The following is a 65,299-nucleotide window of genomic DNA, read 5'->3' as shown; positions in this document are numbered from 1 at the left end:
TGAAAATAGTCATTTAAATACATTTAATTTTATACTAAAGTACAAAATTGTCTAATTAAATTCCTTAAACCCACATCATGTATTTTTTTAGGTTGAATTGACAAACCATTCTTTACAGTAGCTATGTTTACATGCAGCCTAATAATCTGTTAATAATCTGACTAATAGCTCAATCGGAATAGAATATGTCCATGTAAACACCTCAATCAGAATAGTCTAGTCTATTTGGAATACAGTTTCTATCCATTTGAACAACGTGGGTAATCCTAAAAATAGTTCATTAAATAGAAGAATAAGAGCCGTGTAAACACGAATCTGATTACATTCCTAGTCAGAAAGTTTAAGTCCATTCTGCGCATGTTCACTATGTCACCTCATAGCGAGAAGTGTTTAATGTACAACATGGCGGAGCTGAAACTGGTCTAAGTCTAGAAGACTAAGTTTATGCTCTGAGCTTTAAAAGACGGCGGTGGGACGGACGTCCAGCTCATGTGTCTCAGAACACGACGTCTTCTTCTCGGTCTTCTTTAATAAGGACATGTGAAGGACGTTTATCTGAGTCTGACATCATTTTAAAGCAATTAAAAACACAAGCACTGCTCACTGCTGCTCATCTCACTCTGACTGGACCTCATGTGATGTTCACTGTCATGGTAGGTTTTCTTTAAATGGTTCTCCACGCATACGCACCATTTGGATTGGATTACTTGTAGTGAGCATTTAAACTGAGATTTTCCATCAGATTGCTGGGCAGAGTGAAAATAAACACCTCAGACTTAATCCATAATTGGAATGTACTCAAATGGATTGGCAAAAATATTTGCATGTAAACACAGCTAGTGTAAAGTTTATAAGCTAGGAAAAAAGCATGGTTTACATAGTGCCCAAAGGTCAGAGAGCACCATGTCACTTATTTAATTTCTAAATAAAACAGTTTGTACAAGTAAACAAGATCGGTTCAGACAGGTTTTTCAGAAAAAATGAATATATTAATGTTTTAAGCTTAATTCAATGTTTTCAGCAGGCATACTAGACATGGTAATATAACATTTTCTGAAATTTATGCAACAATAAGATTAAATGGTACAATTATTATACAATCACAATACAACAGTAAAAACAATACAATTACTAGCAGCAAAAAACTGTATTATTAATAACATCATGTATTGTTGAAACATATTCCAAAATTGAAAAACATACTTCCACTATGCATTTTTAATGTTAAAAGTACTATGAAATATAAACATATCAGACATAGCAGCCGTCCTCTTCTTCAAACCAGAAATGTCACCGTAGACTCCTACAGCACCACTCTGGGAGGTGAGTGGGTGAATTTACATGTAGATGTGAGAACAGTTTTATTTTAATAGTTATATTTTTCATTTTGGATAAGGTGAACCCTTAAGGACATAGTAGTCACTGAAAACTGTCTTTGTTAATACGAAATGTTATTTGGCAATAAGATAAAGTTTACTTTGCTTAGTTTCTCTAATGTTGAATTACAGATATTTTAAGTGATATTAAAGCAGTAGAAGACAATGTTATAGTAGTGGAAAAGCATAGCTTTATTTTGTGGTGCAGCCACATGAAATGACGTAGATATGATTTGTTCTCTTTCTCTGTGGAGTTTACTTTACCAACACGATGTGGTTTATCAAATCAAATCAAATCAAATTTATTTGTATTTCGCTTTTTACAATGGATGTTGTCACAAAGCAGCTTTACAGAATTTCAGAAAAGACAAAGTTTCAACAGGACTGTAAGAATGTGCAGAAACCCCCCAGTGGGCAAGCCAGGGGCAACAGTGGCAAGGAAAAACTCCCTCAGAACTGAGGAAGAAACCTTGGGAGGAACCAGGCTCACCAAGGGGGACCCGTCCTCCTCTGGTCAAACTACCTACAAGTGATTATACTACTAATATTAACAGCAGTAATATTGGTATTAGGAATAACTAGGAGTCTATGAGAACATCATCGTAGGGTGGGCAGCTCATCCAAGGCAGGTGGGGGTAGCTGGGGCGTGGGCAGCTGGTCTGAAGTGGGTAGCAGGAGGGCTCGGCAGTCGGTCGTCCTTCAGTGTCCAGCCGGACATATGGGTGATTGTAAACTTGGAAAAAAAGCAGGTAAATGGAATTCGTTTTGTTCTATCCGTTTGTACATAAACAGGGGATGTAAACATTTCCAGAGTGTGGCTAACGACTCCGGCAGATCTGACTATGACAGCTTAACTAACAGGAGAGAACCAGAAGGACACACAGACACGGCAGCACTCTGAAACAGTTCGGCATCCCTCCACTCCACCGTCCACAAACCTGAGTGACCGTGTGCGAGCAGCGGGATGACAGCGCCAGCGTCTCAGTTTACTATAATTCCCTGTGTCCATGGACCCCTGGATCTGCTGCCTTTATCTAGGGGGGAACATTAGCTACCAAAAGCTAAACTGAACAAGTGAGTTTTCAGCCTAGTCTTAAAGATTGAGACTGTGTCTGAGTCCCGAACAGTTTCTGGAAGATCATTCCAGAGTTTGGGGGCTTTATAAGAAAAAGCTCTTCCCCCAGCTGAAACCTTCTGAATTCTGGGGACTATTAATAAGCCAGCACTCTGGGATCTGAGTGGTCGTGATGGCTCATAATGAGAAACAAGGTCTTGTAAGTACTCAGGAGCGAGACCATGTAGGGCTTTATAAGTCAATAAAAGGATTTTATAATCAATACGGAATTTAATAGGTAGCCAATGAAGTGATGATAGCACTGGACTAATAAGCTCAAATTTTCTAGTTTTAGTGGTTGCTTTAGAGTGTTGTTGACTCATCTCTGAACTTCTAGTATAGACTTCACAGCAGATTTGAAGCTTTTTGGTAGGGCATAAAAAACAAAGTAAGGATCAAACACGGGAAACACAAAGAACACAGCTCAGCACTTTGCAAAGTCTGAAACCAAACACTGAAGTATATGTAGAGGGGTTGTTATTAGTCCTGAGAACGAGCTACATGTATGCTTGTGAGTAGGAGGAGCCAGCTGGGGCTGGAGCTAGAGTAGACCAATCCCAGTTGGGAAATTCCATGTGGGGTATCTTTACATCCAAATGTTCTCCTTACACTGAAAAAAATGGCACTTTGAGAAATATGTATGCATAATAACTTGAAGCTATCAGTGTACTGGTTAATAACAGCCCATTTTTCCCATGAACATATTAAAATACAGAAACTCTGACTGGATTCTCCACAGTACACACAGCCCTGAATTTGGAAGTTGGCAGCATATGATGATAATATCTGCAGCCTGATTTGTTAGGCAAAGTCAGCTGGCAATGACTACAGAAAAGAATTTCTTCCACAAGGCAAATGTTGAAACATGGTTTGGTTGATTGCTTTGCCTGGAGCATGTGCGAGCTTTGATAGCAATGATGCAAATCGGTGAATGATATGAAAATGATCTGGTTGAACAATATGTTGTGTAAGGCGATATTACATAAAAGCATTGGCAATACATTGGCTCTACAGACCCAGCATCTCTATAGCAAGCCATTCCAAGAAACTGTGATGGACCAGCTCCTTAAACTGGTTTCAATCTAGAGCACTTGCAGTGTTTTCATATCCACTCTGGCCAGAGCAAAATCAGTCCATAGAATCAGCCATGTTTTCTCTCACTAAGTAAAAGATGAGTGATGCTTCCAGGCTCATTTAGAGCGCAATGTGGATCGGGAAGGACTTATTTATTGTTTAATCATTTTAGTGTTGACCTTAAGTAGTTTCTAGTTTTGCCTGGAACTACCAAGTCTCCCTTACAGTGTCTATTCTGCATTCTATCAACAAAAAGCCCTGTGTGCGTGATAGATATCGTGGGAATCTGATATCGTGAGAGATATCTTCAGTGGGATGGAACTCCCTCTGGCTAAAAGGTTGCTTCAACTGGTTTTCTCAGAAACTATTTCCATATTGATCAGTAGCTTCTGCACCCCCTCAAATTTCTTTCCAACTATAGGCTATATAAGGCTGGAGTTCTGCATGTTCTTCCTAGACATCTCCTAGAGTCTCATCTCCAACTGCGCTGACTTCAAAGACGACACGATGAGCAAGATTACTGTTTTCGAAGGTATCAACTTTAGTGGCAGGAGTAAAGAGTTCACCTCTTCTGTTTCCAACTTGGTAAAGGACAACTTCAATGACTGCATCTCCTCTCTGAGGGTGATTGGGAGTCCATGGGTGGCATATTCAGACGTCAACTTCAGAGGTTCTCAGTTTGCCTTTGAGGAGGGTGAATATGCCACCTTGGAGTGTGATAAGAGCATTTCTTCCCTAGAGATGGTGACGGAGGACCTGACAAATCCTCAGATAACACTTTATGAAGATGATAACTATGGAGGCAAGTCCCGCGTCTTCACCAGTGAAATCAATCTGGTCCACATCTCTTTCCATAATGTGGTGTCTTCTCACAAGGTGCAGAGAGGAGTGTGGGTACTTTATGAAAAAAGTAACAGAGGTGGTGCTCAGATGGTGGCCAGGCCTTCTCGTGATCTTCCTAATTATGGCTCGTTCAACAACAAAGTGTCTCATGTGCGCCCTCTGAAGCCTGGCGTAAGCACGGTGAAAGCAGAGATCAACTGGAAACAGAAACAAGAACGTGTCAGACCTGTTACGATTGACTCCATATGTGGTGTAAACCAAGGAGATCAAGAGAAAAGCTTCTCCAATGAGCTGTTTAAAGAGTATGAAGGCTTCATCACTGACAGCGTCACCTTTGACAGTTCTACGCAAATCCCCTTGGGAATGTCCTTTAATGTAGATGTAGGAGCAATGAAGGCAGACAAGAACTTCTCTTTGAGTGAAACCTTCACTGTGGAGAAAGGCAGCAGCAACACCAGAACTGAGAAGAAGAATATCAAAATCTCCCTGCCCACCAAAATATCTCCGCACACCAAGCTCACTGTAAATGTGGTGAGGAAAGAAGTGTTAACGAAGGCCTCAGTCCAGCTTACCATCATGAGAGGTTCCCTACTACCCATCGTGGAGTTTTGCGAGTACAAATGCCAATCTGGAAACTCCATCACCACCGAGTTAAAGGAGGAAAAAATCTAGTGTGCTCATTGGTGAGATACAGTAATTCCTCTAAACATACAAACAAAAAGTGGGGGGGGGGGCTATATTATAGAATATATGACCAGTTCTTTATCATTTTGTCATCAGAGTGTGGGGACCAAAACTAATGGCCTGCTTTTTCTTATTTCTAGGGAATATGCTTGGTGCTGGACCCTTTACACTGTCGCAGTGGATCTCAAGACTATCAAGGCACCCAGCTGAGAGCCAACTTTTACTTAACTTCTCTTCTCTAAGTGTCCTCCAGACTTTTAATTTCACTAAATTTCTCCAGCGTGAACTGCATGTTGCAACCAAAAGCAAGTCAAATTAAATAAAGAAGAAAAATATTCATTTAATTGTCTCTTGTCTTTTTTGCCATATGCACTTTACAGGATCTCAGCCTAGCAGTAAATGGAAAAGTTCTTCAGATGCTTTTAAGAAAGTCCTATATGATACTGCATGATTGCATTTGAATAAGAAACAACCTGTATGGTTTTGCTCAGAGCCCACAGTTGTATCTCACACAATACAATTAAAGAAAATGTATTGATGCTTATTTAATTGCACAGAATCGATCAGATTATATATATATATATATATATATATATATATATATATATATATATATATATATATATATATAAATATATTTAGATATTTAAAGTAGGACATGCCATATTGTGGAAGTTTTAGGTTTTGAATAAGTACCATCATTGTGTGACTTACAGAGTGCACATATATAGGGTGGGTTAGGTCATGCTGTTAGCCGTTCTTCTGAAGTAGCTTAGCTGAAAAACACCATAAAGCAGCAGGAAGAACAGCTCAATCAGCTCGCAGAGCATCTTTCAATTCTGCAAAATCCTCTAAAAACGTTCCTAGTCTAATCGTAATTTGTAGGAGGTGTCACCAGCCATTGTGCGAGTTATTGTGATAATGACATTTATCACATGAGTGATTGCTTCAGCTACATTTTCCAGTTTCTGCCTGCATAAAGAGTACCTACTTCAGGCCAGCTGATTGGAAAACTAATACCCTCTGATGTGCAGAACCACATTTCAAAAGGAGAACTTACAGACTCATCTGAGGAAGGCCTCCCTTGTCAACACAACTTTTAGGGTCAAGCCCTCATGTGAGCATTACTTTTGGACATGTAAGTGTTAATTGCCTCCTCAACTATTGGAGAAAAGTCCTTTCTTTGGCATTTTATGGAGAAGCCCCATACTTGTGAGTGGTTAGGGCTTTGAGCAGCTAATGAGACCTTCTACTCTGCTTCATATTGCCACACAGAATTTATTTAAGTGATGTGTAAGGTTCAACAGGTCTGGCAGTAATCATGCCTGGGTGTAGCAAGTGAGATTAAACCCAATAGTCAATTGAATGTGATTAACATGTTGATTTAATAGCTTAGGGGGCAGTTACTTTTAGGGTTGAAGACAACAGACGTCGTCACAGCGCAGATTCACGGAAAAGCCAGGACCAAGCCCCAGTGACCAAGCCTGGGGTGACAGTGACGAGGAAAATCTTACTCGGAGCAAGAGGAAGACGCTTTGAGGGGAACCCATCATCTTGTAGTCGACACTAGATAACAAAACAACAACACAAACAATAACAATATAGTTAGAGAATGGGACTTTGCCATGAATGTGCACCTAACTGACTAAGTAAGTAAGTAAATAAATAAATAAACCAGCCTGTCACTTTATAGAAGTGATAAACAATGACTACTGTCAGAGGCCTGTCAGAGTAACAATAAGAAACAGATCTGTGAAAACCAGTCACTTTTGCCAGTGAAAACCTGTGACTATCACAGGGGCAATCAGAGTTAAATCCATAAACACCAGTGACTACTGTTAGAATTATAATGATGATGTGTTTGTATAAATGTGAAAAGAGCTCCATGTGTTGTGAAGCAGGTGATATAGTGTCTGTTATGTTATTAACATATGATACATTTAATATCGTATATTGCAGCAGGTGGCTAATGTTTACTGTGGCTCATAAAAGGCCTGTATTTTCCACACATTCCACAAAAGCAGGAATGGCTTGGCTGAGGACTGCAGTCGCCTAAGCAGCTCTGCCCCCTGCTGCTAGCTTGGTCTAAGACATACATTGCATTTCCAAAAGTTTGTAGGCGCCTGATCATTCACTGCTTCTTCTGAAGTGAAGGGTGTTAATAGGGAGTTTGTCCCTGCTTTGCCACAGAAACTGATCTTCCGAGAAGGTTTTACACTACATCTTGGAACGTTGCTCTCAGGACTGCAAGAGATGCTGCAAGAGTGGAACAGATTACCCTCTAATGAGGAGGTGATTGTCAGGTCATATAAGTAACAGAACCCAAAAAGGAGACTGCAAACATAATTCCAAAAATTCCAGTCGAAATAAATCAAAGGAGGCCTGAATTTCATACTGAAGATGTGTTAATATTGTCAATACATTCCGTCAAAATGTAGTTCCACAACAAGTAAGTCGGTGCTATGCAAAGGACACAATTCCCCAGCTTGTTGTGTTCTAAGCATTTGTGCTGTATGAACCCAAAGACAGAGGAATATGTTGAGTAGCTGTAATTAGTCTTGAGAATGAGCCGCAGGGGTGTGTGTGTGTATGTGTGTGTGTGTGTGTGAGTAGGAGAAGCCAGGGGCTGGACCAGGAGACCAGGAATGGACATGTCCTGGCAGGAAAGTCCATGTCGTGTCTCTTCACGTCTGAATGTTCATCCTTCACTTACAAAATGTCACTTTGAACAACAGGAATAAAATCTCTCAAGTCATTGCATATCAATGAAATCTGCTTGCTCAGTGCAGCTCTTGCCAAAATAGCACATTTAAAGGTAAAAGCTGCACTGATGTGACATTTTTCTTGCGTGCACTGCACATTTTTTTTATAGATATACTTATAACTCAAGCCATTTTTCCCCTGAGCATATTCAAATAAGGACTGGATGCCCCACAATACTGAACCGTGATGTTTCCTTTTCTTTGCTTGAGCTTAACACCGATAGGGTGAAGTCTAGGTACAGTGTCAGATTGCAATGGCTGTGGAAAATCCACTCTTCAGCCATGGGAAAGTTCAAGAGAATGCTGTGATTGATGATTTTGCCTGGAGCAACTGCCAGCTTTGATAGCAAAGATACAAATCTGAACAAGAATGTTCTGGTTTTGAAATGGAAGGCTGTGTTATGGAAAACTGCATAACAGGAGAAGCAACATATTAATGCTATGGAAGCCAACGTCTCAACGGCAAGAAATTTTGTCGGCCTCAGACCTGTTTAAGTCTACCTTGCAGCATGTTGTTACGATGTAACGTAAACCCAGACGCTAGAGGGTGAGGGGTTACACGGTTTATTCGTCTACCTAGCAGCCAAGGCAACAAAAGGGGCAAAACACAAAGGAGCAGTCCAAGTTCAGTCCAAATGTCTGATAACCGACCCAAACAACCAGCAAAAGTACCAAAAAGGGAAAGGCAACAGACGTAGTCAAAAACACGGGTCCAAACGGTCAAAATCACGGTTAAACAAGAGAGAACAGGGAGAATCCGCTCAGCAAGTTTCAGAGAAAACAACACCTCGCACTGACTGATTGTCAAACCCAGGCTTTAGTACTCTGTGCTCTAATGAGACACAGTTGACATCAGTTAAAAGTCTGGGGACTGTGAGCACTGATAGGTCTGAGTCTGGAGTCACAGGCTCTCCCAGGGTATTCTAGGAGTTGGAGTTCAACTGATGCATCCAATGCGTGACATGTGCATATCCACATTGGCCAGAGCGAAGCATGATAGTTCGGTAGTTTGTTGAACCCACCATGTTTTCCTTCATGGTATACCAGGTGAATGAGGCTCATTGAGTGCACAGGCTCATTCAAAGCACAGCTCAGATTGGTAACCTCTTATTTTTGATTAGTTTAATCAGATTAATGACAAAACGTGACAGATGTGTGACATTACTATTCGTACATTTGCTTTATTTTTTTTTTTTAATTATTTATTTATTTAGGGCTTTTACATGCAGATTACAGCAGAGAAATATTACATTGTTAACTTAGAGGAGCAGATTAAATTTCAGAATTTTCCACATTTTTTGTTGACCTTAAATACGTAATGCTAGAAAGCTCCTATAGTGTCTCCTTTCTGGGTCTTTTCTGTCTATCAGTGGAAAGCCCTGAGAGCATGAGAGCTTGTTTCAACAAGTTTTCTCAGAAACTGCCTCCATACTAATCATTAGCATCCACACATCTCAAATTCCTTGCCTACCATGAAACCCTATATAAGGCAGGAGTTCTGCATGTTCTTCCCAGACTTACAGTCACATCTCTATCTGCGCTGACTTGAGAGACGACACCATGAACAAGATTATTGTTTATGAGCAAATTAATTTTGGAGGCATTGGAAAAGAGTTCACCTCTTCTGTTCCCAACTTAGTCATGGAGAACTTTAATGACTGCATCTCCTCTCTGAAGGTGATCGGGAATCCATGGGTGGTATACACAGACAGAAATTTCAGCGGGTCTCAGTTTGTCTATGAGGAGGGAGAATATCCCACTGTGGAGTTCAATGACAGGATTTCTTCACTAGAGGTGGTGACGGAGGACCTCACGTACCCTCAGATTACACTTTATGAGCATGATAAATTCAGAGGCAGGTCCCTCATCCTCACCACTGAAACCAATCTCGTCTATGGCTCTTTCCATGATGTGGCATCTTCTCACAAGGTGCAGAGAGGAGCGTGGGTCCTTTATGAGCACATTAACAGACAGGGAGCTCAGATGGTGGCCAGGGCTTCTCATGACCTTCCTAATTATGGCTGGTTCAATGACAGAGTGTCTCATGTGCGACCTCTGAAGCCTGGCAAATCCATCATAAAGGCAGAGATCCTCTGGGACAAGAAAGAAGAACATGTCAAATCCATTACGATCGACTCCATATGTGGTCTGAACAAAGGGGAACACGAGCAGAGCTTCTCCACTGAGCTGTTTAAAGAGTACACGGCCTCCGTCACCGACAACTTCAGCTTTAGCAATTCTACACAGATCTCCTGGGGAACGTCCTTTAGTGTAGATGTAGGAATGGTGAAAGGAGAGCAAAACTTCTCCTTCAGTAACACCTTCACTGTGGAGAGAGGTGGCAGCAACACCAGAACCGAGAGGAAGAGTACCCAAATCACCCTGCCCACCAAAATAGCTCCCCAGACCAAGCTCACTGTGAACGTGTTGAGGAAAGAAGTGGACGTAAAGGTCCCAGTCAAGCTGACCATCCAGACAGGTTATAACACCCATGTCGAGTTTGGAGAGTACAGGTGCCAATCTGGAAACTCCATCACCGCCGAGTTCAAGGAGGAAAAAATCTAATGCACTCGTGGGTAAGATACAGTGAAACATACAGGGTTGGTGTCAGGAGGCTGTAATCAGCAATACTAACATATAATGCATGTTTTCCACAATAGAGAGAACTTACATGTATGATAAATAAATGGAGACGAGGCATTTTCCCCCTGTAATCTCCTAAGTTTGCACCACTGTGATCAACACATATATATTAAAATGGTATTAATAAATCTGTATCTAATGACCAATGCATAATCATTTTGTTATGAATAATGAGTGGAGATCAAAGCTCATGTCTTTCTGTCTCTTGTTTCCAGTGAATCTTGCTGATGCTGGACACTGTCCATGGCTCTCGAGGGTCTTTGGTTATCCACCTCAGAATCTACGTGATTGCCATTGAAATCTGAAGATTTACCTCTCTTCTCTCCTCTAGAGAGAGAGAGAGACCTTTAATTGTCCCTAAATGCTTCATCAATATGATTAATCAAAGGAGAGCAATTATGGATTCTTGTGATTTATTTTGGAACCAATAAATAAAAATACCAATCAAATAAATGCAAAGTTGTACCAAACAAATGTCTTCTGTCTTCTTTGGCACAAGCAAAAGGAAAAGGTACTAAGCTGCTTATAACACCGTCCTACATGACGACGGTGTTTGCTGAGAACCAGTTTCTAAAGTTTCATTTCCCACAAGCTTAATCAGAAGTGTGTGAGGTAGCATGTTACTTTATACGTCCGTAGTAAGTGGTGAATGACACAGTAATATTATAGATATAACCTAGAATTTACACGCTTATTTTTTTAGATATGAATAAATAAAATGTTCATAATTGTGGCAGAAACTAGTTGGTAATGAAAGAGAAAAACAATGTTATATAAAAGTTTATTTTCCTGTAAAAAATTCTGTTAGTATATGATCTAGTAAAGGAATGTTATATTACATCATATTATATTAGATTGCTGACGTCGTGAAAAAACCTTGTATCTCCGCTTTTGTCGTTTTTTTTCAGTTGTTGACATGATTAGAAAATGTCTGTTACCCTTTACATTGTATGTAACTTTCATGACGAATGAACCAAAAAAAAAAAACGGCCCTAAACGAATTGAAAAGTCTGGTTCCATTGACTTCCATTAAAAGTAGGTTTTTGCTTTCTCCTGTAAAGTTATCATTTTGGAGATACAAGGTTTTCTTCCGACAACAGCGATACATCTTTTATTACCTGTACACAATATTTAAATCATGTCAGAAAACTAGCCATCATTTAAAGTACAACTTATTACTATAATATTAGCACATCAATGGCCACTCTGTAAAACTGTGGGTTCTCCTCTATTCTCCTCTCTGTTCTCTCTTCTCCTCTATACTTATCTCCTCTATTCCCACCCCCACCCCTGCTCCCAGTTTTCTCAATGGCAGTGCAGAACAGCTGGGGTGAAACGTGAACTTTACCTTTTATGGTTCAGGGCAAGTTAAACCCCAGGGCTGGTAGGAACCCCTGGAATTTGTACTGAAACAAGTAGAGGCAGATCAGGACTCATCCTATACAGCTTGAGCAGCAGTGAATGTAAAGGAGAGAACAGACTCCTGTCAGAACACTTCAGTTCCACTTTTCAGACCACCTTATATCAGCATCATATCTCCTCAGTCAACATTGCCCCAAACTTTTAATCATTTCAGGTTTTAAGGTATTTCAGACATCACCCCAGGAAACCCACGAAGACACAGGGAAAACATGCAAATGCCACAGAGAGAGGACCCCGGGGAACCAATCCCAGACCCTCCTCGCTGTGAGGCGACAGTGCTACCCACCGCGCCGCCCACTGTTTGGGTTTCCTCCGGGTTCTCCGGTTTCCTCCCACTGTCCAAAGACATGCAGTCAGGCCGATAGGACATGCTAAATTGCCCCTAGGTGTGAATGTGTGAGTGACTGTGTCTATCTGCCCTGCAATGGACTGGCGACCTGTCCAGGGTGTATCCTGCCTTCTGCCCGATGACCACTGGGATAGGCTCCAGCCATCTTTATTAGCAGGATTCTGACATGACAAATCACCAATAATCTGCCATAAGTTGGTCGGTTCACTTAGAATGCCTAGCATTAGGTGGTATGATAGGCGGAGTTTTAAAAAATGATGTTATTCAAAAATTAAGACATATCACATGTTCATTCCAAATGAACATGGATAAATACACACGTTCCACCCAATTTATATCTGTTTTGCAGGGCTGTGAATGTTGGTGTGGGATCATTGATAGGTGGCACTACCAGAAAACATTCATCAATCATTCCCTAGATAACTTTATTTATTATCTAATGCCACCAGTGGACCTACAGGAGTCTTTTGCATTATATATGTAATGTTGATGATGGTACCATAGCAGTTAAATGGTGAAGGGACACATGCATGATTTTAAAGGGGTGAGCGAGGTGGCCAAGGCCTTTCCTGAAATTTGAGTGATGCCCCCAAAAGTGTAATAACACGACTTAATGCCAATCTGACATTAACGCTGACAAATGCAACCTTCATTACAAATGACATCTATAGGAATAAGTGTTTATAAATGTTTATGTAGGTTTGCATCAGTTGTCATGACGGGCTTACGTAGGTGTCATGTGCCCTTTGAACACTGCTCTACAGAAAGATTTTACACAGTACCTTCAGTAACCACAAGAGGCAGTCCAGAGAAAATGCACACTCATTTATTTTTGTAGCTGTTACCTCTTAAAAAAGTCACATGAAAGGTCAAGCCAGTCTAATCATAAAGAAATTATTTCAGAAATTACTTAAGCCAACGAGGACAGGAGACTTCACACTTCTAGACCTCTGAAGATGTAAATCATTCTGTTTTGTCATGCACAGATAAGGAACTTTGGACATAATACAAATAATAAAAAAAAGAAAAACAAACAAAAAACACTTTGAAATACCAGCAACAGCTACTCAAACTCAACTCAACAGCAACAGCTACTCAAACTCAGACTGTTACTGCCAAAGGAACTTAAACATCGCATTTGACAAAGCTTGCTGGTTTTGTTATACGTCAGTTCAGTGCACAGCAATGTTAACTTGCATGTAGCACCATTCGTATTTGGTCTCCTAATCAATCTTTTAGAATTCAGAAGTTCCAGTGATAACTGGAGGAAAAATGTCCTTATAGTAAAACATATGACTTTGGAACATTTAACACCAGGTGTGATTTTTATCATAGAGAAAACCAGCTTAGACCTGGAGTTCCTAATATGGTCATGACACCAACTACAGAATAAAGACATCTTCAGAGGTTTGTTACTGTGCTTCATTACTACTTGGTATAGCAGAATTGAAATCATTTGAAAAGACCACACACACAGATGTTATCCTTATTCTTATGCTTACAGTATTAAGATGCATCACAGAAGCAATGAAAGTCAGGAAGCCAGAAGTTTGAATAAAAAAGAGAATCTTAAACATTCTCATGTTGATCTCAAGTGATGTTGAGACTGCTGGGTGATGTCCTGGTGAGGCACAGTGACAGTGTAAAGGGTTTGACACCAGCAGGGGTCCCTAGAAACAAGAGGAATCAATGAGGAATCAAAAAAAATGTGCTCTGATGTCTGCATTGCCTAAATGACTAATCAATACTTTAACCAGTGTTTCACAGAATAAGGACCAAAACAAGACTTTAGTAGTGCAAACACCAAACATTAAATTAAGGCCATGCTGTTTGTTTGTGTTCTGTATCTTACCACACTAGATTTTGTCCTCCTTGTACTCGGTGGTGATGGAGTTGCCAGACTGGCACCGGTACTCTCCAAATTCTTCCCTGCTGTGGGAACCAGTGGTGATGGTCAGCTTGACAGGGACCTTCACATCTAACTCCTTCCTCACCACGTTCACAGTAAGCTTGGAGCGGGGAGGGATAGTCGCCGGCAGGGAGATCTGGACACACTTCTTCTCGGTTCTGGTGTTGCTGCTCCCTTTCTCCACAGTGAAGGTATTACTCAAAGAGAGGTTATTGCTCCCCTTCATCATTTCTACATTCACGCTAAAGGATGTTCCCATGGTGATCTCTGTTGCATTGCTAAAGCTAAAGTTGTCAGTGACGGAGCCCTCATACTCTCTGCACAGCTCAGTGGAGAATCTTTGTTCACTTTCTCCATGGTTCAGGCCACATATGGAGTCAAGGATAACTGATTTTACATTTTCTTCCTTCTTGTCCCAGAGAACCTCAGCTGTAATGGTGGGCTTTCCTGGCTTGAGAGGGCACACATGAGACAGTTGGTCATTGAACCCGCCATAGTTTGGAACATCACGAGAAGCTCTGGCCACTATCTTTGCCCCATGTCTGTCAACATGCTCGTACAGAACCCAGGCTCCTCTTTGCACCTTGTGAGAAGATGCTATATCATTAAAAGAGCCATGGCACAGGTTGGTCTCATTCTTCAGCACAATACTTCTTCCCTGATAGTCCACATGTTCATAAAGTGTTATCTGAGGATCCGTCAGGTCCTCCGTCACCATCTCCAGAGAGGAAATGCTGTCATTGTGCTCCACTCTGGCATATTCACCCTCTTCATAGACTTCCTGGGTACCACTGAAATTGACACCTGAGTATGTCACCCATGGATTCCCAATCACCTTCAGAGAGGAGATGCAGTCATTAAAATTCTCCTGAACTAAGTTGGAGACAGAGGAGGTGAACTCTCTGCTAATGCCCTCAAAGTTAAAATGCTCATAGATGATGATCTTGCTCATGGTGTCTGGAGGAGACCGTTTCCCTGAAGTCTGTGCAGAAGAAGAGGATAGTGAGCTCATAGAGACTGTGCAGGGCTCTTATACCTGCTGTTTGAGAGCACATGATACATGTGTAGGTGGAGTCAGAGGCTCATACTGCCAATTACCAATTAAGGTAAAGACTGAATCTTGTTCAGAGCCAACAGGCTTAAGATGCCTCATCATTTATTCCCAGTAAGCAGATATGTGCATTCTATGGTGTGCTGCAACTGGCATGATGCTTCTTTACTGACATGAAACAATGCCTACCGGTGTGAATAAGTGAAGATTAAAAGTTAAACAAATATCACAAATGTGTTTGTAGTTTATTAGGTTAATCTCACATTGAGAATTCTAACATTTATCATAGTAGAAGTATACACAATAGAAATGTATCATTATTATTTTTAATTAATGGCAATAATTAATGGCACCCCTAGAGATTGTTAAAAGTTGTATTTTTAATGATATTGTTGCTGTTTGCTGCAGATGACAGGTGTCCTTTGGATAGACCTGAGCTCCACCTTCACAAAGTGTTGGATTGGTTTCTAAACTTCACTCTTGGTTTGTTCCCCACCTACTAAGTCTGCATTCCCACCCATATTTAGCCTAAAAGTTCTGAATGTTGTCCCCAGTAACGTGTTACGTCTGGGCTTGTGTAAGAGTGAGAGAGTCGCAGACGTACGCAGATGGGAAATCAGCGTGGTAAATAAACGGCACGACTATCGAATGACAAAAGAGTAAAACAGAATCGTAATCCCAGTCTGAGCAAAGGTAAGAAAAGGTATATATCCAAAAACGTCAGCAGAGCAATGCGAAAGTCCAAACACGAGAAAACCAACGGCACAATCAAAAACGCTCAGGAGGGTTCAGCGGAACAATACTTCGCATTGTAGTAGTGCTAAATCTGGGCTGTCGTGGGCTTACCCTAATGGGCTGTTTGTAAAGCAAGATTTCTTGTGTATCTAGCTTACTTTAACCCATGTGATATATGACCACACAATTTTTACATTTCTAGTATTTCTAGGGTATTTTCTCTTATTATTCAATATTCATTATTATTTATGGCACTTCTAATGCAAACACTGACATCTGGACAATCAGGCAACATATGGTTAAAAATATGTGGACACCTAATTATTGATTTTAGGTGTTTCAGCCACACCCATTGGTAACAGGTGTATAAAATCAAGCACATAGTCGTGCAGTCTCCATAGACAAATGTGGGCAGTAGAATGAATTATAATGACTTTGAATGTGTCACTGTCATAGGATGCCACCTTCGCCACATGAAATGTCCATCTTGCCGGATATCCTGATATCCTATATGTCTGATCAATTGTAAGCAAAACAATGTCCATGAATAATTTAAGTTCATTGTTGTGTGTGTGGTTTTTTTTTTTTTTAGTTTTTGTTTTTTTTAGTTAGTGTTTGCTAAAAATGTAGAGTTATGGGGCTTTAACGCATCTACTTTGTCATTGTGTGAAATTGCACATTAAGGCTTACCCTTAGTTGCTAGATACATAGTTTACACTCAGCCATGAAAACAGAGGCCTATTGGTCGATCATTCCACAGGCTGTAAGAAGCGATTCTTTAAGTTCAACAGTAAAATGCTCTTTGCACTTTCTCTGAACTTAGAAAACCTACTCGAGGTCAGTGGGGACTTGTTTTTGGACTGGGAGTTACACATGATGTAGCCCTAATAGTATATAGTATTTCCTCTGACACACACACACACACACACACACACACACACACACACACACACACAGCATTCCAATACAACAAAGGAGGCCCTGAAATGTAAAGTAGCTGAAATCCTATCAAGCAAAAATAGGAAGCCATTCGTTTTCAAAACTGCAGCAACTGGTCTCCTCAGTTGCCAAACACTTACAGGGTGTTGGTAAAAGAGAAAGTAATGCAACACAGTGGGAAACATTCCCTCGTCCCAACTTTTTTCAAACGTGTTGCTGGCATCAAATTCCAAATGGGCATATATTTTTCAAAAAACAAAATTTCTTCATTTCAGTATTTTATAGGGTGTCTTCTGTCTTGTCTGTGTACTATTTCTGAATAAATACAGGGTTTACATGATTTGCATTCTTTTTTTATTTACGTCTTGCACAGCGTCTCAACTTTTTTGGAAAAGGGGCTGTAGTTTGTCTGAGCAATATGCTTGCACATATCCACATTTGTAGTGCCGGCTCAGCTACTCCTACTTTAAACGGGTAGTAAAAGTGCAATACAGAAGCCTCTAATAAGCCTTTTACTGCTAATAAACTGAGAGAATTAACACAAAATCTGCTTCTTCTTATAGATTTAGTCGGAAGATCTTCACCGCTCTTCAGAATAACAGAATCACATGTTTTGTTGGTCTTCTACAACATGGGGATATAAAGCAGAACTTTAGGGCTTTGGGCTTTTGTTTGATATTTACTTTTAAGATAGTAACCAACATCCAGTCCCACCGTTTACTGCAAGTTACCAAAGACACCTCTGTGCTTTTGGGCAGCCACTGCACCCTGAAATGCACTTTCATGCTCTGTGAACCGTTTCTGCATGTTTATCACCTTGACCACAATCAAGCCTTCATCTTTGTTGTTGTCATTCTGTGGCTGTGGGTCACCTACATATTTTCAAGGTAATGACTGAAATCAACAGCGTAGGAGGAAGGTGTGAAAGAAAGGGGGATAAGGTGTTGGCAAATTTCATGAGGGATGGACTAAAATAAATGGCTCAATGTTTTCAAAAAGTCTGGTTTCATTAAAAGTAAGTTGCAGCAGCACAAAGTACAGCATTGTAATGGAAATGGGATCCTCCTTACCAGTTAAAGACACACTACCCTTAAAAATAAATTCACCATGCACAGAATCAATTTCCTGGTGAGTCAAGCCCAACAGAGTTTGAGAAACATGCACAAAACCTGCTCCTTTTTGGTGCTTGTCCTTTAGACTGATTTTTTCTCCTTCAGTGCTGGACAGCCAACGATAAGATGACCGAATTCATGACAATAAAAACGGACGATGGTTTAGATTTTCTCGAATTCCTAAGATATTTCTCTGTATTAGTCTGAGATGTTTATCGATGCAAAGGCAAAGCGAAAGTACTTTTGAGTGAACATGAATGTGTCAGCACACTCTGCAGCCAGTGCCACAGCAGTGACTATTAGTTCATTCAAATGCACCACAAACTTCTCCGGTAATGAATTTTTAAAATATTCTGGTAAAATAAGTTCAAGCTGCTTAAAATTAGTCACCTTTCTGGACGGACACCATTTATTGAAAAGCGTACCCTTCTCACGGGCAAACTCAAAAGTCTAATCGGTAGATTTTAAATGACTACAGCGTTTTTGGCGATAAGCCTCAGGAACCATTTCATAAGCCTTTAAAATAGTGGCTTTTAGTGAATCGTAAATTTAAAAAAATAATATTTATTTACTGTAATCTCCTGTCTTGTCTCAACAGACCACAATCGAAGCCCAAGAGTGAAAAAACACTCAGCTACTTCCACGTTAAACAGGTATTAAAACTACAGTACAAAACATCTAATAAACCTTATACTGCTAATAAACTGAGAGAATATACACCATATATGCTTGTCTTCCCGCAGCCTTGGTCAGAGATCGCCAACTCTTTTCAGAATAACAGACGTCCTTCACATGTTTTGTTGGTCTTATACAACATGGGGCTTTGAAACACAACTTTGGGGCTTTGGGCTTTTGTTTGATATTTACTTTTAACAAAGTAACGAACATCCAGTCCCACCGTTTACTGCAAGTTACCTTAGACACCTCTGTGCTTTTGGGAAGTCACTGCACATAGACATGGTGTCAACACCTTTATTGCCATCATTGCAGCACCTTGACCACAATCAAGCCTTTATCTATGTTGTCAGACTTCTGTGGAAGTAATGGCGACTTAATAATGTGAGAAGAATGGATGCTGTGGCTGTGGGTCACCTACATACTTTCAAAGTAATGACTGAAAACAAGAGTGTAAGAGGACGGTGTGAAAGAAAGGGGGCTTTAATGTTGGGGGGTCAGGAATTTATCTGAGAAGGTCTGTGCTTTAATCTCAGCACCAATTTAATAACAATTTAGAATGACTTTTTCATTTTCCTCATTTTGGCTCAGTCTGTTGGAACAAAACCTTATATCTCAATTTAATTCTTTTTTTCTTTTAGTTTTTGGCATGATTTTGGCATGATGATTGGCAATGCGTGTAAATTTCATAAAGAATGGACTGCTGAAATAAATGGCTCAAAATGACTTGGAAAAAAAGTCTGGTCCGTTGGTTTACATTACAAGTAAAGTAAGCTGCAGCAGCACAAAGTACAGTAAAGAGCAAAAAAGGAGCAAAACAAGAGCAGTGACTTATAGCTTCATTGGCCATCCATCCATCCCCCAAGCCGCTTCTCCATCAGCGTCGCAGGTATCCCAGCAGTCCTCGGGCGGAAGGCAGGATACACCCTGGACAGGTCGCCAGTCCATCGCAGAGCAGACAGACAGACACAGTCACTCACATCTAGGGACAATTTAGCACGTCCAATTGGCCTGACTGCATGTCTTTGGACTGTGGGAGGAAACCGGAGAACCCGGAGGAAACCCACGCAGACACGGGGAGAACATGCAAACTCCACACAGAGAGGACCCCGGTCACCCGGCCGGGGAATCGAACCCAGGCCCTCCTCGCTGTGAGGTGACAGCGCTACCCACCGTACCGCCTGAATGCATATTCACAGTGTCTATTCTCAGTGTCTATTCTCAGTGCCACTTCTCAATCCCTATTCTCAAAGCCTATTCTCACTGTCTATTCTCAATGCCTATTCTCACTGTCTATTCTCAATGACTATTCTCAGTGCCTATTCTCACTGTCTATTCTCACTGTCTATTCTCAATGCCTATTCTCACTGTCTATTCTCAATGACTATTCTCAGTGCCTTTTCTCAATGTCTATTCTCAGTGCCTATTCTCACTGTCTATTCTCAATGACTATTCTCAGTGCCTTTTCTCAATGTCTATTCTCAATGACTATTCTCAGTGCCTTTTCTCAATGTCTATTCTCAGTGCCTATTCTCACTGTCTATTCTCAATGCCTATTCTCACTGTCTATTCTCAATGCCTATTCTCAGTGCCTTTTCTCAATGTCTATTCTCAGTGCCTATTCTCAATGTCTATTCTCAATGTCTATTCTCAATGCCTATTCTCACTGTCTATTCTCAATGACTATTCTCAGTGCCTTTTCTCAATGTCTATTCTCAGTGCCTATTCTCACTGTCTATTCTCAATGTCTATTCTCAGTGCCTATTCTCACTGTCTATTCTCAATGACTATTCTCAGTGCCTTTTCTCAATGTCTATTCTCAGTGCCTATTCTCACTGTCTATTCTCAATGCCTATTCTCACTGTCTATTCTCAATGCCTATTCTCAGTGCCTTTTCTCAATGTCTATTCTCAGTGCCTATTCTCAATGTCTATTCTCAATGTCTATTCTCAATGCCTATTCTCAATATCTATTCTCAGTGCCTATTCTCAAAGCCTATTCTCAATGCCTATTCTCACTGTCTATTCTCAATGTCTATTCTCAATGCCTATTCTCAATATCTATTCTCAGTGCCTATTCTCAAAGCCTATTCTCAATGCCTATTCTCAATATCTATTCTCAGTGCCTATTCTCAAAGCCTATTCTCAATGCCTATTCTCAGTGCCCCACGACCCTGACGGAGAAGCGGCTTGGGAAATGGATGGATGGATGTTCTCAGTGCCTATTCTCAATGTCTATTCTCAGTGTTGTCAGTGCCTATTCTCCAGCTGCAGTGTTACTTTGTGCTGAGTCTGGAATGCTTTTCCTCTCTGCTCGTGCAGGCTGTGTGAGGCCTGGGCGACTCTTTAACTGGATCTAATATGAGGGGCAACATCAAAAGAAGCTACAGTAAGAGTGAAACAGGCCTTAATCACTTCGGCCTGTGAAAATGTGTATCTTTTCTTGCTTCTCTCCCTGCAGCATTTTGATGTCGTTTGCTCTGGGGTGCATAATTTCCGTTGAACAGGCGGTGTGAAACATTCTCACTTTCACTTTTCAACTTGGAAACACTAAACACAACTGCAGTCATATTTAATTCATTTGAATATTTACCTTCCAAAGCTCTGTGATTCATGCTGCCATATTACTGCACATACAAACATCACTGACTGGATTCCTATTGACGATGTCTTCACCTGTGCTGTTCCACTGTTTAGGACGACTTCAGTGATACGATTCAGAGTGCGTGGCGAACACTCCAGCTCTGGAATGATGGCAAAACTCTCTCAGTGAAGTGGTGTGCAGGTGTGTTTTGGTCACTTTCCCACTGTCCCAGTCCAGCTGTGATAAAGTCCTAAAGCCCAAATATCCCAAAAGGTAAAGCTCTCTCAGTGAAAGAGTGATGTGCCATATACAGCAAATTTAAATATAAAAACACACAAACTGTTATGTAAACAGTTGTACTTTTAAAACTGTTCTATTGAACCTACACTGGGGTTATCCAACAGTTCTAGCTGTGGGCCTTTATTGACTTTTAAAAGGTTAGTGAACGTCCAGTCACACAGTTTACGACAAGTTGTCAAAAACACCTCTGTGCTGCCAGGAAAGCAGGTATTACGCTCTAATATGCACGTAGACATGGTGGTAAAACCTTATGACCTTATTAGTTCTGCATATGTAACACCTTATCCACAAACAACACTGATGTGGTGGTGTGTTAGTGGGTGTTGCGCTGGTCTGAGTGGTCTGAGTTTTTAAACACCTCAGTGTCGCTGCTGGACTGAGAATCGTCCACCAACCAAAAATATGCAGTCAACAGTGTCCTGTGGGCAGCGTCCTGTGACCACTGATGAAGGACTAGAGGATGACCAACACAAACTGTGCAGCAGCAGATGAGCTACTGTCTCTGACTTTACATCTACAAGGCAGACCAGCAGGGCAAGAGTGTCTAATAGAGCGGACAGTGAGTGGACACAGTGTTTAAAAGCTCCTTTCAGAGGGCTTGAAAGACGTTTTGGTGATTTTTTGGGGTGACTATAGACTATAGATCTGAGGTAAATGTAAAATTGGGTGAATTTGATTTTTCAGAATTGTTTTCCTTTAATGTTTAGGTTTTTTCACAATTCAATTCAAACTCCAAACCCCAAATGAAGTCTGTTTATTTTAATGATAAGTCAAATCTATATTTGTATTTCAAATCTATAATCTGTATTTCAGGCTTGTGTCTGCGATACATAACGCCAGCTCACTGTACTGGAGAATCTCCTGCATGAACTTCCGGTTGGAAAGGTGTTTCACAATACTGGTCAAAAATGATCCATTTTAATGCTATTTCACTCATGAATTCAGTGTTTCTGTGCTATATCCTTTCAGATCAGTTCACTTCATCATTTCATCGTTTAATATGCCAAGTGTTCGTTGGATATCTTTTTTTTTGATCACCACAAATCATTTCCACTCTTCTTCTCTTGCTTGTATTACTCCATCGTGTTAATAAGTGTGATAAGAATAAACACATCATAGGAACAGTGTTGTTAACATGATTATTTTAGCAGGGAATTAGCCAAACAGTAATTTAACACTTGAAATATGTTCCTTTTTCACTTCAAACATCACACAACATATCGCCGTTAACCGATAACACTGACATTGAACTGTAGTGAAACAGTAGTGAACAGCAGTGAACTGTGGTGCCATCTCGGTGCATACGTGCCTCACAAATGACAACTACATGTTTGTGCCCATTACACAGGCCTGGTGCACTGAGAACACCAGCTGCTGAGTCTTTGGCAGCTGTGCAGACCTCGAACCACTTCCTCTCCACTGGGCCTTCCGTATATTTCAAACACTAAATGCATTATTGATTTGGCCAAATCACTGTGAATATATGTTTTTTATCATTTTATATATATATATGTTTTTTATCATTTTATATATATATATATATATATATATATATATATATATATATATATATATATATATATATATATACAGTACTGTGTGAACGTTTTAGGCATCTAAGCAAATTTTTAAACAATTGACCTCACCAGTGAGTTTATCACAATATACATTAGAATAAAGTCGTATTCATAATTCAAATAAACATAAAAACAATAAAAAGTAACAAGAATTTCTTGGGTCCATATTTTTCCTTCGCACCTTCACAGCCGCCACAGAGACTCGTTAATATCATCAATTACATCATGAGCTCAATTTACTGAGCACTGATTCAAACCAGGAGCTGCTTTTTAACTACATATAATACGGGGCTTCCTCGAGGCGAGGCTTGGAGATGGTTAATCATTACTAATTAATATTCTATCATTTGTTTATTCACTTTTTTTTAAACTACACAAATAAATAAGTTTTGAAAATGTGTCTTGGGTACCTAAGACTTTCACACTATGATCCCTGATAATAAAAAATGAAATATGTAATGAATACCTGTAATATTAAATGATGAACTGTTTTTTAAAGATAAAGAAACGCAGAAAGTAGAAACACAGGAATCGAAGTGGGTCACTTTGGACCCATGCTGTGCAGTAGAAAGGTGCTGATATAAAAGGCCGGGGAAAACAAATCAACATAAACATAGGTGATGATCCAAAGCCAGTTAATTCAGGAATACATGGAATCCTGGATGAGGCAATCGATTTGTTGCAAGCATATAGAAAATAAAAACAATTTTTTATTGTGTAACTTGGTACCATAATTTACCCTTATGTTACTGACTTGTAACCACTAGATTTATTATCTTATTATTTGTTAATGGATAGAAATGTAACACCTATTTCAGGTAAGCACTACTTATTTTCATGTTATCCAACTCTACTGATATGTAATATTCTCTCCTTTCCTCCCCTCTTCTTTCCTCTCCTCTCCTCTAGTCTCATATTTTCCCCAGTTCTCTCCTCTTCTCTATTCCCTTCTTCTCCTTACTTCTCTCCTCTTCTGTCTTCTATTCTCTTCTTCTCTCCAGCCTTCTCCTCCCCAGTTCTTCCATCTCATCTATTCTCCACTCCCAATTCCCTCCTTTCTGTCATTCTCCTCGCCGAGGTTTTGATGCATGGACTTTGAGTTAGAATTAAATGAACAAGATAATGTAAACGATGTAAAAAGCTCAGTTCTATGAAACCTTACAGAGTCTAAAGAGCTTAATGCCTGTAAAAGCTGACTTATGAAAAGTTATTATATGAAATGGTGATGAAAGCACTGCTCCACTATGGCCACAAATTACAAATCAGTTTATTATTTTTTATTCATTAATTGTAAATTATTGAATTAATTGGGGAAGTCTAGACTTCTTCCGCAGTGGTCTTAATCCTAAGTTCTACACCCAAGTCAGTTTTCAGAAAAGGAGCTGTCAGTAACGAATACTAAAAATGGGCAAACACACATTATGTGTATTCAATTTGGGGTAGCTGGACATGCTGGACATCCAGCTCTGTCTGCTGTCAGCACTTGCTTCCTCCAGTAATAAAAATGTGTGTCATTGTGAACGTTTGGTCACAAGGGGGCGCTAAATTCACACTTAATCACAGCTACATCAGAGTGCCTACATCAAACATAATGGTCCAAACAACATTCATTTCTGTCAAATAAGCCAAATGTTGTTTGGGACTCAGTAAATAACCATGAGCTCTTTTCACTCTTGCTGAAGGGACAATTCTGACTTCTTGCTTTTTCTTTTTGGTTTTTGTTTAAATGCAAGCAGCAAATATTGTTTCAAATCAGGTTAGTTCAGCGCTTTCTTCTCCAGCCCGTTCCTCCCTCCAGCAGTACGCAAAAGTTTGATCATCCCCAGGCACACAAAGTCTTGTTGATATTCTTGCTACACAAACTCCTTTAAGAACGAGCTGAAATATTGCGGATCTGCGAAAGTTTTGTGCCCAGTTTCTATTTGATGATGATGCTAGACTGTGCCCATGTGTGCATGTGTGACAATGTCCTGCAGACTTACATTTTTAAATTTGAATTTGATGTCAAAGTATTTACTGGGCATCCAGTACCACATGGCATGGGTTTGGACGCTGTGCAAAATAAATGTAAATAAAAACCAATAGACCCATATTTTACTCACAACAGAACATAGAACACATATCAAATGTTCAATGTACAACATTTTACCATTTCATGAAAAACATTAACGTTTAGATCTTGATGGCAGCAACGCATCTTAAAGTTGGGACAGGGCCATGTCTACCTTTGTGTAGCATTCCCCTCTTCTTCAACAACATTCTGTAAACATCTGGGAAGTGAGGAGAGCAATTGCTGGACTTTTGGGAGAGGAATGGTGTCCCATTCTTGTCTCATGTAGGATTCTAGCAGCTCAACAGTCCTGGGTCTTTTTTCTCTGGTTTTTCGTTTCATGATGCGCCCAATGTTTTCTATTGGTGAAAGGTTTCTGACTGCAGGCAGGTCAGTTCAGCACCCGGACTCATATGAACATTTGTTCTAAAACCTTTATACGCTGTTCAGCATTGATGGTGCCTTTCCAGATGTGTGAGCTGCCCACAACATAGGCACTAATGCAACCCCAATCCATCAGAGATGCAGGCTTTTGAACTGTCCAAAGTCTTGACATTTTTACATTGAGGACATTTTTCTGAAACAGTTTTCACAGATTGGTGAACATCTACCCATCTTTGCTTTGGAGAGACTCTGCCGCTCTAAAACATTCTTTTCATATCCAGTCATGTGAGTTAGTAGCAAATTGCTCCTCCAGCCTTTTGTTGCAACTTTTTAAAGATGCGTTGGTGCCATCAAGTTCTAAATGATTTAATGTTATTCATAAAATGGTAAAATGCCTCCATTGATTATACAGTGTTCCATAATTTGAAACTGAAAGAAGTGGAGAGTGAGTTAGCCCTATATTGTTATTTATATGTGTGTGTAAAGAAACTGTTGCACAGTCTGGCTGTGAGGGCCCAAATGCTGCAATACCTTCTTCCAGATGACAGAAGAGAGAACAGTTCGTGTGAAGGGTATGTGGGATCAGTCACAATGCCAGTGGCTTTTTGGATTCAGCAAGTGGTGTAAATGTAATGGAGAGGAGCAAGAGCCTGATGATCTTTTCAGCTATCCTCACTATTTGCTGGAGGGTCTTGCGGTCAGAGGCAGTGCAATTCCCAAACCAGGCAGTAATGCAGCTGCCTGGTTTAAAGGTGGTAAGGTGGGAGATGAGCGCTTGTAGGGAGATGGGTGGGTGAGAGATTAACACCTGTCTGTGCAGAAGGTGGTAAGAGGTGATGGATGGGAGATGAGTGCACCTTAGCTTCTTCAGAATATAGAGACACTGCTGGGCTTTCTTGTTTATGAAGCTAGTATTCAGAGTCCAAATGTGGCTCTCCACTAGTTGAACACCAAGAAACAATCTCCACAGGGGAGTTGATGCTGAGGAGAGTGGTCACTCTGTGCTCTACTGAAGTTGGCAACCATCTCCATTGTTTTGTCCACATTCAGATGTAGGTTGTTGACTTTGCACTAGTCTGTCAGTTGCCGCACCTCCTCCCTGTATGTCGACTCATCGATCTTGCTGATGAGACCAACCACAGTCGTGTCCTCAGCATAAAATATGATGTGGTTAGAACTGTGAGCTGCCGCGCAGTCGTGAGTCAGCAAAGTGAACAGCAGTGGACTGAGAACACTACCCTGGGGGGCTCCAGTGCTCAGTGTGATGGTGTTAGAGATGCTGCTCACAATCCAATTGCAGAGGGAAGTGTTCAGGCCCAGCATGCTCAGCTTTCCAACGAGATGCTTAGGGATGAAGGTGTTGAATGCTCAACTGAAGTCTATGAGCATAATAGATATACCGAGACTCCTAACACCGCCTTGGCCTCCCTGTGTAAAATGATCAAATTGTAAGTCGCTCTGGATAAGAGCGTCAGCCAAATGCTGTAAATAATAAAGTGTCCTTTGTTAAGTTAGTGTTATGGAGACATTTGGGAAAGTGTGTAGTTTCCACCAAGTTGATTCAGTCTAGCCCAACATGATCTCCTACCAAGAATACAGGTAAGAGGACAAAACTGAAAATTTTTGGGCTAAATATGGGTGAGAAAGGAGACTTGTTCGGTTGGAAACAAACCAAGAGTGGAATTTATAAACCAAACTATTGCTTCATGAAGGTGGAGCTAAAAATAGAGGGTGATAGTGTGCTCATGAACATTGTCTTGTGGACAGTAGGTCTGCAGAAAGGACAATTATTATCTGCAGCAAACAGCATCATTAAAACTATAACTTTTAACAATTTCTAGGAATGCCTCTTTTAACCCATCTTTATTCATTCACACTTGTAGGCATCTCTTACTTATGTCAGTGAAGAGCTGTAATGCCAGGTGAAGCACGCTATAGGATACAAATATCTGCTTACTGCTGAGAAAATCTTAAGCCTGTTGGCTCTGAACAAGATTCAGTCTTTACCTTAATTGGTAATTGGCAGTATGAGCCTCTGACTCCACCTACACATGTATCATGTGCTCTCAAACAGCAGGTATAAGAGCCCTGCACAGTCTCTATGAGCTCACTATCCTCTTCTTCTGCACAGACTTCAGGGAAACGGTCTCCTCCAGACACCATGAGCAAGATCATCATCTATGAGCATTTTAACTTTGAGGGCATTAGCAGAGAGTTCACCTCCTCTGTCTCCAACTTAGTTCAGGAGAATTTTAATGACTGCATCTCCTCTCTGAAGGTGATTGGGAATCCATGGGTGACATACTCAGGTGTCAATTTCAGTGGTACCCAGGAAGTCTATGAAGAGGGTGAATATGCCAGAGTGGAGCACAATGACAGCATTTCCTCTCTGGAGATGGTGACGGAGGACCTGACGGATCCTCAGATAACACTTTATGAACATGTGGACTATCAGGGAAGAAGTATTGTGCTGAAGAATGAGACCAACCTGTGCCATGGCTCTTTTAATGATATAGCATCTTCTCACAAGGTGCAAAGAGGAGCCTGGGTTCTGTACGAGCATGTTGACAGACATGGGGCAAAGATAGTGGCCAGAGCTTCTCGTGATGTTCCAAACTATGGCGGGTTCAATGACCGACTGTCTCATGTGTGCCCTCTGAAGCCAGGAAAGCCCACCATTACAGCTGAGGTTCTCTGGGACAAGAAGGAAGAACATGTAAAATCAGTTATCCTTGACTCCATATGTGGCCTGAACCATGGAGAAAGTGAACAAAGATTCTCCACTGAGCTGTATCGAGAATATGGGGGCTCCGTCACTGACAACTTTAGCTTTAGTAATGCAACAGAGATCACCATGGGAACATCCTTTAGCGTGAATGTAGAAATGATGAAGGGGAGCAATAACCTCTCTTTGAGTAATACCTTCACTGTGGAGAAAGGGAGCAGCAACACCAGAACCGAGAAGAAGTGTGTCCAGATCTCCCTGCCGACGACTGTCCCTCCCCGCTCCAAGCTTACTGTGAACGTGGTGAGGAAGGAGTTAGATGTGAAGGTCCCTGTCAAGCTGACCATCACCACTGGTTCCCACAGCAGGGAAGAATTTGGAGAGTACCGGTGCCAGTCTGGCAACTCCATCACCACCGAGTACAAGGAGGACAAAATCTAGTGCACAAGTGTGGTAAGATACAAAATACAAACAAACAGCATGGCCTTAATTTAGTGCTTGGTGCACTAGAGTCTATTTTTGCTCTTGTTTTATTCAGTAAAACACTGGTTAAGGAACAGAGCACGATCATCTCATCACCTGACCAGGCAATGCAGACATCAGAGCTCATGTCTTGATTTCTCTTGTTTCCAGGGATCCCTGCTGGTGTCAAACCCTTTACACTGTCACTGTGCCTCACAAGAGTATCATCAGGACATCAACCGACAGTCTCGACATCAGCAGAGATCAGCATGAGAAGATTTTACGTTTTTTTCTTTTTTAATTCAAACCTCTCGCTTCCTGACTTTAACGGCTTCTTTGATGCGTCTTAATTCTGTTGGCATAAGAATAAGCATAAGATTTCCGTGTGTGGTCTTTTCTAATTATTTCATTTACAGCATATCAAATAATAATTAAGAACAGTTAACGAACCTCCGTCGTTATGTCTTTATTCTGTAGTTGGTGTGATGGTCATATTGAGAACTCCAGGTCTAAGCTGGATTTTGCTATGACCAAAATCACACCTGGTGTTAAAATTAAATATTTCAAAACTGATGTTTTCCATTTGTCCTCCAGTTGTCACTGGATCCTCAAAGTTAGTAGATTTTGTTGGTATTTTATAGTGTTGAAGTTCATAGTATAACATTTCAGTGCTCAGGAGCGCCTCCTTCCTTGTGGCATGTGTTTTTTTATTATTATTTGTATACATTATTTGTGTTTTGACTGCTAAAACTTCATATTTCAAAGGACATTTGGGAGAAAAATGCCCACTGGACAAAAAGCTTGGCTTTGGTGCATTCTGTTTTCCACAGCACTCAACAGCCAGGTTGAGAAAACCAGCAAAGACCCAGTGTTCCTCATATATGAATGACACCACCAGAATGATCCACAACTTCAGAGGTCTACAAGTGTGACGTCTTCTGTCCTCTTTGACTGAAGTACTTTTTATTATCAGTTTCTTTGTGATTAGACTGGTTTGACAATGTTCTTGTAGCATTTTTTTAAGGTGAAAGCAACAAAAATAAAGAAGTATGCATTTCTGTCTCTTCTGGTTACTGAAGTTACTCTGTAGACCTTTCCTGCAGGGCAGTGTTCAAAGGGTACACGACACCTACATAAACCCTTCATGACAACTGATTCAAACCTACATAAGGACTTATTCCAGTAGATGTCATTTGGAATGAAGGCTGCCTTTGCCAGTGTTGATGTCAGGTTGACATTAAATCATGTCATGACACTTTTGGGGAAAAATGAGAGCCTTTGTAGCTCAGTGTACATCAAAGTGATATCATACCAAATAAGGTCATAAGGTCATACCATTCTTGACCAGTTCATTAAAATGCCACTATTGAAAGGGACTATTGTGTATGCCTTAATGTGGGTTAACTATCTGTAAATGTTCAAATCTACTATACAGAATACTTTACTACACAAAATGCTTGATTTAGTATAGAAATCAATTTAGTGGCACTAAAGTTAGCCCAAATGGTAAAACTGGACTTTGTAATCGTGTGATTGCAGCTGCTTGGTTTGTGTCCTGCAGCTAATACAATGGTATTTATTGTACATGGTGCAGTGCAGAAGAACAGCTAACATTTCTGGTTAAAATGAGCCCACAGAGTTCTTTAGGGGAAGCACTGATGTACAAGTGTGAGTTTCAGCCAGCATGATAGTGGAGCTCTTTACAGCAGGTACTTACAGCTGCTGGACAGACACCATTTAACCCCCACATGACTTCACAGCTCTGATTCATATCATTGTGTTATCTTGGGTTACGTCCCGCTCTGGGTTAAAGTAAAAAAGACTGAAGACTCAAATAAAACTATGCAGTTTAAACTACACCACACTGCATTGTTTAAAAGAAAAAAATGGTGTGTGTGTGTGTGTGTGTGTGTGTGTGTGTGTGTGTGTGTGTGTGTGTGTGTAGTTAGCATGTCATCCTAAGTGAACCAAGGTTATGGTAGGTTAAGTGGAACTGGTGAGGTGGTTGGTTAGTGTAGTGGTTAACACCTTTGACCTTCCACACTGTAGACTGGGGTTCAATCCCCCACCAGGGCAAGCACCCTACACTATACCAATAAGAGTCCTTGGGCAAGACTCCTAACACCACCTTGGCCTCCCTATGTAAAATGATCAAATTGTAAGTTGCTCTGGATAAGAGCGTCAGCCAAATGCCATAAATGTGAATGGTCAGAATCCTGCTAATAAAGACGGCTGGTCAAAAACAGGCAACTGTAACTGAAAAAGCAGTTTCTAGCAAGTCCAGGCTTGGTTACAAACAGTGAACACAGAGTGCTGCCTACAGCTTGATAGCTGTCAAACTGTAGAGACATTTAGGCCCAATCCCATTTCATCCCTTGCCCCTGACACTCTGCATTTGCAGAATGCTATGCGAATCATCGGCAAGACGGCTGCACAAGCGGCCAAAGAGACACATAAATGTAATATTTCTCTGTTTAAAAGCCGCTGTGTTGTAAGAGAACCATTGTAATAGAGGTTTATGATAATTGCCTTCATAACACACATAAAAATTGTTAGTAATACGCTGACGTCTCAGTCACTACCCAATTTCCCATTCCACCTTAAATGGTGCAGCAGTTACGTTCTGGTACCCGAGGTTGCTGCACCATTTAAGGTGGAACGGGAAATCGATCTTGAAGCTGGCAATTAGAAAGCTACATATCAAAGAAGAATTCTTGGTGGTGATATTTAATTGCCCCCCTCTTTGAAGGCGTATGATGCCCTAGATGTATTTAAGCAGTGAGGAGCTGAACTTTCTCTCCTCTGCCGTCACTGCAGACCGGCAGGGTCGCCTGCAGAGCAGCGCTAGTAGCTGTTAATGAAGTAATGTGTTTTTTTTTATTTGTGCTCTTTTTTATTCTGTGACTCGTTTGACTGATTGACACATAAAACTGAAGTTCTGAATGAATCGCGAGCGTCCTGCTTTCCAGCCTCCTTCGGATAAACGGCATGTCAGTGTGATATACTATTATTGCTGTAGTATGGAGACAAAGCAGGAAAACACGTCCTGATTATTTTTCCAGGCTATTTTAAATATGATACACCTGTCCTGTCATGTGACACACAAGCGAGATCACCACAGCTGGAGGCAACATATTGGAAATGGCCGGAAAACCTCGTCTCATCTGTTTACGTAAAAGATGCTGACGACAACTGAAGACATTTCCGGTTCTTGAAGGGCTGTCCCATTTCATAGGGAGGAGATTTCCACCATTACTGCTTGTAACTCAGTTTGAAGGGGGAGGGTTACACTCGAAAAACAAGGGGTAGGGGTAAAAATAAGGAATGGGATTGCGCCTTAGAAACCAAGTGTCTCACATGTGAACTAAGTGAACGAAGTCACTGAGCAAATTTATGTTTCAGGGCAAAAAAGTAGTCTACTTCTTTTTTTATGCTACTACTGGGTCATATTAAATCATTAGGAATAAGATATCAAGCTTACAGACCTTGTCCTGGTTGGCTTTCAGTGTGATTAGATGATTTGGCAGAATGTTTAATGCCTACATGTAATTGCACAAATGTTATTTTTCTAGTGTTTCAAGAATATTTTGTCTTATTATTCAACATAATTCAACTTAAATACTCACATCTGGACAATCAGGTAACATACAGTATGTGAATAAAAGTATGTGGACACCTACTTATTGAATTCAGGTGCTTCAGCCACACTCATTGCCAACAGGTGTATAAAATCAAGTACATAGCCGTGCAGTCTCTATAGACAAATACTGGCAGTAGCATGGGTTATAATGAAGGGCTCATTGACTTCAAATGTGTCACAGTCATAGGATGCCACCTTTCCCATGTGACATTTCTGCCCTGCTAGATCTGTCATGATCAATTGTAAGTGCTATCATTGTGAAATGGAAACATCTAGACAGCGACAGCTCAGCCACAAATTCACAGCTAACGCGCGATGCAGTCTTCTGTTGCATCGGTCACTACAGAGTTCTAATCTTCTTCTGGAACCAACGTCAGTGTAACTGTCAACTGTGTTCATACAGTTTCCATGGCCAAGCAAGATCACTACGTGAGCTGCAAAGCATTAACCATCTCCCGTTCCACCACGTCTGTGCACAAAGCGAGTTCTCTGAATGGCTTGACGAGGTCATGGTGGAGGAACTCCAGTGGCCTGAAAAGAGCCCTGACCTTGACCCCAGTGAACACCTTTGGGAAGACTTGGAACACTGATTGCGATCAAGGCCTTCTCAACCTCACAAATGCTCTTTTGACTGAATGTTCTTGTAGAAATGTTTGCTAAAAATGTAGAGTTATGGGACTTTAACTTTGTATATACTTAGTTTGTTATTGTATTTGAACATGAAGGCTTAAATTAACTTGCTGGCTAGTTAGTTTACACTCGCCTATGAGACCAGAGGCCTATTGGTCAGTCATTCCACAGGCTGTAAGACACAGTTCTTTTGAGCTTAAAGTGAAATGGGGTTTATACTTTTAGTCACTGCTGTTAGGATGTTATTAAAACCAGGTCAGGTTTCAGGTCAGCAGGGCACGGATGTCTGTGTAGACTGGGGGGCCGGAGTGGGACTTGTTTATAGATGGGGAGGTACATGTTAGCTAAAATTTGCACACTTTCATCTTCTTAATTAATATTATTTATATTACATTTAGATAAGCTAGGTGGCTTGTGAACCAATGCTCTCTATGTTAAGGTCAGGTCACTGTCCACCTGCTCCACCTCAACTAGCTTTTATGTTCTTGTCTTCTTGTTGCCACCTTGGTTTTTTCCTTTTGCTTGCAGCTCTTGCTGCTGCTTTCCATTTGCATCAGTAATGAAAAACAGTAGTGAACACTGTTGAGTGCTGCCTCTATTAAGTTTGCCAGTGCCAGATTCACCATCGCACTGAATTTGAATTGGGGATCATGGTGTGGGGTTGTTTTTCAGCACTTGGGCTCGACCCCTTAGATCCAGGTGAAAGGAACTCTTAATGCTTCAGCACCAAGAGATTTTGGACAATTTCATGCTCCCAACTTTGTGGGACGGCCCCTTCCTGTTCCAACATGACTGTGCACCAGTGCACAAAGCAAAGCAAGCATGGATGAGCGAGTTTGGTGTAGAATGAACTTGACTGGCCTGCACAGAGTCCTGACCACAACCCGATCACATTTGGGATGAATTAGAGTGGAGATTGTGAGCCAGGCCTTCTCGTCCAACATCAGTGTCTGACCTCACAAATGTGCTTCTAGAAGAACGGTCAAAAATTCCCATAAACACACTCCTAACCCTTGTGGGAAGCCTTCCCAGAAGAGTTGAAGCTGTTATAACTGCAAAGGGTGGGCCCACATCATATTAAAACCTATGGTTTATGAATGGGCTGAATTTGGCAATATAGTATAAGTGACTGTTCAACAAACTGTTCATCGAAATGTTTTAACTGCTGTTAATGCAACAGAGGAGAAAATAAGCAATAACCTGTCCTACAGAAACATTTTCAGTATTTATTCACTGCACTCCCCTTTCTTGTCTCAACAATCACCAAAAACCCCAACAGTAAGTGGAAAAACACAGCTACTAAAAAGCTCAGCTACTCCCACTTTAAACAGCTAGTACAGCTGCAACATGGGGGGCAGTCGTGGGCTGGAGGTTAAGTAACTGGCCCTGTGACCGGAAGGTCGCTGGTTCGGTCCCCAGAGCCGACAGTCCATGACTGAGGTGTCCTTGAGCAAGACGCCTAACCCCCAATTGCTCCCCGGGCGCCGTGGATAGGGCTGCCCACTGCTCCGGGCAACTGTGCTCACTGCCCCCTAGTGTGTGTGTATTCATTAGTGTGTATGTGGTGTTTCACTTCACGGATGGGTTAAATGACAAGGTGGAATTTCCCTGTTTGTGGGATTAAAATAATATCAGTTAACCCTTAACAGCCTCTAATAAACCTTATACTGCTAATAAACTCAGAGAATAAACACAATATCTGCTTGTCCTCTTATAGATTTGGTCCAAGGTCTCCTGCTCTTTGCAGAATAAAAGATAAGCTTCATGTTTTATTGATCTTACACCATATGAGTGATATAAAACAGAATTTTGTTCTTTCAAAAGGTCTGAGAACATCCAGTCGCACAGTTTGCTACAAGTTACCAAAAATACCTTTGTGCTACCAAGTGAAGCAGTCACTGCACGTAGACATGATGTCAACACCTTTAATGCTGTATGTTTAGCGCCTTGACCACAATCAAGCCTTTATCTCTGTTCCAGTTCTGGGGCTGTAATGGCAGCTTAATAATGTGAGAAGAACGGACACCTACATACTTTCAAAGTAATAACTAAAAAAAAAAAAGGGTATAGGCGGAATCTATGCAAGAAAGGGGGCTTTAATGCTGGGGGGGGTCAGGAGTATATAAGATAATGAACCGTCTGAGAAGATCTTTATTCTCAGCACCAATTTAATAACAAAATAGGGTTGAACTTTTAGCCAATTGCTTAAATTAATGCAAGCTCAGTGTCTCGACTGAGTCTGTTGGAGCAAAACCATGTATCTCAGTTTTATTCATTTCTCAGGTTTTGTAATAATTTGAAGACGCCCTTTACATTGTGTGTAAATTTCATGGGAAAGGACTAAAATAAATGTCCCAAAATGACTTGGGGGGGCGGGGGGGTTAGTTTAATTGGCTTGCATTAAAAGTAAACTAAATTCTTTGTTTTTGCTGTAAAGTTATAATTTTGCAAATACAACTATTTAAATAGACAGATAAATAGATAAAAAATACATTGACAGACAGACAGACAGACAGACAGACAGACAGACGGAAAGACAGACAGACAGACGGACAGACAGACAGACAGATCACTTTATTAATCCCAGAAAGAAAGTAGTCTATTGCAGCAGCACAAAGTGCAGTAAAGAGCAAATCAAAGAGCAAAACAAGTGCTTTTGTTCTGAAAGCAGTGATTTCTAGTCATTTACAGCATTTATAGCATTTACTTTTTTGCATAATTCCAAAACTTTACATTATGTTAAAATTTCATTATAAATAGACCAACAGAGATGATCTGAAATTACTTGGCAAAATTGTTATGACTTTGAATTCCAATAGACTTTTCATTTCAGTGTTTCTCTCCCTGCAGCGTTATGGTGTGGTTTGTTCCGGGGGGCAATTTCTGTTGAACAATGGTGGTCTGAAACATTCTCACTCCCACATTTCCACTTTCACTTCTGTCCAACTTGGAAACACTAAACACGACTGCAGTCATATTTAATTCATTTGAATATTTACCTTCCAAAGCTCTGTGATTCATGCTGCCATATTACTGCACATACAAACATCACTGACTGGATTCCTGTTGACGTCGTGTGCTGTTCCACTGTTTAGGACGACTTCAGTGATACGATTCAGAGTGCGTAGCGAACACTCCAGCTCTGGAATGATGGCAAAACTCTCTCAGTGAAGTGGTGTGCAGGTGTGTGTTGGTCACTTTCCCACTGTCCCAGTCCAGCTGTGATAAAGGCCTAAAGCCCAAACAGCCCAAAAGGTAAAGCTTTCCTTTCATTTTTCCTGTTAATTGTGGTCATTAGTAAGATAATCTGCTCTGTATCACAACATGCAGATCAGTCTAAGAATTCTGCCAGAGTAAAGGGCAAAAGCAAAAACCTGGTAATGCTGATAAACAGAGATTCAAGACAGTATGGCCTTGTCCCAGACTTGGTCTGAGATCTCCTCTTTTCAGATTAACGGCAAGCCTTCCCGTTTTTATATTCATCTAACCCCATATAAGTGATATAAAACTACTTTTAGCTGTGGGCTTTTATTTACTTTTAAAACCTCTGTGGTACAAATGAAGCAGTTACTGCACTCTGAAATGCACGTAGACACGGTGGTAACACCTTATGACGGTTAGTTCTGCATGTTTAGCACCTTAACCACAAACAAGCCTTTATAATCGGGCTTCAGAGTTTCTTTCTCAGAGATCTGTGGCTGTAATACTGTGAAAACAATGGACACCTACATACTTTCAGACTAATGGTTCAAAGGAAGGCCGTAGAAGGAACAGACGAAAGTGAAGGGGGGTGGGGGGGCTGTAATGTTGGGGGGTCTGGAGTTTATATATATATATAAAATGACTGTATGGATCTCCATTTTTGATGTATATTGTCTTTTTTGCCATCATTTGAAAACTCCAGTAACCCTTTGTGAAAATTTGGTGATAAAGGACAAACAGAGATTTCCCTTACAAGCTATGAATGTCCTTGTTTCTCCTGTACAGTTACTATTCTGTGGTTTTGTTGCCATAGCGATGATGTCTATTCTCGGTGTCTGTTCTCCGACGGCAGCAGTGCTGTGTCAGGGATGCTCTTGCCTTGCTGCTCATGCAAGCGGTGTGAACCCCGTGTGACCCTTTAACTGTAATATGAGGGCCAACATCAAAAACAAGACATAGATGATCCTGTTTCACCCCTCGCCGCTACCACATAGCTGTGTTTCTCGCCCTGCAGCGTTCCGGTGTGGTTCATTCTGGGGGTCAATTCCTGTTCAGTGCTGGTGGCCTAAAACATTCTCACTCCCTACACTAGGAGCAATTTGCTCAAATCTAATTTGGACACAATAAATACTTCCTTCATTACCAAGAAGTCCAAATGAAGAAATTAGAACCAACACTTAGAACTTCCTACGAATCCTGTATTCATAATGCAGGATAAATGCATTTAAAGATTTGAAAAGATTAATCAGATTTCAAAGCATCATTCTCACAATTGGGAACCACTCACATACCAATTGTAAGAGGGGGGTCATAGAGTTTCTGACTGTCAGTGGAAGGCGGCTCCCTTCAGTCTGCGAGGAGATGCGACCCCTGAGCAGAAAGCGTTCTGTGTTCTCCAGTTCAATAAGAGTGAATCCATCATAGCTGTGCAATGTGATATTTATCGGTACTGAACCTCCAACTGCTCAGAGACACCAGACATGCTCAATGAATCTGACTATAGCGTCGATGTTGTCTGTACTGCAGGAGGACGTTCACTCTGAGACCTTTATGCTCATGTAAACCATTTACAATTTATTGCATTGTTCTGTAATGAGTAATGTAAGGGAAATACATCAGGTTGAAATCAGATGAATCTTTTTGAATCACTCTGTGTACTATACATGATTTTTATCCATCTTGACATCAGTCTGTATAACTGATTTTATATTGATACTGATTTTTATATTTCATTATAAATACATGTATGACAAAAAGCAACAGTGAGGTTTTTTAATGACTTAATTGTCATTAATAAAAGGAAAGTTCTACATAATCTAATACATAATAACAAAATTATGCAGTACAAAAATAATAACAAGCAATCTTAATGTAAAGTTGAGTCCTGGGCTCTGGGGTGGTCAGTCCATTGTCCTGAGAACAGCAGCTGTTCTCAAAAAAAAGTTTTGTTCGCTAATTTCTTTCGTTTTGTCTGTTTTCTCCATTAATAACACTGACCCTCTGTAACTGATGCAAAGGTCCACTCAATAAGCATCCAAAGCTATTGTGACAGCTAATGTCGCCCCCTTGTGGAGAATGTGTAATAAAATCAGTGACGGAGTGAGTGAGGAATTGAGTTCCAGGCCAGGTCCATGAGGTACACATCTCATAAAAATACACAGCTCAAGGCTCTTTGGGCTCAGAGGATCTTCATTTTCTGTTTCTTACAATCCAAGAAATCTCAAACTAATGTTAAGTTCTGGGCTCTGGGGTGGTCAGTCCACGGTTCCGAGACTGAACTTTGCAAGTTTTCTTCTGTTTTGCCTGTTTGCTCCTTTAATAACATTGACTCAAAGTCACTGAAGCAAAGCTCCACGCAATAAGCATCAGAAGCTATTATGATGGCTATTATCGCCCTCTTGTGGAGAATTTTCAGTCAAATAAAATGAGTGACTGAGTGGCTCAGAGTCCCAGAGGACTGGTTCATAATCCATCAAGGCTCTTTGGGCTCAGAGGATCAGTTGAATAGGCCTGGTGGATAATCCATTATCCGTGATGATTTAAAAGAGGCCTCAGGAAGCTCATCTGTAAGCGTGTTTTAGATTCATTTGACCACTGATGTTTCTACACAGTGTGATTCAAACCGTCACATTACTGCACATATAAACAACAGTATTCTGACCGGATTCCTATTGACATGGTCTTCATCTGTGCTGTTCCACTGTTACGGACGACCTCAGTGGTAAGATTTTGAGCGCATAGTGAACACTCCAGTTTCGGAATAACGGTAAAACTCTCTCGGTGAAAGTGTGTGTTATAGTGTGCAGGTGTGTGCTGGTTAGAAGATCAGTGAAGGTCACTTTCCCCCTGTCCCAGTCCAGCTGCACTCGGACCCTCTGCAGCTTCTCTTTTGTTTTGAGGAACTGGAGTGGCTGGCCTGGACAGCGTACCCAGTATTTATCAGTGCTGTTAAAGCCCAGAGCCCACACACCACCCCAGAGAGATCCTCCCTTTCTCAGAATAGACTCTGCTATCACTCCCACTTCCCAGCGAGCGGTATCTCCAACCTGGACGTCCCAGCAGCGAGTGCCCGAGTTAAACCCCTCAGAGCCCAAAACACACTTGCACCAATCAAATCTCTCGGTATTATTAGGAAGCATTAATTCCTCATTTCTGCTCACTACAGCAGTGAGATCATCAGACAGGTGGAGGGCTTGATGTGCAGTGTTGGGGTCCAGAGTAACAGGGGCTGAGGAGAGAGAAGAAGAACATGTAAAGAACCTAATTATCCATGTAATTTACCTTGATGAAGAACTGTGAGAGATTCATTAGATTCAGTCATGCTGAATATGTGGTCCTTAAACAAAGAGTTTGGCAAAAATTTCCCACTAGCCCTGGATGTAGTTAATCCACTGAGAAGTTTGGAGTGCCTCTTTAGTTTAGAACTGGAGCAGTGAGGCTAGCATTGCTAAAAAACACTGGAATTCAACAGTCACCCAAATAGCCTGAATCATTTCTGTAAAAAACATATCACTGAAATTTCTTTCAACCCACTCAAACTGTATCCAGACCTTCATTAAGGTCACACAGACTTGTCATTGTGGTCTGGGACACCATATGACAAAGCGGTGAGCAACCACAAGATAACAGAGTCTATATTCACAAACCTCCTCAGGAGCTGACGTGCTGATCAATAATCAGTTTTGTGACAATGATTACTTAAATACAGGGGCATCTGATCCAAGATCAGTCCTGCTTTGTGAATATCAGGCCTGGTGTTGTCTGAAATGGCGACCTATACTGAGGAAGTTTTGTTTCAATTTTAAAATTCATGATAGGTCATATGCTGCGATGGACTGGCGACCTGTCCAGGGTGTATCCTGCCTTCTGCCCGAAGACTGCTGGGATAGGCTCCAGCATCCCCCCGCGACCCTGACGGAGAAGCGGCTTAGAAATTGGATGGATGGATGGATGGATAATAGGTCATATGGTTCTCCAAACCACATTAGCAAGTTGGCGCAACCCTGTTGAAGACCTGGTTGCCGTTTTAAAAGGTTGTGTGTCCTTTCAGAGGGTTTGAAAGAAGAAGTTTTGGTGATTTTTCAGTTTGGGTATTTTTACGGAAATGTTTTGGGCTATTTGGGTGACTATTCTGGTTCTAGGGTTTGTTAGCAACTTTAGCCTCATAACTCCAATTCTTCATCTGCAAAAATGGGTGAATTTGATTTTTCACAGTTTTTCCTTAAATGTTTAGGTTTTCAATCAAGTCAATTCAAAGTCCAAACCCCAAATAAAGTCTGTTTATTTTAATAAGTCAGATCTTTTGTACCTCAGGCTTGTGTCTACACATATTGGCAACTTACTGTACTGGAGAATCTCCTGCATGTTCTTCCACACTCTGAACTTCAGGTTGGAAATGCATTGTGCAACATTGATCAGAGCTCCTGGTGTCTTCTGAGGATCCTCTGGCGTGCTCTTGACTCTGAAAACCGCAGATAAAGCACATTTTTACAAACTAATCTCTAAATATAATCTTAGAAAGAGTTTAGATGAGAGAAGTAAACTTATATTGACTCCCTGTATCTTATTATTGTACAGGGAGACAGAACCTTTGATGCTTGGGTCACATTTAAAAGGCTACATTTACATATTTTCTTATTAGTTTTAAGATATTTATGAAAGAAATAGATAGTATTGCTTACTAAAAGAAATCCTATGAAATCTTTATTTCAGGAAATCTTACTTTTTTTTCCTTAATATAATAATTTACGTCTGTCAACAGGTTACTTCAATTATGTGGACGGCTTTTTTTTCGGTGTACCACATATAATTGGCACAAGCTATACTGAAGTTTGCCACCAGAGGTCCTCATCCCATGAGTTTTAACTGTTGTCATGGCTACAGTCGAATCACACACACTGCCCTGCTCATGGATCCATCTACTCTGCCGGGGTTGGTCTTATCACAATAATGCCATCACTGCTGTCAGAACAAAACCTCATATGTCCCAAATGGAAACTTTACAGGAGAAGGAAAAACATACTTTACTTTTAATGCAAGTCAGAGGAACCACACTTTTTTCATTCTTCATGAATTGTACACAAACTATAAAAGGCCAACACACACACACACACACACACACACACACACACACACACACTTTCCCCTCAGGGGCGAGGACAACACACATTTTCGAATTATGTCAAAAACTGAAAAATGATATTATATTAAGATTATTTGATTGTTTATAGTGAGCTGTTTTCTACATGTGTGTGTTTTACATAGGATTAATGTTTTGTCATGTGCATGACATTGTATTGATAATCATAAATGCACAGCTTAGTGATCTCAAAACTCTTCCAGACATAACATCTGTTTAAGTTTGATGCTGATTGGTACAGGACCACTTCAAACTTTGAACTGATTGTTTTGACAAGCCAATTTTGCTTGTATTTTGTGTGTGCGTCAGCCAATCACACGGCCGCAACTCAGTGCATTTAGGCATGTAGAGGTGGTCAAGACGACTTGCTGAAGTGCAGACCGAGCATCAGAACGGGGAAGAAAGGGGATTTAAGTGGCTTTGAACGTGGCGTGGTTGTTGGTGCCAGACGGGCTGGTCTGAGTATTTCAGAAACTGCTGATCTACTGGGATTTTCACGCACAACCATCTCTAGGGTTCACAGAGAACGGTCCGAAAAAGAGGAAATATCCATATATATATATATATAGGAAATAACCTTTTACTAGCAACCTAATAAAGTGGCTGGTGAGTGTGTATATATATTAAGATTTACATTACCTCTAATTTAACTAAACCAAACAGTAGGATTTTGATTGACACACCTCTATGAAATTTACCATTTATTTGCTCACCATTTGTTTTTGCTGAGTAATTTTTCTGAACCTTTAAATCAACAGCATTGATGTTATATTTACTTACTGAGTCATTGTCGACTGGACTTTCTAAAAAGGGAGAAAAAAAATTACTCTTAGAAATTGAAAAGTATCTGGTCAACTTGGTCAGTGGCAACAAATGATAAGAATACAGTCGGATAAGAACTGATCAAGAACATCAGAGACAGTGAGAAGTGTTTCTCACCTGTAAGAACGGAATGTCCTCAGCCTCCTTCTCCTTCTCTATGTTCCTGATCGTGTCTGAAAGAGCTGAGATTTCTCTATTCATCTCCTCAATCTTCCTCCTCATCATCTGACTCTTCTGCTCCTCTTCCTTCTTCAGTGCAGCTATCCTTGCTGCTTCTTCATCTCTTAGAAACTGGTGAAGCTTCTCAAACTCCTCCTTTATCTGCCTCTCTGTGTGCTGGGCCTGCGTCTGGAATGAGAGACGATTAGGAAACACAAACTCTAACAGATGATCTACAAGCGTTTACCACCTACAGGAGAAGTGGACCCTCATCAGAAACATGACCTCAGCAACATGTTTCACAGTTCAAGATGATGTTTCACCTTAATGTGGGCGGCTGTTTGGTCATAGTCTTGTCTCGTTTCCTCAAAGAGTTTCAGTTTCTCTTGTAGAGACTCTAACGTGGTCTGGAGTTCTGTCTGGAATAATCAAATACATTTTATCTGAGAACATTCAAGCTTATTAACTCTTAACAATCCAGGCTCATTACATACAAAGCCGTATTACTCAGTAGTTACAGGGAATTCAATGCAAACTAATGGAGCTCTTATGTTATAAGTATATACTAAAAAGCAAATGTTGGTTCTTGGCTTGGATGTGTGCCTCTAGTGACACTGACATGGTGGTGGTGTGTTAGTGCATGTTGTACTGGTCTGAGCGGATCAGACACAGCAGTGCAGCTGGAGTTTAACACCTCAGTGTCTCTGCTGGACTAATCAAAAATATCCAGCCAACAGCTTCCTGTGACCACTCATGGAGGACCAGAGGATAACCAACTCAAACTGTGCAGCAGCAGATGAGCTGTCGTCTCTGACTTTACATCTACAAGGTGGACCGACAAGGTAGGAGTTTGAGTAGACATGGCTGTGTCTGATCCACTCGTACCAGCATTACTCACACAAACACAACACCACCACCACCACAACTGCAGTGCTGAGAATGATCCACCACCCAAACAATACTTGCTTTGTGAGGGTCCATGGGGGTCCTGACCACTGAAGAACAGGGTAACAGAGTATCAGAGAAACAGATGGACTACAGTCTGTAACTGTAGAACTACAAAGTGCAGCTATACAGTAAGTGGAGCTGATAAACTGGACATGAAGTGTAGATAGAAGGAGGTGGTTTTAATGGTATGGCTGATCATTGCATGCAAATCTGTTGATTTTCATGACATCACAAAAACAACAAATTCAAAACTGGTTGGTTTTGCAGCTTAGACTCAGTACTTGGACCATTTAGACTGTGGGGTGTAACATGCTTTAAAAATGCAATATAGTATATAAAACTCTTTCCACACCTTATTTTTCATTTAAAAATTCATGTCCTGTGATATGGGCCCCATACTACTTCATTTTGCCTTTACACTATACATTCACTTTCTTATTGTTTTCATTTGCCTTCAAGTCACATGCATTTCCACCCGGACCCCACTCGGTCACGTTACCTCACAGGATGGACTGGCGCTCACAGGACGAGTTGTTTTGTATCTTCCTCTGGCATCTTGAGTCTTTAAAGCGTGGTCAATTTCAGGTTCACAAACACAAAATCAAGCCAACAGAATAAACATCCTACCTTGAAAGTGTGCACAGCTTCATCTGTTGGACAGCAGCTGTGATTTCTATGGATTTGTGAGGCCTGACACACCACACACATGAGCTGCTGATCATCCAGACAGAAGAGTTTGAGTTTCTCATTGTGCAGAACACAGAGCCCCTCAGACCCTGCTGAAGATCTCTGCCTCCTGCTCTCTAGAAAAGCCTCACACACGTTCTTCAGTACGAGGTTACAGGGGGGCTCAGATTTTAAGGGGCATTTTCTTCTACAAATTGGACATTGTCGAGACCTCTTAGTGGCCCAGAACTGCTGCAGGCAGGTTTTACACACACTGTGGCTGCACGACAGAACAACAGGATCCCTGAAGATGTCATAGCACACAGGACATGAAAGCTCTTCTTCTGAAAGAGGGTCTCTAGCAGCCATTTCCTCTGCTGCTGCTGTGCTGGTGGTCCGTAATGGCTTCTTTAGTCCAGTTAGCTCCGCAAAATGAACTTGGCAGCTCAAAGAAAATCCAACAGCTGAAGGCTCTTCCTCTTATGCTTCAGGCATCTAAAGGACATCTGCAGACAACAGCATACATCTGTTGCTTGCTTCCTTTTCTCAGTGTGTACCAGCAAAGGAAACATGGATCTCCTATGGAAAAACACGACGTGTACTTCCTTCAATGCCAAAGTAAGGGAGGAGTAATTTTAATGAGGAGGAGCTAGATAGTCAAAACCTTGTAACTGTATACTTTGTCCACTAGGTGGAGACAGTTCACTGCAGATTAAGTTGCAAAAGAACTGGCTTGCTGGGTCTCCCAAAACCATATTAGCACAAGGATGATTCATAAAGGGTAGAGCGAGCTTCACTCTGAACACTCTCTCTACCAGTTATGATCTTAACACAACAATGATTTGGGGAAACTTAGATGGTGTATATTACTTAACCAAATAGTTATGATTTCTTGATTTGGAAGAGTCTGCACTGTATGGTTTGTGGTTCTTCTAGCAACCAGTTTCAGCCAACAAAAAAATGTATCAAGGAATTCTGCATTCAATGGGTTAAAGTCAAAGACAACTTTACTGTTGTTCTCTCTCACCACAGTCATGTGTTAATTGTGGGACAAAATATAGGTCCTCTATAACATTGTGCTATGGATCAGAGCCACAGACAGTAGTTCCTATAGATAAAACAAACAAATAAATAAATAAATAAATACATAAATATATATATATATATATATATATATATATATATATATATATATATATATATGATTAACTGTCCAGCAATTATATACAGAACAGCAGAGACTATATGTTAAGAAATATTAACAGTGAGTCCTTTAGCAACACTGACCATAAGCATGTGTGTCTTCAGCTCTATAAATCATTGGCAAACTTGGTGTCAGAAAAAAATCTGTTGATCAATTCTCTCTTCCTCACACTGAAAATATGAGAGAAATCTAGCCTTTAACTGAAATAGACTTGGTTCAAGATAGCAAAAAACCCTGAAAAACACCCATGTCTACTGTTGAGGCAATAATTAAGAAGTTTAAAAACAACTGGAGCTGTAGTGAACCTTCATGAAAGAAGATACAGGATTATTTTATTCCCAAATTCAGTAAGGAGGATGGCTAGATAAAGCAAATAAATAAATAAATAAATATATAAATAAATAAAATAGATCACAGGGGGAGAAGGGGGTCGCTTGAATGTTGAAATGGGCAGGTGGGTTTTAAAGAACATCTGAAAAAAAGCCCTCCATGCACCGCCTTCTTAAATTACCCAAAAATCCTTAGTTTTACCTTAAAGTGAGGTAGATCCCCCATCAGCGTCTAACGCTTAACTTCAGTCTTTTACAGAATTTCTCCTTATTCTTCCTCCAAACCACAGAAGATCAGTGTGCAGCTGGACTGGGACGGGGGGCAAAGTGACATTCAGTGATGTCCTAACCGGCACCCACCTGCACACTATAAAGCAGTTTTACTGAGAGGAGGTTCCTATTTTACTACAATGAGTCTGTTTGTCCACTGAGGATCATAAAGATAGCAGAAAATGGTTGTCCACTGTTCTAAACGCTACCAAAGTGGTTTAAAGGCAAAGCTTTACACTACTATCATTAACAATAGAATAATACTTTTAATGTTGCCTTTAAATGCTAACTTTACTCTGTTGCATGTGAAATGTGCAATGCTGCACACGAGAGCCAGGTGATTAAAGTGTAAAAGTACTGTTACTGGAGCTGGAGAAAAAAAAAAGTTGGTTCTGTCCATCCTGCAAAAAGACAACTCAGAACTATGAGTCTCAAAGGATGTGTAAAAGAAAACACACACACACACACACACACACACACACACACACACGCACACACACACACACACATCAAAGAAAGAAGCTGCTGATGTTTTCAGAAAAATGGACTGGCCACCCCAGAGTCCAGGCATCAACATGGCTGAATGTGTTTGACATCATGTGAAAAGTGAAGATGCAACTTCTATGACTGAACTTTGGAGAAAAACCAAAAACAACCATACCTGCAGATTATATACATATATAGGGAGATGTGATGTCCAAGTTAGAGATTTTTGCCAAATATGTGCTTTGCGCTAAAAAAAAGGAACAAATTGACAGTTTTGACTGGTAATAAAACTAATGTGCAACCTTTGAATTTTCAACAGTACAGTATAAATGATATAAATTATGTTTTCTGCAACATTTTTCTAGTTTAGCATGTCGTATATTATCCCATAGCATCATGTAAAGCTCATCAAGCAGAGAAAATGGAGGAGATCTGTCTGGAGCAGAGACGCTCACACACCCAGAGGCAGACTGACCCAACACACACACACACACACACACACACACACACACACACACACACACACACACACACAAAACTGGATACTGTGGAGCTGAATGGAGCTCTGCTACCAACACCTGCATGATTATACAAGTGCTTTTAGGGCGGTTGGGCCACAGCCACTCATTCTGAAGATCTGAACTGCTTCACTGACCACAGAACAATCTGCTCCATGATGGGTCTAAAATCTCCACTGTAAAACTGCTATGTGCAAGTGCTAAGAGATCATCGCTGTTAATTTGCCTTTGATTTGCTTGTTAAGCTCAGGCTGTGCGTTGCTATTTCCATGTACATTGTGTAGACAAAACAGCTTCAAATGTTTCTTGACCTTGATTATGACCTTCAGCCTGTTTTTCATAGTTAAAAATGAACTTTGTAGGTTCTTGTTCAAAAGATAATTATATTTCTATTGAAAGGGACATCCTTGCTACTTAATGATGCTATTGTAGCAATTTCCATCCTGATTCATGTTTTTGGGATAACTTTTATATCCCATTCTATTACTTTTTGTAACGGGACAGCGGCGAAGGGGGCCCAAGTGCAGAACTGAAAAAACAGTGAGGACCAAGTAAATTTATGGGGCCAAAGCAGTGCATGTTTGGAAGGTTGTCATTGAGGTAACCCGAAGATCAAACAAAGGCTGAAGTAGAAAAGCAAAATAAAAGATAACAAAAATAACTTCCTCTGTAGTTTTGATGGGAAGTCAGACTTTGTGTCACTTGTTTGCTCTTAGTGAAGCAAATGCCTTTATATGGCTTGGAGCAGTTTGTAGCTCAAGCCTTCGTGTGGTTTTCTTTAGTTTGGGGGCAAATTCTTTTCTCAGCCCTCTTTTTTTTTCGTTTGTCTTCATGACACTAAGTACCGTACCAGTCACCCCTCTACAAAGATGTGACAAACACTACCGCTTGCCACGGCCTTAAGTAGTGGAGTCTGTTGTCCAAGTTGGACCTAATCAGCTCGTGGACTTCTGGGAATTGGAGTTCCCTGAAGTTTTGGCCCCTTGCACTGTCACCCTGGAGTTTGGACTACTCCCATAGTCCAAAATGACATGCAGTCAGGCCAATTGGACATGCTACATTGCCCCTAGGTGTGAGTGTGTGTGTGTGTGATTGTGTATGTCTATGTCTGCCCTAGGCTTAGAAAATGTGTGTGTGTGTGTGTGTGTGTGTGTGTGTGTGTGTGTGTGTGTGTGTGTGTGTGTGTGTGTGTGTGTGTGTGTGTGTGTGTGCGCTGTCACCCTCTGCTGGCAGCAGGCGGGCCGACTAGACCCTTACACTTTTAGAGGAGAAAAAAAACATTTAATGTGGAAGGTAAATGCATAATAATAATAACAATAACAATAATAATAATAACACAATAAAACAGATTCTATACTAAGCTGAGAAACCCAAATAAATAAATATGATCAGTTAGCTTGTAACATTAGGCTGAGCTGATTTCTCCTTTTATACATTATGCCAATTAACAGTTTCTCATGAACGCATAAACTGGGTAAAATTTGGGTATATATACACATATATTTAATACTGCGTCTCATTCACTGTACTGACCATATGTGTTGGTTTCTCTGTACACGTTTTAGAACAATAATCTCTCACATGTACAAGATTACACATAAATAAACAGAAGACAGTTTGGGAAAGTATGTCGTTTTCTGGAATCTCTATTAATGGTATTCCGATGAACCACAGTTTTTCATTGTATTGCGAGCGATGTGTTCGGCATCATTATGAAGGTTATGGTAAGCAATACACAGATTACAAAATGATGATGCGCTGCAGTCTGTGGAGGTCATGCTTGGTGGCTGAGCTGCCCCACGCTGTGGTGGACGTGGTGATGACAGAATCTATGATGGCTGTGTAGAACCGCACCATCAGCTCCTGGGGCAGGTTGAACTTCCTCAGCTGATGCAGGAAGCACATCCTCTGCTGGGCTCTCTTGGTGATGGAGCTCATGTTGTTGTCCCACTTCAGGTTCTTGGTGATTGCTGTGCTTTCAGGACTCCACTGCCATCACAGTTCTGTCCAGGATGGTGACTGCTGGCAGGGCTGGAGGGCTCTTCCTGAAGTCCACTGTCATCTCCACTTTTTTTGCTGTGTTCAGCACAAAGAACCACCTGATCTACCACCCGTCTGTAAGCAGACTCGTCACCACCTCAGATGAGAACAATGACTGTAGTGTCATCTGCATACTTCAAGATTTTGACGGAGGGATCCGTGGGGGTGCAGTCGTTCGTGTACAGTGAGAAGAGCAATGGTGAGAGGACACAACCCTGTTTGAGGTGAACTTTCCCAACCTCACCTGCTGCTCTCTGCCAGTGAAGACATTGGTCATCCACTGGCAAGTGGGGGTTGGCACGCCGAGTTGGAGCAGCTTGTTATGTAGCTGTCCTGCGTCCAGTTTTTTTGTATTTTCATTTATTGCATTTTATTTGATATTTATTTTATTTGATTCACACCATGTAAATGTCTGTCTGATACTGGGCACTGTGAGCTCCTGTAACCAAAACCAAGTTCCTTGTATGTGTACACATACCTGGCCAATAAAGCTTGATTCTGATTCTGACACACAGATTAACCCTGTTCCACTTTTACTGATACTTTCATGGGTAAGATCGTCAGGGGACACAGTTCACTCATATTATTGAAAAACGGTACAACTCTCTGAGTGAAAGTGTGTGTTATAGTGTGCAGATGTTTGTTGGTTAGAAGATCAGTGAAGGTCACTTTCCCCCTGTCCCAGTCCAGCTGCACTCTGACCGTCTGCAGCTTCTGTGTAGGTGTGAGGATGTGATCTGGCTGTTCAGGGCAGTGTACCAAATATGTATCACTGCTTTGATGGTAGTACATACTAAACATCAAACCCAGGAAAGAAAATCCTTTTCTCGGTGCAGAGTCTCTGATCACACCCAGTTCCCAGTTTTCACTGTCTCCAACCTGGATGTCCCAGCAGTGAATCCCTGAGTTAAACCCCTCAGAACCCAGAACACACCTGAACTTATCAAATCTCTCTGGATTATCTGGAAGTGATGGTTTCTTTTTTCTAAATTCCACAGTAGTAAGATCTTCAGATATGTAGAGGTCTGGATGTGCAGTGTTGGGGTCCAGAGTAACAGGGGCTGAGGAGAGAGAGAACGCAACATCATGTTCAGCGTTTTTCCACAGTACATCATTGGACTTCAAAATGAAACTAGAGAATTTCTTGCCGTAATGTAATTTCATATAGTTTGATGTGGGTGTAGTTAATTTAATTTGAAGCGAAACCTGTCAGGAATCTGAATGTGGATGAATATCCTGCTATCATTTTACCTTCATGTATGCATTATGTCCATCTCAGTTATTGTTATGAACGTATCTGTTGAGTGTGCTGCTGTGTAAAGTACAAAATACAGAGATACAAAGATTTGGCTTCATTGGATTCCTCCTGAAGTGTTCTTAGAAAGAGGAATTCCGTTAAAGGGGAAAGTTCCGGATTTAAGTTAGTCATTGCGGTAAAAGACATTCCAAGTGGTTTTATGTGGAATGATCCATTGTAGAAAAACACACTGACTCATAGTTTTTAAAAAGTGGTGGAGACAAGAAGCAAGGGCAGTGATGTCCACAACACGAATGTAGCACTTTTATTTACTGTCCAAAACCGCCAGTGAACCTAGCTTGTGTTCTAAGTTTTATATGTAACATTGATGATGGTCAAATTGCGGCAAACCTGAACCTACGTGTGTCTCTTCAGTAATGAAAGGATTAAAAATGTATGTTTAAGTCCAAAAGCATTTCAAACATATCAGAAAACAGTGTCACACACATCAAGACCTGTAAGCACTTCATGAAATAGCTTTCTGTGAGGCTTTTAATGCTTTAGATGTCCTACTGCTAACAGATTCTGGCTCGGTTAATTACTCTAGAATGGAGCATTTCACATCAAACTATTCTGAGGGACAAAAAAGTCCATAGAAGTCCTCTTTAACTTAGCAAGCCAAAAATGTGTGCAGATGAAACTTAGAAAGTGGTCATTCTTAAGCACATCGCTTTTGTTCCACTGACAGATTTTCACGATTTTATATAGAGTGAGAGTTTTAAAATGAAACGGTGCAGAATCTAAATCATACCTAGACCAAATGCGCTTGCGATGTTATTAAAAGCATTGCTATGATTATTCATGATATATATATAGTCAATTATCTATGATGATTTCCATAAGCGTCAGGTTTTACTCAGCATGTTGGGTGATGATGGCTCAGCTCAGGTTTTTTTTCAGTTTCAGACAGAATGTTCTTGACCTCGAAGCTACATCATATGATGTGGTTCGAGCCGGGCTCAGAAAGAAGGTTCCTGGGTAGTATTTGGGATTGGACTATCATTTGGGCCAGATTAAACCTCTGCTCTCAGTGACCAAGTCTGGTAATAAATACTGATTGTGCTGATTTCTGGCACCGTTATTTGTTCTCAGAGACAAAAGAGAAAGAGTTTTTTCTTTAAAACACATTTATATGTATGAATGCCAGACATCACTTTATTCTGAATTTGAAAAAGTAATGAAATGAATTAAAAGGAATGAATGAAATCTACTTCAGAACTTACTGTAATGGAGAATCTCCTGCATGTTCTCCCACACTCTGAACTTCAGGTTGGAAACATGTTTAGCAACATTGATGAGAGCTCCTGATGTCTTTTCTGGATCCTTTGTTGTGAGCTGAGCTCTGGAAATAGAAGAACGTGCAATTCACCACTGAATGAAGTTTGCATTCTCAGTTTTTCTGTTGCTCCTTTAAAATAGATACTTTTTACTACTACTGCTAGCATCACCACTACGGCTACCACCCTGCTTGTTATTATAATGAACCGTCTTTCTCATTTCTAAACTGTCACAAGCTTGCCAGAAATCATTTTCAAAAACATTTTATTTATTTTTATTTATAAACCACATGCAGCACATAGCATATAATCCATCTGAAGAACTGGTTCCCCATGCAAAGAGTCCTTTAAACATGAAATGGTTCTATATAGAGCTAAAGGATGTAAACAGAACCATTCATGTACTAAAGAACCCTTGAAGAACCATCATTTTTAAGTTTGAACTACATGTTTACACACATCCTAAAGTCTTGATTTACTAGCAATACATTCATTTTCTAATACAGCATGTTGGAGAATAAACAAAAATGAGTGATGTGACTTTTACTTACAGTTTTTCTGTGTACATGAAATTCTGAAAGGAGAAATAAAGAAAACATTGAACTCAAGCCGCTTTCCAAGCGCATTTCAGAACAAAAACTGAAATGAATTGATTTCTCAAAATGAGAGGGAGTGGTGTCTTTAAAGTATCAGTGCCCTTTTTTATGAGCCTTAATTGCTTAATATGTAGCTCTGCAAAAACTGAACATAAACTTTAAACTGTCCCTGACGGGCAGGTAGAGTCTGTAAGTTAAAATGTATTACTGATGTATTCTAGAACCTATAGCAGTTTCATTGAGGTATTTCTCTCATTATTCTCAGTGAACATCACATTGCTCATGTGTTTTTGTTCATAACCATAAAATTGACATTAGTAAGCTTTTCATATCGCTGCTGTCAGAACAAAATGTTGTATGTCCATTTTGTTGTTCTTCAGCTTTTGACGTGTAGTGGGGAGCGAGGAGGCAGACGCACATGCTGAGATAAGCGAGATTTATTAAGGGCAAATCCAGGGTCATAGTCGTAACAGTCCAGGTTCAGAGATCCAACACGGATTCATGAGGGGACCGACATGACAGACACCAGAATCCAAGAAGCAGACCAGTACAAAGACTACAACTACAACACAACCAAAATACATCAAACAAAGACCAGCACTAGACTAATGAAAACACAGGGCTTAAATACAAGAGGGCTAACGAGGGTTCACAAGACACAGGTGGAAACACAGGTGAGAATATTCAGGGGAGCAGTCACCAAAAACAAGGGGCCGGACTAGGAAACCAAAACAAATGCACATAGAAGATCAAAACACATGGACAGGACTGGGAGGGGCCAATTGTGACAACATGGCTTGAAAGTGCCTGATGGCCTTTACATTGGCTGTATATTTCATGATGAATGGACCAAATGACCCGGCCCAAAATGACTTAGAAAAAAGTCTGGTTCCATTGACTTACATTAAAAGTAAATTATGTTTTTTCCTTCTCCTGTAAAGTTACGATTCTGGAGATAAGAGGTTTTGTTCCAATAGCAGCAATATACTGATTCCAGAAGTGTCCCCACAAAGTGCTTCAATTCCTGCCCTTTCCTGAAACAAACTCCTGACTGTGATAATTTGGTTTGCTGACATTTGTTTGATGTTGACAGTTCAAAGACCTCCAAGTAAAAAGTTGGAACACCAACACAACTCTTGTCAAACAATATAAACTGAAAGAAATTGTATCTTAACATTTTATTTATGTGCTGCCACTTAACATATTTAAATCAAGAGCCTTTTTTCAGTACAGACTTTATTGTGTTTGTGTGAATGAAACAGAAAGAGCTTTTCTTACCTGTAAGAACAGAACGTCCTCAGCCTCCATCTCCTTCTCTATGTTCCTGATTGTGTCTGAAAGAGCTGATATTTCTCCATTCATCTCCTCAATCTTCCTCCTCATCATCTGACTCTTCTGCTTCACTTCCTTCTTCAGTGCAGCTATACTTGCTGCTTCTTCATCTCTTAGAAACTGGTGAAGCTTCTCAAACTCCTCCTTTATCTGCGTCTCTGTGTGCTGGGCCTGCGTCTGGAATGAGAGACGATTAGGAAACACAAACTCTAACAGATGATCTACAAGCGTTTACCACCTACAGGAGAAGTGGACCCTCATCAGAAACATGACCTCAGCAACATGTTTCACAGTTCAAGATGATGTTTCACCTTAATGTGGGCGGCTGTTTGGTCATAGTCTCGTTTAGCTTCCTCTAAGACTCTCAGATTCTTCTGTAGAGGCTCCAAAGCAGACTTGAGTTTATTCTGAAAAGAAATAACAGTTTAGGTGTATGTAGTCTCTCTCTATTTTAAAATGTTTGAACTTATAGTGGGTGGTATGGGCACCAATTTACACAGTATAATGTATTTAGAATTGAATGCAACAGTTAAAGCACCCCAAATGTATATCTGTGTTCATTCCATATATATCACTGTGCATTCAATATATATATATCAACGTTCATTCTATATATATATCAACATTCATTCCATATATATCAACATTCATTCTATATATATATATATATCAGTGTTCATTCCATATATATCAATGTTCATTAAATATTTCCTGTTTGGCTTGCACAAAAGCACATAAGGTTTATTAACTCATAGTATAGAAGACATTTTCTAAGGAATAATGTAGTCTATAATTAAGTCTATAGAGTCTATAATGCATGATAAAAGTAAGTGTAGGACTACTAAGTGATTTTCTGTTTATACTCTTCACACTATTACTTGTGTAGTCTCTGTGCCAGTACCAGTGTACGTTGTTGTATATTTGTAAGACAGCAGGACAGTTTTATATTTTTGGCTGTTTCTGTAAGACCCATGTCTCTCAGTGAATATGGTTCGTCTCTCCTTTTCATATTTGTTTATTTGCCTCAACCCAAGTTTGAGGGCTAATTGGCTTTTTCTAATATAAATGTAATTTAATAGTAATTTGATATCTTATGACATATAGCAAGTAAGTTTCTATGCCAGTGTATTGAAGTTTTGTATTGCAGTAACAGGTAATTTATTTAACAAATTATTTATTTATTTATTTATTAGCATTTTTAAAATTAATTAATTTTTGAATTTATGTTTTGAGAAATAGGTTCAAGGACCTCCTCAGCTTGAGACTTTCACAAAGAAGGTTTTGCTTCTTCTGGATAACACCACTACCCTTGTGCCACGGCGAGCAAATAAGGCCTGGTTGTTTGATGATGGCCATGTGAAATCTGTGGTAGAATTTAACACTGAATGGGGTGAGTCACAAGTGATGTCCACAATTCAGAGGGCTTTTATGCCACAGGTCGATGGCTGTAGTTGAGTGTGTAAAAGGTTAACCTACTTAGACCATAAGAAAAAACTCCCTGCTAGCCAAATATGTATTTCATCAACTTTAATATGTTTCATTAATCTACCTGTGCAGTTTGCAGTTGCTTATGAGTTGCCACAGCAGACTATACTGTTGAATATCAGTAGATGACATTGTTGGTAAGAGACGTAAAGGCCTAGTTTTAACAGCAACAGCTAGTTTAGAAAGAAAAAGCACAGGAACAGGAAATACATTCAGCAGGAAAAGGAAATAGGAATGGTAAGCAGGTCCCATTCCATATAAAGAGTCTGCAGTTTATTATTAAATTACCTCAAACTGACACTCGTTGGGTATTTTATATATACATAGGTATGTAAAGTTTGGGTGTCCCTGGTAAAATTACATATATTGTCCATTTTCTAATTTATGATATATATATATATTTATTTATATCAATGTTCATTCTATATATATTGGTGTTCATTCCATATATATCAACATTCATTCCATATATATCAATGTTCATTAAATATTTCCTGTTTGGCTTGCCATATAAAACATATAATAATATATATTATTATTTATTTTTTAAAGATATTTTTTTTGGGCCTTGTTAAGTTTCCTTTACTTTTGTCTTATGTTTCTATCAATTTTGATGGGTTGAAAAAATAAATCAAATACTTTTTAAATCGCTGATTGGCATGTTTACTTTTATCAGGTATTAAGTAGAAATTCCTCTTGGTTCTGTTCTGGCATGTGACCGGGCAGTCTCACTTCCTCTTTGTTGTGCCTTACCCCAGGAGATGCAACACCAGTATAAAGTTACGCCAAAGTTCCTACCTTAGAACTGGATTTGGTATACTGGAGGAACTGGCATACCAACAGTTATTAATCTGAACCATATAGATGTGAGGGTCTCACAGAGGGAAAAGAATGACGGCTTTACTGTCTGTCCAAAAATGATGGCCTTTTCATTAATGGCAAAGGCTCTCGACATATTAATAATTTATAAAATCTCTATAGCTCACTCTTATGCTTGCCCTTTGCTCTGAAAGCCACCCACTGAAAGACTTTGCCCTCAGTAAAACATAACAGGGCAATCTGACACTCAAAAAAAGCAGGTGAGACAGTTTAGAGTGTTCATAAACAAATACTGGAGCACATATCATACCTTAAGGTCATATACAGCTTCATCAACTGGACAGCAGCGGTGATTTTCATGAGAGTTTGATAGATGACACACCACACACACAGGCTGCTGATCATCCAGACAGAAGAGTTTGAGTTTCTCACTGTGCAGAGTGCAGAGCACCTCAGTCTCTGCTGAAGGTGAAGCTGAAGTTGAAGCTAAGGCTGTCTGGTTCTGGTTCTGGTTCTGGCTCTCTAGAAAAGCCTCACACACATTCTTCAGGGCGAGGTTCCGGGGAGGGTTCGCTTTGAAGAACTTTTTCCTACAAACTGGACATTCTCGAGATCCTTTAGATTTCCAGAACTTCTTTAGGCAGGCTTTACACACACTGTGGCTGCACAACAGAACAACAGGATCCCTGAAGATGTCACAGCACACACAGCATATGAGATCGTCCTCTAGTGTGCTTGTAGATGCCATTTTGGTCTCGTCTTCGTCTTCTAAGGGCTTCTTCTGCTGTCCTTTAGGTCCTTTAGCAAGACTGTAAACAGCAGAGTCATGACAGGGTTGGTATCGGCGTCTCACAGGCAGGGCAAGGCGGACTGAGGGCTGGTCTGCAGTGACAGTGCAGATTTCAGTTTCGTTCCGGAAGCAGGCTGTGTGGAGGAGGAGGAGGAGAAGGAGAAGGAGGAGAAGGAGGGGGAGAAGGAGGGGCTTTGGAAACGGAAAATCTGAGCATGCGCAGAACTCTAACTTGCATCCACTAAACGTTCTTGATACACAAAACCAGACCAGACCAGACTATTTTTCCTTTATGTAAAAATAAAACCAAAAAAAAAGAAAAAACTCTTTACAAAGAGATCTTATAACATTTCTGGACATAATAAATAAAAACAAGAAAAGAATATTTTCACTATTTGCAATTTCTTTTATATTTGACTTTCTTATAGTTCAGTTAATCTGCTAATACTAATTCAGTGATTGTATTAATAGCATACTTTACTATCTGAATAACACTGAATGTTGTAGGACATTATGTATTGGTATACATCAGATATTATAAAGATATTATATTCATACACATTTTATTATTAAAGTCTTTTCATAAAAAAAAAAAGTTCTATATTTTACTTGGTAACCAAACAGGTGATCTGAAACGAATATGAACTATCTATTTTAACCTTTTACATGGCCAGGTCCTGCTGCCGGGCCCAAAGTACACATTAACTCAAGAACAGCTCAACCAGTTTAGATCAGAGTCTCTGTAGTTAGTGAATAATAAGCCTTAGTATGTACTTAGCCTGTGAAGCTCATCATTTCTGTAAGTACAGCATGATGGCTTCTGCAGTCCAAAGCTTTTGGTATCTATATGGGGAATTAAATGTGGAGTCTAACGCATGTGGCTTCAGCACAGGCCTTACAGAACATACATACAGATTTTAAACTGATCTCACTATATCCTCGCCCAAAGAGCCCAGACAAACATGGAGCAATCCAACTATACTTCAAATTCTGCTTTTTGTTAGAGTGTGTTAGATTGTATCACATTATGTACAGTCCATGTGTAGCGAGTCACTCTAGTTTAATATGGCAGGTGTGATGTCTCATGCTGAGTGTCACACTAGCGTGGTCTAGAGAGGACAGTCTAGAGTGTGGTCAGCACTTCAGGGAACCTCTAAGCAGACAACGAGGCAAAACCTGGAAAAGACAGTCTGGTGAGATTCAGTGACAATGCCAATGAGAGAAGGCCAAATGATGGTGCCAGCACGGGAAGGCTTGATAGAGAAGCAGGCATGTTAAGGCTTAAGGCCAGAGATTGCATGGCAAGGCAAAACGAAGAAGGCGGCACATCAAGGCTCAAGGCTGCGAGGCAGTATGGGAAGGCATAACTGTGGTGCCTGCAAGAGGGAGGCCAGTGAAAGCAAGACCATGAAAAGCTTGGTGGGCCAACATTACAGAGAGAGAGGACAATGTGCTGGCTGGCACCGAAACCCTGGGCAGGTGGGTAAACAGTAGCTGATCAGGAGGTTCACTGGCAACTGCAGGCTATAAGTTGAATTCACAAACCGCTTATCGCATCATGCTTCTCATCACAAGCTCACCGAAATCTCCACTGTGATCAGGTGTGCACACACCAAGAGAGGCATATCAAAGTGTGCGGCCCCAGGTGAGCACCCAGCAGTGAGTGAGGACCACAACTGTCCACACACCCAGGGATTTGCCTCAAACTGGGAGGTTGCTCAGATGGTCGACCTTTAAACGAGGGACTAAGGTAGTGACCTGAGATCGGCTCTTGCTGCCTTTGGGAGGGTCATGAGGTGTGACCACGCAGACAAACATGCACATAGGCTCGTGGTAGGTGTACAGCCTTCTGAAAAGGGACCCAGTGTTGTTCATGTCATGGGTTTTTTGTGTTGAGAGTCGTGTTGAGGTCATCTGTGTTTCGTGTGGAATGTTTGTGTGTGCCTTCCTGCCCTGGAGTTTAATAAACAGCACCCCCCCACCACCACTCCCCCACCCGTCTCCTTTGTGTCTTACTCTACATAATAACAATAAACATTTAACTGGAAGAAACATTAATGTCTACAGTGCTTGCTTTTTGTGTCGCAAGAACAGTCAGTAGACAAATATGACAATTATGTACACCTCCCTTTCCAGAGCTCCGCCTCCACTACAGTGTCTCTGGAAGAAACACAAGCTTTCATTATGCGGATTCTTGTTCATTCTATCACACCTTACTTAAGTGACACTGATAAATACTCTAAGCTAACAGCTCTGATTTTTTACCGTCATTCTGAAGGCATCTGAAGACCACAGTGTGTGATTCTCAGCATTGCTGCTGAGGTCAGTACAGTAATCCAGAAACTGAAAGTAACACCCGGAGAAGCCATTAGAAGAAGAGACCAGCAGCTGCTGAAGAAAATGACATCTACAATCTCTCTACAAGAGAAGGATCTTTTATGCTGTGTTTGCTGTGAAATCTTCAGGGATCCTGTTCTACTGTCGTGCACCCACAGTGTGTGTAAAACCTGTCTGCAGAAGTTCTGGGAAAGTAAAGGGTTTCGAGAATGTCCAGTTTGCAGAAGAAGATCCTCAAGAGAAGTACCTCCACTTAACCGGATACTGAAGAACCTTTGTGATTCTTTTCTAGAGAGCAGGAGTCAGAGATCTTCAGCAGGGTCTGAGGGGCTATGCATTCTTCACAATGAGGAACTCAAACTCTTCTGTCTGGATGACCAACAGCATGTATGTGTGGTGTGTCAGACTTCAAAGACACATCAAAATCACCACTTCTGTCCAACAGATGAAGCTGTGACTAGCCTCAAGGTAGGCAACTTTATTTATTTATTTTTTAAATTATCCATCCATACTTGCCAAGCTGTGAAGTCCAGTTCTGTTTTCTGTGAGTACCAGATTTTCCTGTTTAAGCATGTTGGACAGGTTAGTCACTGGGTGTGTTGCCAGAGCAAAGGGCACACATTCCTTAATAAGTGTCAATCAGAGAGTCATCAAAAAGATCAAATTAGGATAATGGCCTGCTTTGTATTCACTTTGTGAGCAGACATAAAATATTTGTTCCTCGTAGCCAAACATATAGAAACCTAAGCCTACATCAAAAGGCCAAACCACATTCAAACACTGCAAAGACGTAGAATGCTTTCAGCTAAACTATTGCTTAATTGCAGGATAAACTCCAGTCTGCTTTGGAGAATCTTCGGCAGAATCTGAAAGTCTTAGAGGAATCTAAACGAGACTATGACCAAACAGCCGCCCACATTAAGGTGAAACATCATCTTCAACTGTGAAACAAGTTGCTGAGGTCATGTTTCTGATGAGGGTCCACTTCTCCTGTAGGTGGTAAACGCTTGTAGATCATCTGTTAAGAGTTTGTGTTTCCTCATCGTCTCTCATTCCAGACGCAGGCCCAGCACACAGAGAGGCAGATAAAGGAAGAGTTTGAGAAGCTTCACCAGATTCTAAGAGATGAAGAAGCAGCAAGGATAGCTGCACTGAAGGAGGAAGAGGAGCAGAAGAGTCAGATGATGAGGAGGAAGATTGAGGAGATGAATGGAGAAATATCAGCTCTTTCAGACACAATCAGGAACATAGAGAAGGAGATGGAGGCTGAGGACGTTCTGTTCTTACAGGTGAGACTTACTTTACTCTCTCTCTGTTAATGGAGATCACCATTATAAAGATCTTTTATTGTACCCAATAATCCAACAACTGATTTTGTCCTCTTTTATGTGTGCAATGATAACGATATATCTATAGCTATGTAACTATCACACTGTTCTTTCAGAACATCAAATCCACAATGACACAGTGAGTTAATGTCTTTATTCCATTATGCAATTAGACGTTAGCATTAACAGTTTTGGTGGTGGTGATGGTCACAAAAATAGGAGAATCTAAAATGACTGTCTAATTGTTGCCTTGAAGGGACTGTGGTGTTTTTTTTTCTTTTTTTCTAAAAATCTGGTGAGCACCAGATTCAATTATCTGAGCATAAGATACAATGCAGTGATCACCTGATATTACCAAAAAAAGTACCACATCTATGTCTTGTGCTCAGCTGATAGTATCTAGTGCTCACCTAACAGCATTGGGCGCTCAGTACATAGTATTTAGTGCCTACCTGATAGGATTGGGTGCTTACTTGATAGTATCAGGTGCTCAACATATAGTACCTGGTGCCAACCAGATTTTTACCTACAATACTTTATGTATATAAATATATATATATTCAGTTTCTTCATATTTCAATATGTTCAGACTTCAGCTCACACAAAAGGATCCAGTGTCCACTGAAGGAGCTCTGATCAATGTTGCTAAACACCTTTCTAACCTGAAGTTCAGAGTGTGGGAGAAGATGCTGGAGCTTCTCCAGTACAGTAAGTTCTGATTCTCTTTTCCATTTATCTCAGAAATCATCTAATACTGATTTAAATTTACTTAAAAGGAATTGTTTAGGATGAACACTGTACTCCTATATGCTGTTGATTCACTAATTCATTTTAGTTTCTTTTTAATTTTAATTTTTTTGTATTCAAACAACCGAATATGTTAAGTACTAGTTTGACTGTTTGCATCATTCAATCCCTTTCTAAATGTTTTTAACTATAGTAAAAGAAAATATTACTGAGAACCATGATGTATCATTGTGTTCTCTCTCCTCAGCCCCTGTTACTCTGGACCCCAACACTGCACATCCAATCCTCCACCTGTCTGATGATCTCACTGCTGTAGAATTCAGAAATGAGGAGTCATCACTGCCTGATAACCCAGAGAGATTTGACAGCTCTGTGTGTGTTCTGGGTTCTGAGGGTTTTAACTATGAGAAGCACTGCTGGGATGTTGAGGTTGGGGACAGTGATCACTGGGAGCTGGGTGTGATTTCAGAATCTGCGTCAAGAAAGGGAGACTCTTTCTGTGGTTCAGTGTGGAAACTGTGTAAAAGTAATAATAAATACTGGATATGCAGCCCAGGACAGCCTGACCTCTCCCTCAAACCTAAAGAGAGTGTCCAGTGGGTCAGAGTGCAGCTGGACTGGAACAGGGGGAAAGTCAAATTCTCTGATCTACTATCAAGTGCACATCTGCACACTATAACAGGCACTTTCACTGAGAAAGTTTTGCCGTTTTTCTGTAATGGATCTGTTTGTCCTCTAAGGATCTTATCAGTGAAGACGTCGGTATCAGTGGAAAAGTGAAGTTGTTAAATTAGCAATGCAATAATAGGAACAGATACTCATTAATAAGTAACATGTGGTGAGGTAAGAAAAACTGTGTTAAAATGAAGTTTAAATGTGTCACATATGACAGTTATTCACATCTCAAGAAGCTGTGAAGAAAACTGGCACATCTCCCATTCATACACTCCCTATTGGAAACTACAAGAAATAGCTTCAAACCCACTACTACTACTGGTATGTGTGTGTTTTTAAGTGAACTTCTCACTTGAAATTCCAGTGTAAGTGTTGTTTATTCTCAGTTTTGTAGGTGTGGAGACGAAAGCTCTGTAGACACTATCTGGATTTAAACATGAACAACTTTATTTCAAATTAACAAGATAGTGTCAAAGCCCTGTGAGAGTCCTGAAGGCCGAATGTGTCCAAGTTGTGTCCAAGTTGCCTCAGCTTTTAGGCTGAATGTACGCACATACATAACACACATACATACATTTACATAAGGAAACATCTGGAAAAGCTTAGGAATATGTTTTGTGATTTTAGTCCATTTGTCTGGATTTATAGGATATCCAACTACAGCTCAACCTGCCAAGCACAACACGAATAACAAGACATAAAACTCGAAACACGAGCTCATCAGATGCGTAAGCCTCGGATGTGATTTCTCGTGTTGCTGAGCTACAGAGACTGTTGTTGAAAGACACAGGCGATGAGCAAAACTATGATTGTACTTTGTTTTCAGATGTACAGAAGCACATTTTTTGCCAGCTCTTCTCCGCTGCGACATCACTCGATCCAAGGTTACTAATGTAGGGCTGCATAGGTAATGTACTTTAGCATTAAATGTTAAGGTACAAAACATTCATTTACACTAACAAGTACTTAACTTAATTTTAACAAGTAATCAACTTAATTGTAAGTAGGCTACTCAATATGGTATCAGAACTCAATATTGGCAAGTGTCACGCTTCCAGGTTCTCCTCCCTTGCCTAGTACGCTCCAGGACTCCATTTCCCATGAGTCCAATCCCAATGATGTCACCTTCTCCTCCAGTCACACGCATCTGCCTCATTCTCAGTCACCTGAATTCTGAAGTGATTCACCGGTGCCTGTTTGGTCTCAGAGCTTAAATAGCTGCTGGTTTGGTTTCCTCTTTGCGAGGTACTGCCCTTCACTGGATTACTGAGCAGTTTTCTACTGTTGTCTCAACTTGTGTTTTGAACCCTTTGCCTGTATTTTGGATTTTGCTCTTTTGTCTTTGCCCTTTTGCTCTGGTTGCCTGTATGTTTAGTCTTCTCTGGTTTTAGACTCTTGTTTGGTTTTTGGATTCTGATTTTGGATTTGCCCTGTCTTTCTATCTGACACCTGTCTTCTATCTTTCTATCTGACACCTCTCTCAATAAACAGACTTTTGTTTTTAAGATCTGTGAGCATCTACTTGTGATTCTGCAGCGTTACAGCAAGTACTAAAATTATGTAATAATACTCAGACTGAATAAACTGGTATCAATGCATCATTCCATACTGTTAAATAATACTTACCTCTGAGGCCTGTTTTTATGAAGGCCTATGAGGCCTGTTTTCATGAAGGCCTGTGAGGCCTGTTTTTAAGAATACCTATGAGTCCTGTTTTTATGAAGGCCTATGAGGCCTGTTTTTATGAAGGACTATGAGGCCTGTTTTTATGGAGGACAATGAGGCCTGTTCTTATGAAGGCCTATGTGGCCTGTTTTTATGAAGGCCTATGAGGCCTGTTTTTATGGAGGACAATGAGGCCTGTTTTTATGAAGACCTCTGAAGCTTGTTTTTATGAAGGCCTATGAGGCCTGTTTTTATGGAGGCCTATGAGGCCTGTTTTTATGAAGGCCTATGTGGCCTGTTTTTATGAAGACCTCTGAGGCCTGTTTTTATGAAGGCCTATAAGGCCTGTTTTTATGAAGGACTCTGAGGCCTGTTTTTATGAAGGCCTATGAGGCCTGTTTTTATGAAGGCCTATAAGGCCTGTTTTTATGAAGGCCTATGAGGCCTGTTTTTATGAAGGCCTATGAGGCCTGTTTTTATGAAGGCCTATAAGGCCTGTTTTTATGAAGGCCTATGAGGCCTGTTTTTATGAAGGCCAATGAGGCCTGTTTTTATGGAGACCTATAAGGCTTGTTTTTATGAAAGCCTATGAGGCCTGTTTATATGAAGGCCTATGAGGCCTGTTTATATGAAGGCCTATGAGGCCTGTTTTTATGAAGGCCAATGAGGCCTGTTTTCATGAAGGACTTTGAGGCCTGTTTTTATGAAGGCCTATAAGGCCCGTTTTTATGAAGGACTATGAGGCCCGTTTTTATGAAGACCTATGAGGCCTTCATATGAGGGGATCGAAAGTTATGGGCATCCAATGTTGGTTTTCTGCCTCGCCGCTTACTTGCAGAGATTTCTCCAGATTCTCTGAATCTTTTGATGATATTATGGACTGTAGAGGAACGTTGTTCTTAAACTGTTGGACTATTTGCTCACGAAGTTGTTCACAAAGTGGTGAACCTCGCCCCATCCTTGCTGGTGAATGACTGAACCTTTCAGGGATGCTCTCTTTATACCCAATCATGACACTCACCTGTGGAATGTTCCAAACAGATGTTTTTTGAGAATTCCTCAACTTTCCCAGTCTTTTGTTGCCCCTGTCCCAACTTCTTTGGAACGTGTTGCAGGCATCAAATTCAAAATGAGTGAATATTTGCAAAAAACAAAGTTTATCCATTTGAATATTAAATGTCTTTGTAGTGTATTCAATTGAATATAGGTTGAAAAGGATTTGCAAATCATTGTATTCTGTTTTTATTTATGTTTTACACAACGTCCCAACTTCATTGGAATTGGGGTTGTACACTATATACTATCCACAATAGAGAGTATTTACTTTTTTTTGACAGCCATCCCATAACACCCAATTTTATTTTATGTATCAGGATATCCAGTAGAGAATTAATATGACTGACACTGAAATCTGACGATTTACTTCTTTTCTCAAGATATCTTTCCAGACCTTGATATTTTTTACTGTCCTGAAATAGATAATAGATAAAACAATATAATCAGTGTTTAATGCGATTTGTCCTTTGTCCTTTCGACAAAGATGCAATCTTGTGATAACCTAAGATATCTTCTGTCTTCTTTGATTTCTACAAGTTGTAAAATTACTGATAAAAGTTACTACTACGATACATTACTATTTGTATTACTAACTATTTGGTAATAAAATGGCAACAAATAATAATTACCTGAAAAATATTATAACTATTACAGTAAAAGTGTATAATACAATCAGCAATCAGCCATTCTATCCACACTAGCCACAGCCAGTTATAGCCACACCATGACTGCATTTCTTCACTAGAGATGGTGATGAAGGACCTGACATTTCCTCAGATAACACTTTATGAACACCCAAATGATCAGTGTAGAAGTATTGTGTAGAAGAATAATACTCTTCCAGGTGCTACTTTCATTACCAAGCATGACTGCATCACCTATATAAGATGTTTCGTTAACACATGTGAAGCTGGGTGTTTAGTTTTGTGAACTCCTCAAATAAGGAAATTGCTTAATATCTTGTCTGTCTGATACATCTTTCCCCCCCTTGCTCCCTGCCATCATCAACCTGCTCGATCTATCTCTATGCACTGCAATTTCAGTAGGAGAAATTAAAAACATTAAATTGTCTT

General features: G+C 40.4%; 7 protein-coding genes across 7 annotated transcripts; 4 read left to right on the top strand and 3 right to left on the bottom strand.

The window, feature by feature from the left end:
* The first annotated feature begins 4,071 nt into the window (after window positions 1-4,071).
* Window positions 4,072-5,079, top strand: LOC108410465 (epidermal differentiation-specific protein-like). Its single transcript, XM_017681550.2, has one exon. The coding sequence runs from the start codon at window positions 4,072-4,074 to the stop codon at window positions 5,077-5,079; it is 1,008 nt and encodes a 335-aa protein (XP_017537039.2).
* Window positions 5,080-9,394: 4,315 nt separating this feature from the next.
* On the top strand, window positions 9,395-10,927 carry LOC108410462 (epidermal differentiation-specific protein-like). Its single transcript, XM_017681547.2, has 2 exons — window positions 9,395-10,429; window positions 10,712-10,927. The coding sequence occupies exon 1, from the start codon at window positions 9,414-9,416 to the stop codon at window positions 10,416-10,418; it is 1,005 nt and encodes a 334-aa protein (XP_017537036.1). The 5' UTR covers window positions 9,395-9,413; the 3' UTR covers window positions 10,419-10,429; window positions 10,712-10,927.
* Window positions 10,928-13,771: 2,844 nt separating this feature from the next.
* Window positions 13,772-15,146, bottom strand: LOC108410464 (epidermal differentiation-specific protein-like). Its single transcript, XM_017681549.2, has 2 exons — window positions 14,120-15,146; window positions 13,772-13,937 (listed from the first exon to the last, which is right to left on the bottom strand). The coding sequence occupies exon 1, from the start codon at window positions 15,126-15,128 to the stop codon at window positions 14,124-14,126; it is 1,005 nt and encodes a 334-aa protein (XP_017537038.2). The 5' UTR covers window positions 15,129-15,146; the 3' UTR covers window positions 13,772-13,937; window positions 14,120-14,123.
* Window positions 15,147-27,725: 12,579 nt separating this feature from the next.
* Window positions 27,726-29,028, top strand: LOC108410463 (epidermal differentiation-specific protein-like). The gene is made up of 2 exons (XM_017681548.2): window positions 27,726-28,760; window positions 28,941-29,028. Exon 1 carries the CDS (start codon window positions 27,744-27,746, stop codon window positions 28,746-28,748), a length of 1,005 nt encoding a protein of 334 aa, XP_017537037.2. The 5' UTR covers window positions 27,726-27,743; the 3' UTR covers window positions 28,749-28,760; window positions 28,941-29,028.
* An 8,767-nt stretch (window positions 29,029-37,795) lies between these two features.
* On the bottom strand, window positions 37,796-44,581 carry LOC108410454 (tripartite motif-containing protein 35-like). The gene is made up of 6 exons (XM_037541390.1): window positions 43,937-44,581; window positions 42,685-42,780; window positions 42,320-42,550; window positions 42,161-42,183; window positions 40,584-40,702; window positions 37,796-39,469 (listed from the first exon to the last, which is right to left on the bottom strand). The coding sequence occupies exons 1-6, from the start codon at window positions 44,342-44,344 to the stop codon at window positions 38,925-38,927; spliced, it is 1,422 nt and encodes a 473-aa protein (XP_037397287.1). The 5' UTR covers window positions 44,345-44,581; the 3' UTR covers window positions 37,796-38,924.
* A 3,475-nt stretch (window positions 44,582-48,056) lies between these two features.
* LOC108410469 (tripartite motif-containing protein 35-like) lies at window positions 48,057-56,562 on the bottom strand. The gene is made up of 6 exons (XM_017681555.2): window positions 55,939-56,562; window positions 53,636-53,731; window positions 53,271-53,501; window positions 51,948-51,970; window positions 51,343-51,461; window positions 48,057-49,883 (listed from the first exon to the last, which is right to left on the bottom strand). Exons 1-6 carry the CDS (start codon window positions 56,374-56,376, stop codon window positions 49,339-49,341), a joined length of 1,452 nt encoding a protein of 483 aa, XP_017537044.2. The 5' UTR covers window positions 56,377-56,562; the 3' UTR covers window positions 48,057-49,338.
* A 2,052-nt stretch (window positions 56,563-58,614) lies between these two features.
* On the top strand, window positions 58,615-63,012 carry LOC108410472 (tripartite motif-containing protein 35-like). Its single transcript, XM_017681558.2, has 6 exons — window positions 58,615-59,223; window positions 59,583-59,678; window positions 59,814-60,044; window positions 60,200-60,222; window positions 60,673-60,791; window positions 61,078-63,012. Exons 1-6 carry the CDS (start codon window positions 58,819-58,821, stop codon window positions 61,608-61,610), a joined length of 1,407 nt encoding a protein of 468 aa, XP_017537047.2. The 5' UTR covers window positions 58,615-58,818; the 3' UTR covers window positions 61,611-63,012.
* The last annotated feature ends 2,287 nt before the right edge of the window (window positions 63,013-65,299 follow it).

This window comes from Pygocentrus nattereri, chromosome 9, assembly GCF_015220715.1.
Source record: "Pygocentrus nattereri isolate fPygNat1 chromosome 9, fPygNat1.pri, whole genome shotgun sequence".
NCBI classification, from domain to species: Eukaryota; Metazoa; Chordata; class Actinopteri; order Characiformes; family Serrasalmidae; genus Pygocentrus; species Pygocentrus nattereri.
Note: the sequence above shows the minus strand (reverse complement) of the source record. Positions and strands in the feature narration are given on the sequence as shown.

Coding starts and splice junctions, on each gene's coding strand:
- LOC108410465 (XM_017681550.2), top strand. CDS start 4,072: ATGAGCAAGATTACTGTTTTCGAAGGTATCAACTTTAGTGGCAGGAGT.
- LOC108410462 (XM_017681547.2), top strand. CDS start 9,414: ATGAACAAGATTATTGTTTATGAGCAAATTAATTTTGGAGGCATTGGA.
- LOC108410464 (XM_017681549.2), bottom strand. CDS start 15,128: ATGAGCAAGATCATCATCTATGAGCATTTTAACTTTGAGGGCATTAGC.
- LOC108410463 (XM_017681548.2), top strand. CDS start 27,744: ATGAGCAAGATCATCATCTATGAGCATTTTAACTTTGAGGGCATTAGC.
- LOC108410454 (XM_037541390.1), bottom strand. CDS start 44,344: ATGGCTGCTAGAGACCCTCTTTCAGAAGAAGAGCTTTCATGTCCTGTG. Junction 42,781..43,936: donor AAGCTGTGCACACTTTCAAG/GTAGGATGTTTA, acceptor TGATTATTCCAG/ACAGAACTCCAGACCACGTT. Junction 42,184..42,319: donor AGGACATTCCGTTCTTACAG/GTGAGAAACACT, acceptor CTCCCTTTTTAG/AAAGTCCAGTCGACAATGAC.
- LOC108410469 (XM_017681555.2), bottom strand. CDS start 56,376: ATGGCATCTACAAGCACACTAGAGGACGATCTCATATGCTGTGTGTGC. Junction 53,502..53,635: donor AAACAGCCGCCCACATTAAG/GTGAAACATCAT, acceptor CTCTCATTCCAG/ACGCAGGCCCAGCACACAGA. Junction 49,884..51,342: donor GCAGGAGATTCTCCATTACA/GTAAGTTCTGAA, acceptor CTCTCTCCTCAG/CCCCTGTTACTCTGGACCCC.
- LOC108410472 (XM_017681558.2), top strand. CDS start 58,819: ATGACATCTACAATCTCTCTACAAGAGAAGGATCTTTTATGCTGTGTT. Junction 59,224..59,582: donor AAGCTGTGACTAGCCTCAAG/GTAGGCAACTTT, acceptor GCTTAATTGCAG/GATAAACTCCAGTCTGCTTT. Junction 60,223..60,672: donor ATCAAATCCACAATGACACA/GTGAGTTAATGT, acceptor CAATATGTTCAG/ACTTCAGCTCACACAAAAGG.